This window comes from Clytia hemisphaerica, unplaced genomic scaffold (genome assembly GCF_902728285.1).
Source record: "Clytia hemisphaerica strain Z4C2 unplaced genomic scaffold, Clytia hemisphaerica genome assembly, whole genome shotgun sequence".
Taxonomy (NCBI): domain Eukaryota; kingdom Metazoa; phylum Cnidaria; class Hydrozoa; order Leptothecata; family Clytiidae; genus Clytia; species Clytia hemisphaerica.
Genome location: NW_027104562.1, coordinates 51,369 through 117,274, shown reverse-complemented (window position 1 = coordinate 117,274; position 65,906 = coordinate 51,369). Strand labels below are relative to the sequence as shown.

At 36.6% G+C, this 65,906-nt stretch overlaps 2 protein-coding genes across 2 annotated transcripts; one reads left to right on the top strand and one right to left on the bottom strand.

Moving 5' to 3' along the window:
- The first annotated feature begins 16,134 nt into the window (after positions 1 to 16,134).
- On the top strand, positions 16,135 to 19,729 carry LOC136823321 (uncharacterized). The gene is made up of 3 exons (XM_067079501.1): positions 16,135 to 16,416; positions 18,310 to 18,471; positions 19,148 to 19,729. Exons 1-3 carry the CDS (start codon positions 16,173 to 16,175, stop codon positions 19,540 to 19,542), a joined length of 801 nt encoding a protein of 266 aa, XP_066935602.1. The 5' UTR covers positions 16,135 to 16,172; the 3' UTR covers positions 19,543 to 19,729.
- Positions 19,730 to 21,632: 1,903 nt separating this feature from the next.
- On the bottom strand, positions 21,633 to 44,647 carry LOC136823318 (ubiquitin carboxyl-terminal hydrolase 5-like). Its single transcript, XM_067079499.1, has 11 exons — positions 44,570 to 44,647; positions 43,663 to 43,827; positions 38,314 to 38,419; positions 37,528 to 37,708; positions 27,251 to 27,339; positions 25,808 to 25,897; positions 25,031 to 25,147; positions 24,384 to 24,574; positions 23,916 to 24,045; positions 22,242 to 22,326; positions 21,633 to 21,815 (listed from the first exon to the last, which is right to left on the bottom strand). The coding sequence occupies exons 1-11, from the start codon at positions 44,645 to 44,647 to the stop codon at positions 21,728 to 21,730; spliced, it is 1,320 nt and encodes a 439-aa protein (XP_066935600.1). The 3' UTR covers positions 21,633 to 21,727.
- Between the last annotated feature and the right edge of the window lie 21,259 nt (positions 44,648 to 65,906).

Below are 65,906 nucleotides of genomic sequence, written 5' to 3'. Positions count from 1 at the left end.
GTGGTACATCACTGAACAAAGCACTTTCTCTACCGTCTACGTTGGTCAAATTTTCGCCGTCAACGGATTTTCAACCATACTAAAGTTACGGCAACCGATGGAACGTAAAGGATGGATACAAATCAAAGATTGGCTGAATATTGATGGTGGTTCGAAAGCCATGTTTTCTTCAGGACCTGGTTTCCATTATAAAGACGGAAAGTGAGTACAAATATATGCCGTTTTAAGTTCTTATTTACTCGAACATCTCTTGAAAGAGTTATTTTAGGGATCTCCGTTACTGTAGGGATCTCCGCGTATTATGTTTTTTTTTTCCTAAACTGAAATTGGACATCAATATTTTTGAGTAGTGGTGAACATTATAAAGCTGAAATCTGATTGGATGATATCAATATATACGATATAGATTAAAGACACCTTAAAAATGCGTGCTTGTCGTACTTAGCGTTCTCTATGGAGGAGGAGGTGGAGGAGGTGAACCTTCCCTTAGCACAGGGAATAGGCCCTAACTTAACTTAGGGTTCACAGCGCTATGACAAATAAAAAAGTATAGTAAAAACGAAAACATTAAGTGCAAAATAATATAGCCTATTTAAAATTATAAATAATTTTTCTCCATTCAACACGATCAAGAGCTTTCCCATACCATTCACATTTCAAAACATCGACTTTCTTTAAACTTTTGTAAATACCACGACCATAGGTAAAATCAGGCGCTCCGCGAGGGCGCTTTTCATTAACCCAACACGTTAACATTTTACGAGGAAGACGGTCAGAAGACATTCGAGCAACATGCCCTAGCCAACGAAGTTGCCGGCGTATGACATAAATGTCAATAGCGAGTAATCCAGTTCGATTTAAGAGATCTGTAGTGGATATCCTATGGATTCTCGTATGTTTCAAATTCAAACGACACATGGTACGAACACATCTCGCATGAAATCCACGTAACTTTCGAAAAGTAGCTTCGGTCAAACACCAATGCTCAGCTCCATACAATAAGATTGCCAGAATAAGAGATTCATAGACTGACTTTTTGACACCAAACGAAATACTTGTTGAGGTAAATATACAATTTTTCAATGCACCAAATGCACTACTAGCAACCTTGATTCTCGATTCAACATCTAACATATCTCTACAATCGGTAGTGAGCATGGAACCCAAATAACAAAAACTTTTAACAATTGGTATGAATGTTTCATCACTAATTCTAACATCGGTTAAGTCAGAATTATCGAACGATGCTGGGTCGGCGTAAACACGATTAGGAGCAGCGACAAATAAGATTTCTGATTTTGAACTCTTTTCCTGAGTACCAACGTGTACTTCAAGACCAAATTTCAAGAAGTGTCGAATCAATAACGGTAAATATATTTCGACAGATTCTCTGGAGGTGAATAGGACTCCAGTGTCATCGGCGTACTCTGAATCAGGTAAAGCAAACTGTTCACAATTTTTAGTTGGAGGGTTTCGACCAGTTAGAGTGTCATCCATTTTGGTACAAAAGATGGAAACTTCCCTCGGGTGAGTGGTTCGCCACGTTATCATAACAGCAGCGAGGTAGAAGATAAAAAGAAGTGGCCCCAATATGTCACCCTGCTTAACACCGATGATACTATCGATTATTTTGGTAATATCGTTAACGACAAACTTTACTTCAACATTGGCATGGAGAGCTTTCAAAAGCCGAATTAACTTTGCAGGTACACCAAAGATGTCCAAAACTTCCCAGAGTAGCTCGCGTGGCACTCGGTCGAAGGCCTTGACAAGATCGAGAAAGAGGATCCAGGTTTCCAAGCCGTGTTCCCTTCTTTTCTTCATGGCCATCTTAACTGTAAAGATGCCATCGACACACCCTCGGCCTGGTCGGAATCCACATTGGGGTTCATGATCGAGTGACTCGACAATCGGGCTGAGCCTGTTATGAAGTATGATCGCAATGATTTTATAGGCTGACTCAAGAAGCATGATGCCACGGTAATTGCCTGGTAGGCTGAGGTCTCCTTTTTTTGGAAGGATTTTCAGGAGACCAGTATCCCATTCAGATGGGGGCTTTTCAGAGTCCCAAAAGTCAATGACTATTGTTTGTAATATTTTAAAAGTAGATTCATTTTCGACCAGTGCTTTCCACACTTGAGGAGTAATACCAGAATCACCAGGAGCACGTTCCTTTAGGTTACGGACAGCTTTTCGTATCTCATCACCATCTGGGTGATAATCAAGATTTTCAACAGTTTTTTTAGAAACAAGTGAACTCAATACTGAGGCGTCAAAATCAGGTTGCCGCTCATAAAGTTGTTGAAAATGACTTTGGAAAACAGTGGCATTTTCTTCAGGCGTTGTACATAACTGTCCATTTGGTTTTTTCATAGCTCGTTCATTACTAGTTTTAACTTTAGTCAAACCAGATTTTAGTTTATTTACAGTGTCCCAAAAACGTTTCGTACCTCCTTTATTGACGTTATTCAATTCGTTGCAGTGAGATACGATCCATTCATTCTTTGCTTTTGAGACTGCGTTTTTGAGGCTTTTGCGTGCAGTGTGTAATCTTTGAGTAGTTGAACGAAGAGGTCGGTTGATTTTTCTCATCAAAGCCTTATTTCTTTGTTCGATAAGAGGTAAAAGTTTATTTTGTGCGGCTTGAAACCAGCCAGGGGAGGGTTTTTTGGCTCTGGGTAGCATTTCATGCGATACTTTCATGATCGCGTCAGCAGCCTTGCTGTAGGAATTATCAATAGAAGTGTTCTCATCATATAAGTTTTTAACCTTGGCACAAAAACGATTTCTTTCGGAGACGATTTTGAGTCTGGTATAATCGAGTTTAACTAAACGTTCTCTCGGTGAAGATTTCTTCTTTAGTCGAACAATGAAACGTAATATACACTTAATCGCAGTGTGGTCTGAATCGATAAGTGGTAAGGTAACACCTGCATCCATTACATGTTTGAAGTTCTCTTTCTTGGTAATAAAGTGGTCGATCTGATGCTTCATTTTCGAGCGGGGATGAATCCAGGTAGCATAGTTGTTTTTTTGAAAACAAGTTGTGGTGGCAAGAAAGTTATTTATCGCAAGGTAGGAAGAGAATCGACGACCAGACTCATTACAGTGTTTTAAACCAAACTTTCCAATGGAGTAACCATCATCTAGTTGCGTACTACATCCCAAACTAGAGTTAGTATCTGACCCAATTATAAGAATGTCATTGGGCTTCTTTTTGGATATACATAAATCAAGACAGTCAAGGAAATTTTCCCATTCAGTTTCGCTCACTACTCCAATAGGTGCGTAACTTGAAATGAGAAATACACCAACATCATTTGGACTCTTGTCCGTTAATAAAAGTCTCACGGCGATAACTCTAGCATTAATGTGATGGACTTCAGATCCTGCAGCTTTCCAACATTCGACAGCTGCCGAAGATAAGGCGACACAGACACCCTGCGAGCCTCTTTTGCTCAATTGTTGCTCCTTGCCTGATAAGATGAGTTTATAATTATTACAATCGAGGTCCTCTTTGCCTGTCCTCCAAGTTTCTTGCAGACATGCAGCAAAAATGTCTCTGTTTTTTAGTGCGAATGTTAACTCCTCAATACGAGAATTCGATTTCAATCCACGGACATTTTGCGATATTATTTGCACTAATTTAGTTTTCGCTTTCGGTATCCGATTGTTCAGCAAAGGCGTTCGCGACACGTCTGAGCTGGGAGCTGGTTGGTTGGCCATCAACATTGGGGAAGAACAGATGCTCAAGCAGTACAATGCTCTCTGACGACAAACCACTCCAACCAAGATACGTCTATGTCACTCACATCATCGTATTGATCTTGTAGGTGTGGTGGCTCACCCCCATTTAATCGAGGAGGATTTTCTTTCCACCACCACACCCTTTTTTAATTGTTTAGTGATCTATAAGAACAACTTATTCACTAATTCTTAATGGAGTGAATTTTTTTATCTGTTAACTTAGCGTTCTCTATACATCAAACCATTACTATCATACTCTCCTTGAAACAGACGTAGGAACGTGGTGATCTATAAGAACAACTTATTCACTAATTCTTAATGGAGTGAATTTTTTTATCTGTTAACTTAGCGTTCTCTATACATCAAACCATTACTATCATACTCTCCTTGAAACAGACGTAGGAACGTGGTTGTCTGACATGCCCACAAAACAATGTCAAATCATATACCCTCGCAGTCCGTGATTGCCGTGCTCAGCGTGTCCGACACAATATGTTTAGTCATATACCCTTGAAGTCCGTGCTTGCCGTGCTCAGCGTGTCTGAATTGTCAAAGAAAATTCTTACACCCTACCTTTACTTTACACCCTACTCATATACACCCTTCACACACACTTGGCACATATACACCCCCCACACACAGTGTCTTCATATCGCGTCCTTGCCGTGCTCAGCGTGTCTGAATTTTCAAAGAAAATTTTTACACCCTACCTTTACTTTACACCCTACTCATACACACCCTTTACACCCTACTCATATACACCCCCCACACACACTTGGCACATACACCCCCCCACACACACACACAGTGTCTTCATATCCCGTGTTTGCCGTGCTCAGCGTGCTCATCAAACGATGTTTAGTAATACACCCTCGCAATCCGTGCTTGCCGTGCTCAGCGTGTCCGACACAATATGTTTACTCATATACCCTTGAAGTCCGTGCTTGCCGTGCTCAGCGTGTCTGAATTGTCAAAGAAAATTCTTACACCATACCTTTACTTTACACCCTACTCATACACACCCTTTACACCCTACTCATATACACCCCCCACACACACACTTGGCACATACACCCCCCCCCCCACACACACACAGTGTCTTCATATCCCGTGTTTGCCGTGCTCAGCGTGCTCATCAAACGATGTTTAGTAATACACCCTCGCAGTCCGTGCTTGCCGTGCTCAGCGTGTCCGACACAATATGTTTAGTCATATACCCTTGAAGTCCGTGCTTGCCGTGCTCAGCGTGTCTGAATTGTCGAAGAAAATTCTTACACCCTACCTTTACTTTACACCCTACTCATATACACCCTTTATACCCTACTCATATACACCCTTCACACACACTTGGCACATACACCCCCCCCCCCACACACAGTGCCTTCATATCCCGTGTTTGCCGTGCTCAGCGTGCTCATCAAACGATGTTTAGTCATATACCCTCAAAGTCTGTGCTTGCCGTGCTCAGCGTGTCTGAATTGTCAAAGAAAATTCTTACACCCTACCTTTACTTTACACCCTACTCATACACACCCTTTACACCCTACTCATATACACCCCCCACACACACTTGGCACATACACCCCCCCCCCACACACACACAGTGTCTTCATATCCCGTGTTTGCCGTGCTCAGCGTGCTCATCAAACGATGTTTAGTAATACACCCTCGCAGTCCGTGCTTGCCGTGCTCAGCGTGTCCGACACAATATGTTTAGTCATATACCCTTGAAGTCCGTGCTTGCCGTGCTCAGCGTGTCTGAATTGTCAAAGAAAATTCTTACACCCTACCTTTACTTTACACCCTACTCATATACACCCTTCACACACACTTGGCACATATACACCCCCCACACACAGTGTCTTCATATCGCGTCCTTGCCGTGCTCAGCGTGTCTGAATTTTCAAAGAAAATTTTTTACACCCTACCTTTACTTTACACCCTACTCATACACACCCTTTACACCCTACTCATATACACACCCCCCCCCCCCCCACACACACACACTTGGCACATACACACCCCCCCCCCCCCACACACACACAGTGTCTTTATATCCCGTGTTTGCCGTGCTCAGCGTGCTCATCAAACGATGTTTAGTAATTCACCCTCGCAATCCGTGCTTGCCGTGCTCAGCGTGTCCGACACAATATGTTTACTCATATACCCTTGAAGTCCGTGCTTGCCGTGCTCAGCGTGTCTGAATTGTCAAAGAAAATTCTTACACCCTACCTTTACTTTACACCCTACTCATACACACCCTTTACACCCTACTCATATACACCCCCCACACACACTTGGCACATACACCCCCCCCACACACACACAGTGTCTTCATATCCCGTGTTTGCCGTGCTCAGCGTGCTCATCAAACGATGTTTAGTAATACACCCTCGCAGTCCGTGCTTGCCGTGTTCAGCGTGTCCGACACAATATGTTTAGTCATATACCCTTGAAGTCCGTGCTTGCCGTGCTCAGCGTGTCTGAATTGTCGAAGAAAATTCTTACACCCTACCTTTACTTTACACCCTACTCATATACACCCTTTATACCCTACTCATATACACCCTTCACACACACTTGGCACATACACCCCCCCCCACACACACAGTGCCTTCATATCCCGTGTTTGCCGTGCTCAGCGTGCTCATCAAACGATGTTTAGTCATATACCCTCAAAGTCTGTGCTTGCCGTGCTCAGCGTGTCCGTGAATTTCGAAACAAAAAAACGTGGGCCTTTTGTTTTCAATTTCCAAGACCAGATGAAGGAAACCCTTGGGCGGTCCGGCAACTGGTAAGGCAAATCAGTCAGAAAGGAAAACTTTCACAAATCCCAGACCGGGCAGGATTGGTTCTGGTCATTGAATTCTTGAAGTTGAAGTAACTTAGAAGTTGTAATTTTAACTAGAGGTCGCGTTGGGTAGTTTCAGCTGAACATGGCATCGAATTATATTCAAAAGACTGGTAGCAAGAGGGGCTATGGATCATGTCAGAGTTGTGGGCAGGAATACCACAATCGGAAAAAGCCGAAAGTTTGCGACTGCGGAAGAGAACTCGGTTGGTCTTTTGTTTGCGACAGTGACAATCGTAACAACCTGAAATTGGACGATAAAAAAGTTCTTCCAGTCTCCGTTGTTGTTTCCAACGATGACAAAGGATGTCTAAAATCTATTAAAATGAACAATAACGGAGACAGGAAGTTCTTGTTCGCAACAAATTCCGATTTAGTTTGCTACAACAATGACTGTCGCGATTTGAGGTCCGCTTCTGTAGCATCAAAAGTTAGCTTTGAATGCAAACATTCGAAGCACCCCAATGTGCAGCCAATGTATTCAGTGACGGAATTTCAGCTCTGTGATATCACAGAATTTACTCCAGACCTGAAAAAACAAAAGTGATATCGTTGAAATGCAGTCTCTACTAAACAAGCCTGACTTTAAATATCCTGCCGTTGCTAAAGTTTCCTGCAAGAGCTACGCAGTGAAAGCTTTCACCAGCACTACGGCAGAAATGAATTATGTTCACGTGAAGGTTGCTGCCATAAAAGGTACCGGAAAGAACCAAATTAGGTGCATGGCCAACGACTGCAGGAAAAAGAAAGGTCGCACAAAAACTGTAAGTAATTTTTCACTGTTTTTTATAGGAAATAGCATTCTTTTTCAATTTTCTCAAACTTCGCAGGTTTAAATTTGTGGGTAGGTACAGTATCGAACTTCTTGAACCTCACTGTAAGTCCCGATAATAGTTCTATAACTTTGGCGGGAATACAATGGGTTTTCCTCTGACAGACGCGCGTGCGCACTAGTATCACAACAAAATCATCCAAAACTTGCGAGAAAAAGAAACTAGCTACAAACAAACCTGAACAAACAGAGAAAAATGACTGTGATGTGTTTTAAACTTGTAGCTAGTTGAAGCTAGCTAGGCTATAGCCGGCTTATTATCTAAAGTCTGGAAAATTTGGTTGGTGTGTTTCCATAGAAAAAAGGTATCATATTTTGGTTTCAATTCTCGAAATCTGTGTCACTGTGATAACAGTACGTCCCAACCTCAACAAAGTTCATTCAATGTCAACTGTTAATTGGCAACCTTCTGACCTTACACCAATGTAGCAACTGCAAGATCATAAGTTATACCATGACTTTCGTTACAAATAGCAGATAACAGATTGTTGGTGGTCATAAAGTGTTGAAGTCAACCAAAAGAAAAAAATCACTAAAGAGAACATACACATAAATCACTAAATGTAAGGAATTATGACTGATTCACTGCCACTGTACAAAGATGAAAAATTTTGCCCAACCATTGTGAGTTATCAACTTAAAACTTAACCTGATCTGAACAAACCTACAACTGTCCGCAGCAGTCTGGCAGTGTATAAAGCATCCATATTGTCTTCACTTCCTTTCAAGCTGTGTTAATCAAGTCACTACAAAAGATTTTCAACCACACATGGTGGAGTGTATGCCCTGTTTAACCGTCTCTATGTCCAGACGGTGTCAATCGAACAACTTCGAACAAAAATCGCAATCGAACCAATCGAACGTAATCGAACGCGATCGAATAATTAATATCTATGTTCACATACTTTTAACCAAAGTTTCATACATAGGCGAGACCAATTTAATTTGTTGTGCTACGGGCGCGACGACCCAGCATTTNTTTCGCGGGATCTAATGACCTTAACTAGCATGGACTCAAATAGAACAAAAAAATAAGTGTTTTTTAATTTCGCTTAGCGAAAGTATTACGATAGCCTTCCGTGTATGTATGTGGCGAGACATTTTTTGGGGCGCAAATTATGGCGTGGGCGTTTGTTGCGGGCGTACTACGGCCAATATTCTAAAGGTGGACTCACTCACAAAGATAAAAAGTGATAAAAAACAGGGCTTTTCTTAATAAATAAAATACGCTAGTGCAAGAAGTGTAACCAAGCCTTTGTAAACATTCATTGTGAGAACCTTTTAAATGGCTGCTTGATTGCACATGCTTTTAAAACTTGCTGCTGCTGTATAAATCTTTATCATGTTTTCTTGTCTTTTGTAGAGTGTTTAAAGAGGTTTAATATTTGTTTACTACTAAGTATTTTATGTTTGTGTAGTTAGTGAATGCACCAACAAATTGATCATGCTCAGTAAGTAGTACAAAAAGAGTTAATTTTCCACCCGGGGGGGGGGGTACTAGGGTTGCGAGCTGACGGGGGGGGTGCCGCCCGACTTTCGAACTTTGACCCTTACCGGGACTAAAAAAGAGAAAACCAAGGAAAATTTTGTGAATTTTACGACCCTTAGCGGGACTAATTTGAACAATTTTGACCAAATTTCGATCTTTCAGGGGGTAAAAAGTTGGAACTTTCCTATTGTTCCGACCCTTAGTGGGACTGAAATTTAATTTTCTGATTTTTTCGACCCTTAGCGGGACTTTGGAAGTCCAAAAAAGGTACCCTTAAGGGCGGCACATACCGTACCCTCCATTTGCCTAAGTACCCCCCCCCCCCCGGGATTTTCCAGAACAACAACATTATTAACCCTCTCATCTCTTCTTCACCAAAACTACAAACAGCACAGGTATGATATTTTTTTCCTTTTTTCACCAGATAGTTATGTGTTAATAGTGAAACCAGTTGTGACAGTTTTAGCAAGTAACCGTAAACTGAAGTCGGGTAACTTGCATCAGTGGAGGGTAACTTGCATTTAGCATATAGCCATCAAATGACTGACCAATCAAAGCAGCAAGATTTCAAAACAAATGAACTACGCAGCTCCGCTTGCAGCTCTAACCTACTATTTTTGTTCTGATTTAACTTTGTATTCTAATGACCAAACGGGTCATTCATTTCAGGGCTATGCATGCCCTCAAATCTCCTGCATGGCCTCCACTGATGCAAGTTCCGCGCCCGCCCATCTGATGATATTTCTTAGAAATCATGTCAAATTGAAATTCAGACACTAGACACTGCCGTACATTGTCATTGTACGGTGATTTACGGTGGGTAAGGTGGGGTGTACAGTACAGCAGATTTCAAATTAACCTATTTTCACCGCCGTATAAAGGACATTTAGATCCAGCCCACCATACACCACCGCACAATGTACAGCAGTTCCTCGTTAATGATGACAGTTTTTTATCCGATGAAGTTTGTGTTAGATGAGTTTGGTTAGTAAAAGTTCCAGCTTTTCCTCCCCGATTGTAAGATAATTCGATATATTTTCTCAGAATTTTCTGAGAAATGATAGATATTGGCTCGCTCTTTAATAAGCCGTCGGAATGTAAAAAGAATAGGCATTCACCGATCTTGATACACCTTTTGTTAATTAGGATTTTCATTTTGAATCATGGCACCGTTGTTTGTAAAAGATTCCAATTTCCGCACTAAGATTCTTGTTACTTTTCTGGAAACTTTCCTCTATATATTTTTCATGGGATAAACGGCAAGATATTGGGAAGGGTTGGTTTAATGGGATGCAGTTTAAAGCAGTTATGAAGGAGTCAAAGTTTAAAATCTCAAGGAGTACCGTGAGATTGGGTAACTTGCATCAGTGGAGGCTAACATGCATAGCCCTCAAATGAAAGACCTGGCTGGTCATTAAAATACAAAGTTAAATCAAAACAAAAATGGTAGAGTAAAAATGCGCAAGCGGAGCTGCGTAGTTGTATTTTAATGACCAGCCAGGTCATTCATTTGAGGGCTATGCATGTTAGCCTCCACTGATGCAAGTTACCCAATCTCACGGTATTATTTCTTTAAAGCTTAAAGTTGGCTAGTTTTTACCCTCTCGATGGGATCAACTAATGCTTGTCCGGGGCGGGGTGGTTCGACCTGTTGTCCGGGGGATCAAAAGTCACAATGTCCAGAGGGGGGGGGGTTCCAAAAAATGTTATACCCTCGACCCCCCCCCTATTCAAATTTTTTTTGGAAAAGTGCAATGATTTTGATGGTGGTGGGCCATCATTCATATCAGAAAGCGAAGATAGTATACAACAGATTTTTCTGACTAGCCATTTTTTTCAATTTTAGATAAATTTTACTGTTTATGAAAGAAGTTGATATAAACTTTGTGCAAGTGAAAGAAGCCCGGGGGTACTAGGGCAAGATGGGTTGCGGGGATGCTCCGCTGGCCAGGGTACCCGGGGAAAGAAGTCTTCATCACAAGTTCCTTCAAAGCACAAAACGAGGTTTCTGGCATTAAAGAATGAAAAGTTCATTTTTTCTTCTTCATTTTCAAAAAAATTTGAAATTATTTGAATTATTCTGAATTGAAAGATTTTGTTTACGCCTTATAGAATGGAATTCTTTAGTCGTATTTTTGTTTTGAAGAAATCTTTTTTTTAATGGATTGAGATTTTTCATTAAAAAAACAGGGTATCTATGACCTGTGTGTACAATACATTGTGTATATTTTGTGTAGCGCTTCATTCAAAATGCATAATGCTGCAGGAGTCACGTATCACGCGTCTTCGTCGTTGATGTGCGAGTATTATGCGAAATTTTCGACTTTAAGTCGTCTTGTTAACTTTAGGCTTCCCGGATAAAATATGCTGAAAGTATATATTTATGAAAACAATATCTAATATAAATAATCAACATACCTAAATATTATTTCTGTTTACAAAGATATGCAGGCATAAAATAGCCCAATAGAGGCTCATAATTATAGAAGCATTTTGCTTCATCATATGCCTTCAAATTGTATACTTTGAGCGGATTAATTTTCGCGAGCCAAAATGAATTGATATAATTTTTCTGGATTTATTTTCACGAATTACATGTTTTTTCTTTTATAAGCATAACGTTTATAAGCATATGCAGGCTCAGTTTTTGGTACTTAAACAATGGTTCTATTGTTTGAGAACAATAGAATGCTAAGCATAATGCGAGCCTGATGTAGGGGCAGACACTTGCTTATAAAAAAAAAACATGTAGTGTTTCAAATATTTCGTGCGGATTTTATTTCACGTATCAGCCTAAAATCAATCACAGGGATCTTCACAATTTCGTGAGTCTGCAAACTCACACGATATCGCGTAAAAAGGGGAAAACTCGGGAAAACGCAAATGCAAATGAAAAGGTTTCAGTTGTTTAAGAGGTCCAACTATCAGCGGCGGGTTTGAGGGGGCTCAAAAGATAATATTAGTAAAGTACCTTGTTAAAAAGAGAAATTGGGAAATTGAAATATTTCCGCTTGGATTTTGTTGAGATTGGGGGGAACCTTTCCATTCAACATTTTGTTACCAAAGCCAATTTATGACCTTATGTACCATACATCTTCCTCTATGGATTTTACTTGCCAAATTAAGTTTTCTTTCTGCTGGGTTCGTGTCTTTTGGTTTGTTTACGTTTCATACAGTTAAATCTGGCTTCCTTTGAATCACTTATACGACCTTTAGTCTTTCGAGTACTTCATAAATCTAAATGACTTAAAAACGCTTGATTTTCACTCCCTTCATCATAGGTATGTCTGCTATACAGTATTGGAATTGTTTGTTAACTTGTCGACTAGTCTAAATGAAATAGAGAGAGAAAAAAATTAATTTTGTTATCAAGCATAAAACAAAATCCTCTAATAGATACTGCCCTGTAAAATAGAAGTAAATCAGGTGACTGGATCAAAACAAGATTATTTTCGCATAGCGAAAGTGTTACGATAGGCTTTCGTGGTGGCGGTGGCGGTGATGAACAAAAATTAGAAAACGAAAGTGCTTTGGAAACTTCTAGAACATTCTCGAATAGTCTAAAGATGGACTCACTCGCTAAGGTAAGATAAAATCTAACGTTTTGTCAGTCCGCAAGTCCAGGTAGACGTAACCAAGCATTTTTAAACATCGCTCGTTTTTAAAGAAATGGCAGTTTTCAGAATGCTGTCAGCTGGTTGTTTGTATTTCTGTCATGTTTTTTGTGTTTGTTAGAGTATTTATGAAGGTTTTTATTTCTTTTATGTGTAGTTAGTAAATGCACCAATAAAATGATAGGAATCTTACAATTAAAGAGACATGACATTAAGCCAGACCCGATCAATCGAACTTGTCGAACCAATCGAATAATCGAACTCCATCGTGCATTGAAAAAAAGCACCCCATGATATTGACTCAATGAAAAAGTGTGCCAAATTTCAGCCAAATCTGACAACTATTTTTTAAGTGTCCAGCCTGGAGTCTGCCCTAAAGTTTTCGGACAGAAAACATCGTCAGATTCTAGCTCAACTGAAATTGAAAATGTCTATATGGTCCGTAGAATCTTCTATACTAATTGAGTTTATGAAAAATTTCTATAACGCTAGCCCAGTAACATATTAAGGTTTCTAAAATTTGAACGCCGCGGCTGGAAAACCTATCCTCCTTCGATACAAAAAGTCTCGCGCTATTCGGTTTCAAGACTGTCACGACGGATTTGCATGATTTCGAACTATTTTATATCAACACACGCAACAAAATCCAACATTGTTGTTTGATGATTAAACTTCGTCTAACATTATTTAAAAAGGTTTCAATGTTGGTAGCATTGCATATGCGCCGGTCTTAATCTGTCCGCATGTGAAGCCAACAACGGGTTAAACCTTCATTGCTCAATCGCAAAGCGCGAGCCTCTCCTTCACAACTAAGGCTTTTTCTTTCCTAGAAGCAACCCTCTCACCACCTCAGACACCTTTGGACGTCTGCAAGGACGGGTACCCTCGATAATTTTGACAGGGTCACTATGGCATTTCATTGAACACAGACTTCCGTTATCTTAAAAAGACATATCATCGAGGCTTACGGAAACAAATTTTTGACTAATGTAGAAAGTTTAGAAGTATAATTTTTATTATTGTATTCGGTATTTTAAGCCGAAACAATGTCAGGAATTAACCCACATTATAGTATTTTAAAAGCTTTTGATGTGCAAGCAAAACCGTTAACCGGCGTTTGCGACGACGTCTAGTAATATATATTAAAATTAACTGGACCAAAACGATAAAACTCAAATTTAAATATCCATTATCTATCACTGGTAAAAACTTGATGCACGTAGCCCTTTACAATCATAAGATACATACAATCACGGACAAAATGTTGTAGATTTTTCAAAATCGAGCACGCTTAGTACGGCAAGCACGAGATCTGAACACACTGTGTGTGGGGGTGTCTGTGTATAGGGTGTCTGTGTATAGGGTATGTGGGTGTGTGTGTGTGGGCACTCGTAAAACTTAAAGGAAAGGGGTGTAAAATTTTAATTAATTCAACCAGCACGCTTAGCACGGCGAGCACGAGATCTGAACACACTGTGTGTGGGGGTGTGTCTGTGTGTATAGGGTGTCTATGTATAGGGTGTATATGGGTGTGTGTGTGGGGGCACTCGTAAAACTTAAAGGAAAGGGGTGTAAAATTTTAACTAATTCAACGAGCACGCTTAGCACGGCGAGCACGAGATCTGAACACACTGTGTGTGGGGGTGTCTGTGTATAGGGTGTCTGTGTATAGGGTATGTGGGTGTGTGTGGGGGGCACTCGTAAAACTGAAGGAAAGGGGGTGTAAATTTTAACTATTTCAACGAGCACGCTTAGCACGGCAGCACGAGATCTGAAACACACTGTGTGTGGGGGTGTCTGTGTATAGGGTGTCTGTGTATAGAGTATGTGGGTGTGTGTGTGGGGGCACTCGTAAAACAGAAAGGAAAGGGTTGTAAAATTTTAACTAATTTAACGAGCACGCTTAGCACGGCAAGCACGAGATCTGAACACACTGTGTATAGGGTGTCTGTGTATAGGGTATGTGGGTGTGTGTGTGGGGGCACTCGTAAAGCTTAAAGGAAAGGGGTGTAAAATTTTAACTATTTCAACGAGCACGCTTAGCACGGCGAGCACGAGATCTGAACACACTGTGTGTGGGGGTGTCTGTGTATAGGGTGTCTGTGTATAGGGTATGTGGGTGTGTGTGTGGGGGCACTCGTAAAACAGAAAGGAAAGGGGTGTAAAATTTTAACTAATTCAACGAGCACGCTTAGCACGGCGAGCACGAGATCTGAACACACTGTGTGTGGGGGTGTCTGTGTATAGGGTGTCTGTGTATAGGGTGTCTGTGTATAGGGTATGTGGGTGTGTGTGTGTAAAACTGAAAGGGAAGGGGTGTAAAGCCTTGAGAGCTATTACTCCTATCCTGAATTATTCCTAATTGGTATTTGGGTTAGAATTTTATTGGTTTTCTAACAGCCAATCAGATTGCAGCTTTGTAATGTTCACCGAAACTTTTTTGCTTATATCAGCATAATATAACAATAGGTAGACACTGTCCTGATATGGAATATGTGTCTGATATAAAACGGAAACACTTGTGTAAAAATAAACTTTTAAGTGGTCGCTTTCTTGCCCGTTCAAACCTAGTACCCCGGGACTAACTGCAATTTTCCGAAATTACACATTCACCTGTCTAAATTCCAACACGAGAGGTAAAAACAACAACAACAGATATATTGTAAAACAAACAACAACAATGCGGGGATGAAAAATTAGGGGAAAATGAATAATTTATGGTAGGCTTTTTTAGAAATCTCGGAGACGGAATTAAAGCTATACATCCTAATTTCTTTACATTCAATTATGAAAAAATTTTGCTTTTATTTCCCTTGTTATTGTTTTTATTAAATCTTTTTGTTAAAACCATTTAGGTCCCAGTACCATCAATTTTGACTGACGAGGACATTTAATCGGGGAATTGGGTTAAAGGCTTCTTTGAAAAGCTGTTCGTGAGAAAAGCAAATCAGAGTGATTTACATTTTTCTTGATCAATCAGAGAAAAGGTTTTGTTTGTTTTTTGCGTTTTGGCCCTAGCATGAACATGGCCCTAGAGAATTTTGACAAAAATAAGAGTGCTCGAAATAAACCCGTTTACGAAGCTCGTAAATTAGTGTTTGTTCAAAGTTTTTGAAGTTTAAAGAATCCAGAAATATGTGTATTTACAGATTGTCGGGTGAGAGCCAGATGTTATGAAAATTTGGCTAATTTTTTTTAATTGAAGTCTTTCAATTTAAGGTTTGAGTAGGCTGTTGGCATCCACTAACGGATTCATGCTCATTATACCTTGTTTTATACATTATATATGCTACTTTCAGTTTTGTAGAGGTCTGTGATTCAAACTTAAAGGCTTAAAGAGCTGAAAACTTAGAAAATTAGTAGTCATAGTCATTTTTGAAGTCTGTGACCAGATTGACTGTCGATGTCCACTAATTCTATGAGGGTCCGCTAATTGAGAGCCTCTTTTTGGAAACTTTTTTATGAGGAATTGACTAGGAGATGGCCGGGGAAAATAGAATTGTCCGCTAATCAGAGATGTCCGCCTTTTAGAGCGTCCGTTGATTCGAGATTTAACTGTACCATGTGCTACACAATGCCCCGCATGTTACATCTCGTTTCAGTAAAACGCAGAAACACTTCAGAAAAATAGAAGAGAAAATGGAATTAAAAATAAAGCAAATCTTACACATCACATCAGCTATCATTTTCTTCGTATGTTTATCATTGAACATTGTGGCTCTCTTTGGAGCTTCATGGATCACCTTTAACGAAAGTACAAAGCACTTCAAAGACCATCAAGCATATTTTGGAATCACGCGTACGTGTCGGAGTATGTCTGAAAAACGGTATTGTAAATACCGGAAGGATATCTTCACATTCAAGTATTTGACCTATAAAGAAGGTAAGAGTTCATCTCTGTAAAAATCCCTTGAATTACTGAAATGGATTTTTCTAGTGATTTTGGAGCACATTGTCAGGAGCAAACAATCCATTCGAGTTCAAACTCAAAATTATATTTTCAAGGTTTTTTTTGCCCTTCTTCAAAAAGATATAGGGAATTCCAAGGACTTAATACTCGAAAACCTGTAAAATAAAGTAAGGAATAACATAGGGGCGGCTAAGAACTCAATCAAAATAGACCTTATCGGAGTTTTTGATTGTTCTAAAAAAGTGATGCATTGTGGGATTGTTTCGAGTGTTTTACAATAGAACAGGGGGGGTCAAGGTCCAGGATACCAACCCAGGGCCCAAAAACCTGACTTTTCGAGATTTGAAAGTAGTAGACACCACCACCCCCTAAATTGGTATCAATACCAACTTGAAAACCCCAATTTTCTAAAAAAGGGGGGACCCACCCCCCTAAATTGGTATCGATACCAACTTGAAAATCCCGATTTTTCTGAAAAAGGGGTACCCACCCCCCCCCCCCCCTAAATTGGCAATCAGTAAAAATGCAAGAAGCATAGGATACTGCATACAAGGGACGCTAAACAAAATCTGTGGATGTTTTTATTCAAAGAACATTCCTCTTATTAATCACTTATATTATGTACTACACTTTAGACTCCTGAAAATGAAAACAAGTTTTTCTCATTCTAACACAACGTAAATTAAGTTTCTCGAACTAAATTGGCAAAATGTATCAAATTCATAAAACTAGTTGGTAAACTAGACTAGATAAAAAACTCATTGTATTAGGCACGCCTATAGTCAACATAGCCTTAATGATGAACGTTATGTACAGAAAAATTTTATCAAGACTAATAAAGTTATAAGATCTGCTAAGACTTGATTCAATTTGTTCAACTCTAGTTTTGAATGAATTTTGGTTGATTGAAAGGATTGAGAGCAGCAAAAGTTAAATAAAATAATTAATTTCAATTATAGAATGAAGAATGCTTTTATATGGAATCAGGGTATAGTGTAAACGATTCAAATAAGTTTTTATACTTACATTATACAACATTTTAAGTCAGATACCAATTTCAAATTCAGAAAAAATTAAAAAAAGGGGGACCCACCCCCTCATTTTGGTATATATACCAACTTAAAGATTCCCTAATTTTCAAAAAAAAGGGGGACCCACCCCCTCATTTTGGTATCAATACCAACTTGACTTTTTGAAATTTAAAAAAAAAAATTGACAGCACCCCCCCTGGCCCTGGGTTTGGTATCTGGATCCTGACCCCCTGAATAGAAATATCTTAGGAATTCCTCGAGGGAATTCTATTGTAATACACTCGAAACAATCCCACAATGCATCACTTTTTTAAAAAAATAAAAAACTCCGATAAGGTCTAGTAATGGCAGCGCGGCAGCGATACTGGAGGTGGTCATCTTCCAGCCTAATGTTAGCCAATATTTCATAGATCCCAGGGCTTTTGTGTATTTCTTAAGGGAACCTATCAGTTTTCCAGGTTATTCGAAGCCACCCCCTTTTTTTGATGTACGAGTGACTTCCCAAAATGACAAATAAGGATTTTCTGGGATATATCACGAGTTTTAAGGCCGGTCTCCACTTGCGCGCGCTTCGATCGCACTTTTTCGAGCAAAGCTTCCACGCTATTGGTCAAAAGAAAAATGAAGCAACTCCATTGGCGCGATCTGACGTAACGGTTGAAAAAAGTTGAAATGTGTTCAACTTTTTTTTCCAGCGCGCGCTACATTTTTATGAAGTAATCTTTTTTCCAAGCAAAAAGGATTGAAGTCAAAAAGTGCGATCACAGCGCGCGCAAGTGGAGACCGGCCTTTAGTCTCACTTACCAGTTGGCTGCGATTTTCCATTTCATTTCAGTGATCTTGTTGGATGTGATTTTCCTTCAATTTGTTTTATCGTCAATTTGCTTGCTAGTGGCGTTGAATTGCAATCTACTACTCTTCCATTGGACTTCGGACGAGCGAATATCACACAGAAAATGTTGTTCAGTTCTTTCCATTGTCTTCTCAGTTATTTCTGGTAAGCAAGGAAAACAGATGCTGAGAAAAGATCCTTAATTAAACTCGTAAATTGTCATTTTCTTGAAATGAGATCTACAAAAGTAGAGTCAATTCTGAAAAAGATATCCCTGTCTCAGTGGCCCAGTGAAAGCCTTTCACCACGTTGGGATGATAATTTTTATCGAAAATCAAATGATTGTTTACAAATTCTTTCGATTTACTTTAATAGGATTGATTAATTTTCGCGGGGATTAAATTTCACGGTTGAGCTTGTCCACGGATGCCACTATTGGGTGACAATATTTTCACGATTCCTTGCCTTTTACTGTCAAATCATGCATGGTGGCTATTGAAATACGCCTCTGTGAAGCCAGTAGACATTCAAAAAGTAGTAATTTGACAATTTTTGAGTTTTGTTCAGAAATATTTCGCAGATAAGGCCTTTCTGAATTTCCATTGAGATCATGACACCCAAATCCGCGGAATTTTATCCCTGCGAAAATCTATCGTTATAGTAAGCCTGATGGGGATTACATAGGTTTGCCGGATGACGGGTCGGTCCCGCCCGACATTAAAAAAATTGGCAATTTTTGGCCGGGGTTTAAGCTTAAAACTTCTGGAGGACAATTTTTCTAATTATTATTTCCCTATACGAGAAAATATGCAGAATCGAGAATGCGTTTCATTTTTCTTAGGTATCCTCGATCTATCAGCCATGATTTATTTCCAAGTTGAAATTTCAAACTTACCACCACGTATGATCGAAGGCTGGTCAAGCACTGTAGGATGGCTTTCCACAGGCATGATCGTCCTGTGTATCATCCTATCCGCTATCCTGCATATCCGGGATCCATTATTACGCAAGGAAGATCCGGTACGACCGGAAAGTCCTAGCTCGACATTGAATTATCCTTTAGAGAGGTATTTCTATGGGTCATCAAGACAAAACTCGATGAGTAATTTCAACCAGCGTTGGTTTGATGAACGGTATAGTACAACTGCATCGAATGGTTACCTAGCAACAGGTGTTACTGGATTGTCCGGAATGGTGAATGAAGGATATACAGTGGAAGTGAAAAACAGACCATGATTTGAACTGTGCACAAAGGGTTACTTTTTCACTTTTCACCTTATGTGTCGCAAAATAACACCAGACACAAAAAAACCTTTTTATCATAAACATCATCAAATTCGAAGGTGGATCTGGTGAGAAAGTTCGAAGCTAAAGAAGTATAAATTATACAAATTTATGTTCATAAATCATGTAAAAATCAAAATTTTTTTTAAATTATTGCACGTGTAAACTGTAAACTTTTAATAAGAACATTCAAAACTTTTGAAGCCTTCTTAATTTCCTGAGTAAAACTAAAAATGTTTTAAAAATGTTCTTATTTCAACCATGTTGTGAGTATTTTTGCCTAATTTCCCAAAAAGTTGGATGTTTAGCAGAGCCTTAAAATGCTCTTAACTTGTTCTAAACTTATTTCTTATATAGTTTGGTTCATATAAAAAAACAAAAAATTTATTTAAAATAAATTCCGCGAAAATTAGTTCCCTTAAGGTAGAAATTCGTCTCAAAATAGGGTAAAAACCAACAGGCAGAGAATATTAATCACGAAATGGTCACAAACGTAATAATTAAAGCATTTCTTCTCCTTTGTGGATAAATGAGGACATTTAGAGTTTCATAAGGAACAAGTGATACTTTTATGGACCTACCTGGTTATGCATTTAACATATATAGGTATAATTGATATCTACGTGAGCGTGACCATTAAACAATCATTCAGAACACAAATAGTGACGATTTATTAAAATTAGTCCTTTGTTTCTTATAAAAAACGTTTACAAACCAAAATTTCATGCTCTTTAAATCATAAAGAATGAAAGAGCCAATCTCGAGAAAAGCTAATACCTAAGTAATTGATAATGTGCTTATAAAAAAATATCAAATTAGGCCATTTTTTCTGTAAAAGCACGCCAAGTAACCAAAATTTCATGTCTAAACACACATATTCTTCAAATGTAAGCCCTCATGAGCAAAAAAACATCTATCTCATAAAAAAATTGAGTAATTTGACTAAGAACATTGATGTATGCTTATTAATAGTGATTCTTATAGATAAACATGCGTTTTTTGAGCCAACAAAATTTTTTTGCAAAAATCTACTTGAGCCATCTTTTGCCTATAATGGTACCCTACTTTCATGCAAAGAATTAGAAAAAATTAATGATCCAATTTTTCAAAAGTCCAAAAAACCCGTTTTTTAGCCGTTTTTTGGCCCAAATTTGCCCAAAAACATTTTTTTCTCGAAAATCGGGCTCCGTCACATTCGAGAGTTTATAGTTATGCATCTTTGTGCAAAAAAATCATAAAGAATGAAAGAGCCAATCTCGAGAAAAGCTAATATCTAAGAAATTGATAATGTGCTTATAAAAAAATATCGAATTTGGCCAGCTGTTCTATAACAACACGCCAAGCAACCAAAATTTCATGTCTAAACACACATATTCTTCAAAAGTAAGCCCTCTAAGAAAAACATCTATCTCATAAAAAAATTGAGTAATTTGACTAAGAACATTGATGTATGCTTATTAATAGTGATTCTTATAGATAAACATGCGTTTTTTGAGCCAAAAATTTTTTTTCTCCCAAAATCTGCTTGAGCCATCTTTTACCTATGATGGTACCCTACTTTCATTCAAAAAATCAGAAAAAATTAATGATCCAATTTTTCAAAAGTCCAAAAAACCCTATTTATCAGCCATTTTTTGGCTGAAATTTAGCCAAAATTTTTTTTTTCCGAAAATCGGGCTCCGTCACATTTTGGCCATTACCATTTTGCACCTTTGTACCAAAAATAAAAAGATTCCTATGATTCAATCCTGAGAAAAGTTGGTAACAGATGAACGAACGGACGGACGGACGAACAAACACAGGTTAATTTATAGGACCTCCACCGGGGTAGGTCCAAAAATAAAAGAAATAAGTCTCTCATCAGAATGTCAGAATACATAATATGCACCATTGCATTGTCTTGCACGGACCCAACAGCTGATTAGTTGAAAGTAACGTATTGATTGATTTTACGTCACTTAATCAGCTGTTGGGTCCTCGGAAGAAATTGCAATGGTGCATGTCATGAATACAGGCACTTGAATGTTGAAAACGAAAAAAAGTCAATGTCTTAAGATTCGTTCTATTTCACGTTGTCCTAAACAACTTAAACAACAGTATTTACAAAATATGTATACTTACTTTATACCAATCTTCTTCAGATTCGTTTATAAAAATAAATATAACCTAAATCTCGAGGAGGAGTTTCTGATTCGGCAACTTTTCGATCGTTGTATATCACCCATCTAAATAAAAGGGAAACATTTTTAAATAGTAGGGAAGTTTTATACCTGTGACTTCCCAAGCGATTTAAAGTACCTGAAAATCGGACCGCTCTCTAAGCGGTCTTTTAAAGGACTGGTAAATGACCGGTAAAACTTTACCAAAAGACCGCTAAGAGTCCAGTTAATTTAGCAGCCATTTAAATGCGTCCATTTCCAGACCGGCCTCGATCAACCAGTCATCGTTACTAAAAAACACTAACAAATGGCCAGTACCGGTTTAACTAACGACCCGGACCGTCTAACGAGTGGCTAGGACCGGTCAAACGAGTGGCTAGGACCGGTCAACCGAGCGGCCATGAGCGTTTACGAGCGACTAGAACCTACCCTAGGCGCAACTTGTCCGGAAGGTAGTAAATGATGATTGGGTTGATAATAGACTTCACTCACCTTCCCTCTTTATAAATGTGACAAACGTAATGACCGCATGACGTTGAAGTTCCCATGTGACTTGCAAATCCCATCAATTTATATTCTAAATACACGAAACAAAAATGATTGACACCCTTAAGGCTTGGGGACACGAGAAGTTTTTTTCGCGTTGGTGCAATGCAACATGCTCCATCCCACCAACCTGAAACGCTTTCTCGTGTCTCCATACCATTATTTCTTTCTACCAATAAAAGTGAAATCTCAAATGAATCTGAATCAATTTTGCTCCATTGTTCCAGGGACAAAATCAGCGTGTCTTTTGGGTATTTCCCTCACTTTTTGTCCCATTAAACAAAAAAAAACCATGGGACACGCACTGTTTTTCTTGTGTTGGTTGGATAGAGCATGTTGCATTGCACCAACGAAAAAAAACTTCTCGTGTCCCCAAGCCTTAAAAAGCTACTATCACAGTCATTCAAATAAACGCTACAGTCTTCAGATATTCAGGGTAAAGGGCTAAAGTTTTCAAAGAAGCTAAAGTGCAGAATACAATATAAGTAATAGCGGGAAATTCCAAAGTTACCAAAGCTTGTGTCACAGAAATGAATATTCTAGAAAGCATCCAGATCAGCAAAAAAAGGATGTTCTATATTGGACAAATCACATGTGTTGGTGTTGGGATTGAACGGTGATAAAGAAATGCGGCTGTTATAATTTTATTCTAAATTGACTTACGACGCTAAGCTATCCCTGGACTATCCCTTACAATATCTCTGCTATATCCTTGAAATATCCCTGGAATATCCTTGGAATATCCCTGAAACATCCCTGAAAGATCGTTAGAATATCCTTAAAATATCCTCGGAATATTTTTGAAATATCCTTGGAATATCCTTGGAATATCCCTGAAATATCCTTGGAATATCCTTGAAATATCCCTGAAATATCCTTGGAATATCTTTGGAATATCCCTGAAATATCCTTGGAATATCCTTGAAATATCCCTGAAATATCCTTGGAATATCCTTGGAATATCTCTAAATATCCCCGGAATATCCTTGGAATATCCTTGGAATATCCTTGGAATATCCCTGAAATATCTTTGGAATATCCTTGAAATATCCCTGAAATATCCCTGAAATATCCCTGGAATATCCCTGAAATATCCTTGGAATTTCCTTGGAATATCTCCAAATATCCCCGAAATATCCTTGGAATATCCTTGGAATATCCCTGAAATATCCTTGGAATATCCTTGAAATATCCCTGAAATATCCCTGAAATATCCCTGGAATATCCCTGAAATATCCTTGGAATATCCTTGGAATATCCCTGAATTATCCTTGGAATATCTCTGAATATCCCCGAAATATCCTTGAAATATCTCTGAATGTCCTTTAAATATCCTTGAAATATCCCTGAAATATCCTTGAAATATCTCCGAATATCCTTGAAATATCCCTGAAGTATCCTTGGAATGTCCCTGGAATATCCCTAAAATATCTATTGAATAACCTTTAAATAACCCTGAAATATCCCTGGATATCCCCGAAACATCCCTGGAATATTCCTGAAACATCCTTAGAATATCTCTACTATATCTTCGAAATAATCCTGAAATATTCTTTGATATCCCTGAAATATCCCAGAAGTATCCGTGATATATCTCCCATATTGGATAAAGAAACATACTTCCGTTCCCGTCATGCATAGTATTTTCTGTTAGTGAGCTTTCGGCTGCCGGTTCATCCACCTCCATGGATGTGTTTAACTCATCAGGGTTGGAGAACATCCATTCGGCCGCTGCTTCCAAATTGTTATTCTGTTGTGACCGAAGAGGAGAAAAGGAAACAAGTTACAAGACTTTATAAGACATCACCCCGTTGTTCAATTGTGAGTTTACTTCAGTCCAAACTCTGAATTTATGTAATTATTATATTGAGAATTTTCAATAAGAACAGTTTTATAAAACGGTGGGTCCCAAAATCTCCGAAAGATAAGAACAATTTAAGAACATTGCTGAGCCTAGAATTACTCAATTTCAGGCAATTTAGAGTTCAAAGCTCAATTTCACCCATTACAGGATAAAAACGATTTAAGGTTAAAAGTACCAAAAAATAAGAACTTGTATAATGACATGTCAAAAATCTTTACCCTTACAGTTTTCTTAAGAGCTTTATGCGCTTGTTGATCCGTAAAACCCATCGCCATTAGCATCGAAACACTTTCAATGTTGGGCGTAAAAGTTTCTGTCTTTTTCTTCTCCTTCCCACCACCGCCCAGTTGTAAAGGACTGGCAAAATCTACATCTTGTGAGTGCTCGAACACCCAATTCATGGCTGCTTCAACACCTTGATGATTAATGAAAATGAATAATAAGCCCTATTACATTTATTTTTCAAGAGCTAACAAATTTTAGTTCAGCCGTATACGCTTTTTTATAAGAATACACTTTATAAGAATATTAAGAATATCACCATGGTGGAATTGAAGTGACTGACGGACAAGAATACCATTTTTAGTGCATTTTCAATTATAAATTGCATTATTGTCAATTACCCCCAAGTAAAGCATAAAATAGCCTTTTTGTGAAAGTAGTGATAATTTCACAAAAATGCCATTCTATGCTTTGGACGTATCAAATCTTAAATCTAGTTTGAATTAATTTGAATTACGCTAGAAAGTAGTAATTGGAATCTTATTCGAAAGAAATCATTAGTCCAATGAAAATCGAGTTAGAGAGAGTCAACTGTATACTAATTGCATCAAGAATCTTTCCCTAGAAGGGTTTGTCCTTGACATTCTACCTTGATTATTAGTGTAATGGACAGCTTTTTTGCACGCTTCCAAGGGGAAACCCATATCCATGAGTTGAGCGACAAATCCTTCGTTGATTTCAACAGTCGTTTCCTCCTCACCGCCATCTACAATAAAAAAGAATGGGTCGAGTAGTTGAAAAGAAAATAATTAATTTTCTTCAAATTAAAAAAGCTACTAAAAGTGAATGAAGAGTTGGGTGTTATGGTTTGGAAAAAGTTCAACTTTTTTCAAAGTTCATTATGCTCTTTGCAGGCCTCCATAAAAGAAAACATCATTTTGATTTGCTTAACTTGAGGCTCTACCAATATCACATTTAGCCTAGTTAGAAAGGGACCACTATTTTACATCATGTTTTTTTTTGTTCGTAGAGTAGTATACCTTCAAATTATGAAAAAAAAAACTTTAAAGGTTTTATTTTAAATAAGAGTGATATTGTTTGCTGACTCATCAATTTTAATTCACAAGCTTTTTCACATTGGATTGACACGAATGTGGAGCAAGATTGGCCAGAAACAGGAAAAGAAAAGCATTTTTTGCTTATATCAGCATAATGAAGCAATAGGCAGACACTGTCCTGATATGAAATATTTGTCTGGTATGAAACGGGTACACTTATGGAAAAATAAAACCTTTAAAGAAGTTTGTGTTTACCGACCCAATGATATTCATATTGGAAGTTTATCATGACTTGAATCACGAGAGTTACGTTTGACTACGTTTCGAGAAAACTTTGCTGAACTCAAAACTGTTTGAGAAATATTTACCGTCATCAGGCAGTTGAGTTTCGTTAGATTGAAGACCGTTACCACGCAACGAGTTCAGATCGATCATCTCTTCCATCTCAACTGAAACGTCTATAACAAAGAAGTGTTTGAAAATTACAGTTGGCACTCTCTTCATTTAATTTTCATCGAATAAGGGTAGAAAGTAGTTTATGAGAGTTTCTTGTTGACGGCGACTTTCAATATTATCGAATAATATAACAGCACATCGAATTGGAGAATACCAACTGAAACATAGTTCTCAGGTAAGACGCGGGTCACGTAATCTCATATTAGATCATTCATCCAAGGGGTGTGGTGAAACTAACGATCTGACAACCTGTGTTCAGCCAAAACAATCAAATTCACGTAGCTTATTGCTTTAAAACAAAAGCGAAAGTGACTGGCATCTAAAGTTTATGTTTATGATTGGCTTTTAATTTTGATGCGATTGTTTTGCTTTAACCAACCACCGCGCTCAAATACTCATTTATATTCATCCCAAATCGGGATCAAAAAGATCAAAGCGGTGCGCTAACCCGGGCAGATTCTCTTACGAAGCTATGGCCTTTAGAGTGAATACGCGTCATGGAAAGAGAGTACTATATCCATTGAGCTTCAAGCCCGAAGGGCTAGAGGCGAAACTTTAACCCTTATCAGGCAGGAGAAATTAAAGCTACTTATTTCTCATCCAAAACGCGCATAGAACGTGCCATAATCATGACGACGGATTGTATCTAGCGGTTTCTTTATTTTGGAGGACTACATTTTTTGAAATCTAGCGATAGATTTTAGTTTCAATCCAGCGTCTGTGTAAAAACTATGCGCGGGCGTTCTGGATAGGAAATAAGTGGTTTCGTTTCCATCCAGGAGTCCTACGGGCTTGAAACTCAATGACTGTATCAGCACTATACGAAGTATATCTATAGAGGCCTGCGATTCAGACTAACTCGTTTCAAAATCATTACTAGGGTGGCAATATTAAGGACGAAATGTATATGCTGCTCTGCCACCCAAATCTCCTGAAAGAAGATAGTTGGACAGAAATTCTATGAATTTCTTCACATATATATGGTGAAGATCGGAGATCTGACCTCAAGGAAAGGAAGTAAATAAAAACGAAACACAAAAAGAGAGTCTAACATTTTTACAATTATACAGTTATTTTCTATTTTTTTAAATTCTTCAAAATATAGAGTTAACTTCTTAACTTTGCCGGGATGTTATGAAAGATACAATTCATGATATTAACGACGTAGTGTTTTCTACGGAAATACCCCGGTTTTAGCCAGTAGTAGCAAATTTAAACTAGACAAAAGTTGTATGAGATTTGGCAAAAACCGGGGTCTTTCCGTAGAAAACATTACGTCATGAATATCTTAAATAGCTGGGATTTATTGTCCTTAATTTGCCAGGACAAAACAAACGTTATGAAAGAAACAATACCTAATTTTTTGGGCACCCAATCATCTCCAACTGTGAATCTTCGTAATTGGATAACCAAGTAATCGGGGAAGGTTGCGAACCGCGTCCGTCTAAAGAGTAAAAGAAGAGGAAATATGTTCTCAGGTTTTCCGTAAATCGGTAAAAATAATTTCCCAGCTGGCACACACAACGTTGTTTCAACGTTCATTATATGGACGTTGTGAACGTTAGATAAACGTTGAAACAACGTTATGCGTCTGTTGGGTTGGGATTTCCGAGCCTCCTGTTTACTTGTGTAAAAAAGAAAGAATGATAAAGTAGATTACCTCTTTTTTATCTCAAAACAACACATTTTCGAAACAGTTTTTAAGTTTTTTTTTTCATAACTTTTGAGCGGAAAGACCAAGTGGACAAAATCAGTTTACGTTTCTATTGCAAGGAAAAAGCATAATGAAGCCTAGGAAATTGCATAACTGTAAAACACAGTTTTACAATAATCTATACGAAAAAAATTTTGTCAAACCATATTTCATACCGTGTTCAGTCACGAAGCTAAAAGTCGTTCTATTGGTAGTCTGTAGCCCGGGGGGGGGGGATACTTAGGCAAATGGAGGGTACGGGTATGTGTCGCCCTTAAGGGTGTATTTTTTGGACCATCAAGGTCCCTCTATGGTTCGTAAAAGTCACAATATTTCAGTCCCCCTAAGGGCTACAAAAAACACTATTTATCTCATTATTTAACTTATAAAAATCACTTATTTTTCTTGCTTTTGTCCGCTCACATCATATTTCTTATCAAAACTCACATTATACCTCACCTCAAATCATTTATTTTAACTTATATTAAGTTTGTCCTTTTTAATAAAACTGATTCTCTTTATTTTAACCTATAATTTTCTTTCTTATAATAAATAATCATCTTTTGTTTTATAACCTTTATAAATCCAGGTTAAATGACTGACACCACTCTCTTCTACACGTTCTAGTGTTATACCTTGTTCTTCTAAATAAACATTATGTAACCTCTTCCCATCTTTGTCATTAAAAAGCAATCAGCTCTCTTTTCTGCTCAGTAAGCTGGATACAGAACTGAACTATACTCCAAACTTTATCTAAATCCCCAATGGGCAAAGACTCTCACAATGAGAGTGACGCCCCTCAAACAACCTCAACAACGAAAAACACTATTTATCCATTTAAAACTATTTATCCCTAAAAAAGCTAAATCTTTGGAAAAAAGTTCCGGTAAGGGTCCCTAAATTCACAAATTTCAGGTTTTTTTGCTAAATACTTTTTGACTCTGATTAGCATATCTTAAAAGAAAGCTTAATTCGGGGATGTGTGCAGCCTATTCTATTGGTCAATAGCAGAACTTCACTTAATGGCTTAAGCATCAAGCACCATTTTAAAGTATGACGCACCCGGGGTTTGAACCACAGATTTATAAAGCCCAAAGGGTTAGATGTCGTACTTTTGCTGAAAAATGTGCCTTGGTTAGGTAGGAAATCCTACCTAGGTCACTTGACATTACATTAGAACTTCGGCGCTTAGCCAATCAGAAGCTTCACGGAAAACAATAGTAGCAATATTTCTTGCGATATTCACTTCTTTCTTAAGGGCTACATACACTACACAATATATTGTCAGGCAATATATTGATGATATATTGCTGAATGTCGACAATATATTGAAAAGGTGTCCGCAATATATTGTCAGCTCGATTTGCAATATTCCAACAATAAAGGGGGATTGTTTACAGAAAGAAAATTCCTTTTTATAATAGAGTACCAGTTGTTTACTTCGTACATTACGGTCCGCAAACCATATTGTCGAATATTGTTCGTCAATATATTGTGTAGTCTAAGTAGCCCTTTAGGCTGCTGGCATCCACTAACTGATTCGTGCTCCTTATAGAGAATGCTTAATAAGCTATATTTCCTTTGTCCAGAGATTTGCCGCCTTTAGCCGATATACGGCTAAAGACATTTTTAGCTAGCGAGTGTCTACAAATATAACATTACGTAATGTTTAAATTTTCTGTTGGGCACCAAATCATAGATTGGAAAATATATTTGGATTTCGAAAAAAAAAAGTATAGGCGGAAGGAAGTTTGCTTGTTTTTCTTCCTCCTTTCTTGTTTAATGTGGAGATTTTGTAAAAGATGAGAAATTAGATTTATTGAATTTAAGTGCCCTGATGTATCTTCTGTGTGCACCAACAAAATTTTGCTTCATAAAACTACATTTCGATGCTTGAATTTGGACTTGTATGAGTGTATAATTTTTTACCACACTGGATTCGTTGATCACTTTGGCTCCAGATAATTGTTTTGTCAGTTCTACAGATATGTTGCAGATTATTTCAAGGTATTCTAGTTAAGTATATACAGTACATTTTGGGGGTCATATTGAATATTTCTGACATTACTTCTTTATGATTCTACAAAAGGGAGTGTTAGTAAAACAAACAAAGAACTTTTCTTCAGCATTTCACCTTTTAATACTGTGTGGCCTTTGTATCTTTTCAGGTACTTAGCTTCAATTCTTTGAAGAGATTGGAGTGTTTCTGGTCGTTTTCTTTCACTTTTGTGTTCATAATTGTATTTTTTGAGCTTCGACCGAAGAGCTGCTGATGGAAAAGTTTTGATAAATTTACAAACCAGATATCTTATAAAAGCAAAAGTCAAAAATAAATCTACAGACTCTACATAATGCGCGCATCAGATTGTTTTTTATCTTTTTTCTGTTTTGTTTTTTTTCTGGTCTGGGATTCGAATTTCGAATGTAAACATTCGAGTGTGATTTTTTTCGTGCCTTGCGTGCCTTCGTGCCCTTCGTGCCTTTCGAAAAAAAAGTTCGTGCCTTTGAAAAAAAAGTTCGTGCCTTTTGAAAAAGAGTTCGTGCCTTTCGAAAAAAAGTTCGTGCCTTTGAAAAAAAAGTTCGTGCCTTTTGAAAAAAAGTTCGTGCCTTTCGAAAAAAAGTTCGTGCCTTTCGGAAAAAAGTTCGTGCCTTTTGAAAAAGAGTTCGTGCCTTTCAAAAAAAATTTCGTGCCTTTTGAAAAAAAGTTCGTGCCTTTCGGAAAAAAGTTCGTGCCTTTCGAAAAAAAGTTCGTGCCTTTTGAAAAAAAGTTCGTGCCTTTTGAAAAAAAGTTCGTGCCTTTCGGAAAAAAGTTCGTGCCTTTCGAAAAAAAGTTCGTGCCTTTTGAAAATACTCTTTTGCGTACATTAATAAATTTAATAACTTGGATAGTCTAGCAAGCTAGACGATAGACAGGAACCCGTCTGCGTATTTTCTTTAAATCTGATGAATACTTGACGGGTCAGAGCTGTGAGTCCGATTTTGGCCTCAAGAAAATTACAGTGGGAAATTCGAATTTAGCGCTGTCCTCACTTACTAAAATAAAAACCAAATTTCGGAACTTGCGCTTTCTTTAAGAAAGTGTGACCAGTAAAAGAATAATAAAATTTGATTGGCTATGTTTTCAACCGTTATTAGGATCTGGGAAATTCAAACTCTCAGCCCATACCATGCTATATATTTCGTCATCAGTATATAGAATAAGAAATCATAGCATGGACCTCCAGGCTAGCTAGACGACTAATTGCTCCCGAAGGGAGCCTATGTTGCTTCACGAGGCTGGGGATCGAGCTGGCGAAAAATTGTTCAAGAAAACGGGACGATGTAACCTAGTGACCGCATCTAAAAGATTGCCGTGTGGTGAGCTTTTAAGCTAGCTCGACCGCACGAACAGATATTTTGCGTTTTTGGCGCTCCAAAGTCATAGCTTGGAATACAACAACACCGCGTGAACAGAAATTTAGCGTCTTTAGCGCTCCAAAGTCATAGCTTGGAATACAACAAAAAGCAACGAAGCAAATTGGGACCAGTTGGTTTCAGAAAGTAGAAGGTATAATCCCATAGACTGGTCTGCAACTTTGATAGTAAGTATAATACTATTTTATCAAAAGTAATGTTTCAGATAGGAAAAGTAATGTTTCAGATAGGATGTATGATTGAAAATTATTTTAAAGAATTTCTTTTTGCTTTGATGCTTTTGGCATCATCAGTTACTTTACTGTTACTTTTGGGTAATTATTATCAGAAATTGGAAAAAACTTTGCATACCACCATTAACGAACCTTCTGTTTATCTCCAGGCGATGTCAATTGAATTCAATTGATCCAAATTTTCGTAATTGAACTATCAAATTTTATCAAACAGAATCAAACTTTATAGGTGTTTGGTTACTGAACCTGATCGAAGACGACCCTATTTCTATCCCCAGACAAACAAATTGCGCTGCCAGATAAGTGAACCACGCGGCTGGATAAGTGAACGTGTTGTCACGAGTTAACGCACGGTCGACTAAGTTCGTATCTTGAAAGCGGGCAGAATAGGGATGGTGAAATTAACGCCCATGTGTGATCGCCTAATTGTTTAAGTACGTCTCGCAGACCACTCGTTCAGTCCGGGGTAAGTTTCAAAAAGTAATGTTAAAATCCTCGGACACGCAACAAGAAAATCCCTGGAGTCCAGGGAATCGGCAGGGTCGTTCTAACATAATTCAACTTTACCAGAATCTTTTAGTTTCGTGACTGTTCGATTTGGTTGCGGTAATCTAACACCTATCGTTTGATAATGTTAGATTAGATTGGTACCCGTGAAAAAGGGTAATTTGCATCATTTGAGGGAAACTTTACATTGCCTCCAAACTGCAGACCTTTCTTGGTCTGCACTTTGTCTAAGCTAAAATGTAAATTAAATGTTTTTGACTTTTGAATTTTTACAATTTTATTACCAGAAAGCTCTACTATTTGGAGGCGATACCAGTTTCCCTCCAGTGATTACCCTTTTTCACGGTAATCAAACAGTCTGATTGACATCACCTGGATATTTATTACAAATTATCTATTGACAGTTTCTTCTTCTCTATTCCTATTTCAGCTTTATGGTTTTGCCTTCCGGCCTTCGTTCATTCACCATGACAAATACCATATTAACCATTAAAGTAGTTTTACACGTTGGATGTACCGTCAACTGCTTTAAAGCCAGATTGACATTATATGTTTTTACGAGGTCTGAATCGCTGCTTCAAATACGCTGAGTTTGCACAAAGATAGCAGTTGTTCAACCAATCATCAAACTTCATTTTAACATAACATTTTAATGACAAGAGAGTTTTGACTTCAAAATGTTGAACAAGAATTGGAATGAATTGTCTGCGTTTTTAATGGAGCTGTGCAATGTTTGTGCAATGGGACACCAAAACAGCAATCATTTTAACCGAACCTCCACAGAATCATCTTTTTTGTACTGTCCAAGAAACATGGATCTGTTTGTTGTTGAAGAGGATGTGACGATAGAGAGAAAAAGCTGACCAGAAAGCAGTATGTCCCATGTTATCTCAAGTAATCCCATTTTAGAGCAGTTGACGGTACACAAACTTGAAATTAACAGGGTTTGAACAAAACCTGGCCCACCTCTCTGGCCCGGGCCATATGGCCTACTCTTTGGCCCACCTTCAAAGATTTTTTCCCCCGATTTTATTCTCGGACAACCAGGTTATAATGATATGTGTGTGTCGGGATGCGTTATAATTGATGATTTCATCATAAAGCATGATGATATTGGCATGATTGCATCAACCGTTTTACGACAAAAAATTGGTCAAATCTTCTAAATGCTCTAATAATTAAACGCTTTTTTTATAAGAATAGTGTACTTTGGATTAGGGTCAAGTATTCTTAAGAAAGTGCCAAAATTGAGGGTGAAATATTCTCAACGTAGGTCTTGTCTGACGACCAAGCTATAAAGCCATAAAATCCTTAAGATTTTAAATTATATCACCAGAAGTCGGCCTAATGGTAGCGCATTGTGCTCTTGCACTAAGGATCCCGAGTTCGAGTTGGGTTCGGGTCAATTTCAAAGTTTTTCGCCAGGTTTTAATATTTTATGTTTTTTTCGGTAATGATTCCGATAAAAAGGGTCCGAAGTCCTGAACAGTTGGAGAAGCGGCGCTACGGGGGGTTGTCGGCACCGGAACTCTCCCCTTTATCTATGTCAGGTGTATAAAATGCAGACTCAACTCAAAACTTTTTTATGTTTTTTGTTTATAACAGTCTCGTTGTTTTTCTAAATGCCAGAGAAACCAAAGTCCAACATCAGAATTGGTTTGCAGATTTTCAGAATGATAAGAATCAAATCTTTTTTAGAATTGTAAGGTGGGCCATAAGGTAGGCCAAGGGTAGGCCATATGGCCCGGGCCAGAGAGGTGGGCCAGGTTTTGTTCAAACCCAAATTAACACTCCTTTTGTTGGAGAAATTCCTGAAGGATATTTCATGTTATGTTCCTGTTGTTTGGTTGTATTTTGAATCATTTTGGTTTTGGAATGCTTCTGTATCCACTGTATTCTTTACAAAACAATATTACATTACGATATAGACAACAACTTAGCTGAAAATTATATCATTGTCAAAATATAGTCTTGGAAATTATAAATTCATGTTTTGATATGTTTGTTATTTTTATTTTTGTTATTGTTGTTTCAAAGAAAATGCTTTTGAGAAGAAAGTCATTCTAAATATTTCCTGAAGATTATTCCAAGACCCTGCCTATAAAACATGAACAGCTTTGTAATTGAAGCTTTATAAGGTATCTATTAAAGGGGGCATGTTTAGTGCAAGCTATGGCTGAGAAAAATTGAATACTTTGCAATATCACTGTATTTCTGACAAAAATAAACACGGCATTTCGCCTTTTCTGAATTTCAATCAATCACTGTCAAATGCCTGTCATCGGGAGCATCATAGCGAAAGCTACTTGCTAGTTTATACATAGTAGAAATAAAGCAAAAAGTAATGAAGGGAACAATTTTAGTCGTCTAGAAACCTTTGTGCACTAACTCCAAACAAAAGAAAAGTGTCAATATTGCAATTATAATTTTTTCCCGCTCAAAAAAAATCTTGAAAAAAAAAATTTGTGTGGATTTGTGTATTGAAAGTTTTTCATTTGAGTTGATTTTGTTTTGAGAGTTTGTTATTGCTTGATAAATTGATTTCTCGCTACGCAAGTTTCTGCGTAGCTAGCCGGGTATCTATAAGGCTGGAACACCGGATTCTTCCAGTCGTTTATACAAACTAAATCCCGTATTATTATTATTACTTTAAGGGCAGACAGTTTCGCGAGACCGAAAAGTCGCGAAATTTCGCGGATTTAAGTTTCGCGGTTTTTAGTAGCGATAATGTTTAATTTCTTACCTGGCATAAACTTTCGCGAAAAAATGCCAAAAACGCGAAAAACGCGAAAGTTTCTGCCCGCGAAAGTTTCTGCCCTTAAAGTAGTATTGGTATTATTAGTATTACACGTATTATAAACGACTCCAGTCTATAACTTGGATGATCGTATACGTAATCTTCCATCTATTTCATCCTTCAAACAAGCGATTCTTAAATTTTCTAAACCCTCTCCTTTCCTAGGATGGGCTGGGATGGGTGTTGTTTATTTGAAATACATGGCTGTAAGGAAGGAAGTCGAGTATGATGAAGAAAACCTTCAACTATTTCAGTTTCACTGTTGCGCAAACCAAATCTGATTCCTCAAATATCAAGAAAACTAACATTCTCTGACACCATCTGCAGGGATACCGGGCTCAAATTCAGTGATCTTGAGACTGCCATGAAAGCTGGCGAGCTAGAGTCGAATCCATTGTCTTGACCGCGGTCGAGCAATGATGATGATGATGTTTTGAATTTTAAAAATTGGGTTCGGTAAAAATTTATTTCGTTCAGAGACACCCCGGTGGATTTTTAAACTCCACCAGGTCACTGAAACAGGGGTGTTGTTACAAGGAAGAAAGTAACTCAATATGAGTCAAGATGGAATGGAATAACTAAAAATGAACAGTTTTGAAGATTTCTTTGCTGTCAGTGAAGGCAACATCATGAAAAATTTTTTAGCTCTTCTTTCACTGATTTCGCTAATTTACGCGTGTTTGTTCTCATGTTTCTATCCTATTTTGTCTTTCTTGTCTTTTCAAAACAAAACATTCGAATCTTGAACTAAACATTCGAAAGCGCATTCGTAAATATGCAATTTCTTCTTTTTTTTTCGTGGCTGCTCTCCTCTCCCAGCCGGGGGAGGCCCGAACTTTTTTTCAAAAGGCACAAACTTTTTTCCGAAAGGCACGAACTTTTTTTGGAAAGGCACGAACTTTTTTTGGAAAGGCACGAACTTTTTTTGGAAAGGCACGAACTTTTTTTGGAAAGGCACGAACTTGTTTTGGAAAGGCACGAACTTTTTTTGGAAAGGTACGAACTTTTTTTCGAAAGGCACGAACTTTTTTTTCAAAGGCACGAACTTTTTTTGGAAAGGCACGAACTTTTTTTGGAAAGGCACAAACTTTTTTTCAAAAGGCACGAACTTTTTTTTAAAGGCACGAACTTTTTTTCGAAAGAAACGAAGGGCACGAAGGCACGCAGGGCACGAAAAAAATCACACTCTAAACATTCTATTGAAAACGTTCGAAACGATCGTTTTTGCGCGCACATCAATGTCAATCAAATTACTAACTCGCCAAGATTTCCTTTGCGAACCGGAAAGCGGTTGGTAGATCATTAAGCAGACCTATACTACCTGGGGTTTTGTAGAGGTCTGCGATTCAGACTACTTCTTTCTTTGCATGCAATGGTTTAACCCTATTAGCCCCAGGGGGGGGTAGAATCTACCACGCTGGAGTTCTTTTGTTTATATCTCGGAGAAAACTTTCTGACTTTTAATAAAATCTTATTAAGAGTACTTGTACAAAATTTTAGGGTCATAGGTTGTCCAGATCAGGTTTTATGACTTTATTGTGAAACATGACATAAAACCCAGCTAAAATCCTTAAAACTCAAAATTTTAAAGTGCTGATAACTTCTAAAATATTTATTCAATCATTTTCAAATTTTGACACGTGATAGGCATTGATAATACAAATTTAAAAAATCTAAAGAAAATTTTTGAAAATGATGACGTCATCATTTAAATTTTACTCATCTTCAGCATAGATTTTAAGAAAAAATCTTCATGGAAATTGCAAAACCGGCAATTATGTTAAAGAACAGTCTTTTACCTTTCAGAATCTCCAAACAGAATCGAAATATCTTTATTGGTTCGACTGTAAGAGACATTTTTGTAAACCATATATTTGGGCTTTTTTCCGACAGGTGGAAATTTTGTGATGACGTCATCAGTTTTTGAATGACGTCATCAATTTTTTTTTTCTTCCTGGAAAATTGTATCATGATGGAGAACATCTGTACCAAATTTCATGGCCATAGCTCTTCTAGTTCGAAAATAATCGAGGGTGGTAGATTCTACCCCCCCCCCCCCCTGGGGATACAAAAGTCAAAAAAGGGTGGGGCTAATAGGGTTAAGGCACGAAATCTAGCCCTAAGGGCTTTATGAATCTGTAGTTTGAGCCCTTGACCCTTGTTGTGCATGTCAAACCATGCGATTTTAATTTATGTAAAAAAATGGACAAAAATTTAATTTCACTCAGTGTCTTGTGCGTCCCTCTATGTCAGTGTCTTTTGTGTCTTTCATTTCAGTCTTTTGTTTTGGTCTCACGTCATTTCTTTATTCAATGTCTCTTGACAATTAATTTTACGCAGTCAATTTAAGTTCTTTTGTATCATTTTTGTCATATAATTAGTTTATTCACACTTAGGCAATTATCTAGTATTTTCAATTTTTGTTCTAGTACGCTTATTTTTCTCTCGATTTTCATGAATCATTAATCAAGCTATGAGAAGCTTTGTGTGTGGTTGCATCAATATGGAGGTTAATACTTAGTCAGTTTTTGGTCTAAACTTTTATCAAATTCTATCAACCTCTCAACTTTTGTGCACAGACTTTCACATTCTTACACATACTGGCTACCTGGTATGTTGTTTTCTGCCGTTTTCTGCCTTTTTCTGTTCTTTCCTTTCATTAGCCCATTTGGCTCAGGCGCCTGGTCTTAGATTAATTTTTGATAAACTTCAGTTAGATTTCATTTTGCTATATTTTCATGATATTTCTTGTGCGATTTTCACGATACTTTTAAGGTCGTTTTCTATCAAATTTCTCGTATATTTTTCGTTTAGTATTTCGTCACTTAGTTTTGTCATTACTTTTAATTTTCAGTTTGAACAATCGTATTCACTTCAATCGAAGTTCCAAACTGTGTCAGTTTATTTCTGTTCAACCCTGCACACCGTATCCGAATACTCTACCTGTACACTACGGTTTACTTTAAAATCATTGGAAACAAAACTTACTTCAGAGCAGTGATTTTCCTTTTAATGGCTGTCGAATAGAACTGTTCAACGCTTTCATCAGCAGTGAATTCATTTAGACATTCCGACATGGGGATTTTTAATCGAACAATCTCCTCCGTTGGTATTCTCTCTTTGTTCGTTTCTGCTTGTTTCTTGCGCTCTTCGAAAGCCTTGAATTCACCTAAAAGATATCAATAAGAAAGATTCTCCAACATGCTAGCATTTATAATGTAAAATAAGCTAAAATTTCGGACTTTTTAGGTGTTTCCGATAGGAAGAAAATCTGTTGGTGAACGTTATTTCCAATCAGGCATTTGTGTGGAACTATACAAGCGAAACTTAGGTACAAAAAAGTGCCATAAACTCCTACGTCGTAGGAGATTCCTATCTAGCCTTTGTATCTGTGATTTTCTGCGATGGAGACGGTTGACTATTGATTTGTTTAGATCCTGATTAACTGAGGACGACACTAAACAAGCTTTTTTACCGTCTTCCATTTTGCAGGTCAACACTGCAGTTTGTCCCAAATTACTTCACCAATGTCCTCAAAAATACAAATACATAAACTCTATACCTTATTAGACAAATATTACAAGGCAAGTATTTAACGGCTTTCAAATTTTCACGATCTGAAATTAACACGAATTTTTCTGCTTTTTCAAGAAAACAGCGGCTGGTTTTAATTAAGGGGGTTTTTATTAACACGAAATTTCTCAATTCGTGTTAATAAAATGACTAGTAATATTCGTGTAATAAAGGTAAATCTCATTGGATCAAGGGACTGACCTATATTTGTGGCTTTATCTAAGGGAATTGGTAACGAAATCATCATTTCTTCTCTTTTCTTGTACGCCACCTGTTGACTACTCGTACATTGCACACGATCTTCAAGCTAGGAGAAATAGAGAAAATACCATTATAGGTTAATTTACTGTAACAGTGTAATAAAAGTCTTACCAAACATTTATTATACACTGGATAAACTACTCATAAAACGATGGAGAGCGACCATTCTATTTTCTTTGTTTCAGAAAACAATGGATGTTCAAGCTTTGTCCGCAAAGAACAACTGTCATGGTGGCTCGAAGATGTCTGATTTTTGAAAATGTTTATCAGTCTTATTTTTTTAAAGTTCTCTAGCTCTTTCCTTTTGTACATTTACAGAAAAAAAAGTTTGAAAGTAAGGCTAGCATTTCGAGCTGGATACATTTGTGAAATCTAATGTGAGAAAAACATCAATAGACAAGACATTCAGACTAAATGCTTATAATAATGACACAAAATTTTCAATTGGAAATATCTTTCCAAGACTGTCCCCAGAACAGCTGAAATTATGAAAATCCTTTGGAGGCACGTGGTAACAAGGTGGTTTTTTCGAGGTTAAAGTTTGAAAATTTCCGGTGTCAACATTCAATTTCTTATACACAACACGTCTTTTGCATCTTTCTCACAGCTTGAAACGTCATTACGACTTATGATTAGCAATTAAGTGGAAGAATCTGACTCTCACAGGAAAGTTTTAAGTCTCTTTTGTGAATTGGATGAGTGATTTTTGATAAGAAATGCAATAAAAATGCTTCGAAAAATCATTTAATGAGGGAAGGAGAGTGAACAATAATATCATTACTGCGGACATAGCTAGTACACGAGAAATTGGCAAAAATCTGTTACTTGTATATCCAGTGTATAATAAATCCTTGGTCTTACTCAGTCAGTGTATTGAGGTCGATTTTTGCGAGCCATGAAATGTCATAGGACTCGAAAAGAATCACTCGCCGGACGATGAAACTCGTTTAATTTTCCATATAATAATTTTATGTGAATAATGATTGTATCTCTGGCAAATCAAGAGGCTTTAAAGTAATTCTTTACCACAAATGTTTTGTGCATCAAAAGATAAAAAGTTTTCATTTTTTTCTTCAATTTTTAAAATTTTTTCAATCATTTTTTTTGAGAAATTATAATGCCCTGAATTATCTTTTAAACTGTATATAATATGCTAGAATTAGAGTATTAGACTAGTGCACACTTAAAGCCATTGACTTTTTACATAGTTATAATATATGTTGATTCAGCAGATTGAAATAAATAGAATAGTTTTCTAAATAAAGAATTCCAAAAGACCGCTTGCAGCGCTACTACTAATCTAACGTTTCGAGTACGTAACATATTTCTGTTTCACTGTTGTAGAAAAAGTATACCATAGTTTGTTAGACAACAATTTTCGGTTTGTGTCGAATTAAAGAGTCTAAAATTTCTTCCATCGCACCAAACATTTACGATATATATGTTCCATTTTTTCAATTATTTTACAAACAACAACTCGAGAGCCCTACTATATTTTTATTTTGATATTACATGACGGGGTTCGAGCTGCGAGTCGAACTTTTCAGCCTTCAACTGAACGAATGTGGGTGTGATGGACACAATTTAATTTTTAGAAAGACTCTTGAAAGGGCGGGGTGTATGAACCGTAATACACGTCAATAGCTAAAAATATATTAATATTTGACATTCTTCTTGCACATACTACAGTCCGAAACAATAGCTATGTAGGAACAAGAAATCTGTTTTTTCAGAAGCAGGTTGTTCTGACTTGTTGACAAAATCTCGTCTCGTGTTAAAACAAGGGGGAAAATGAAGGGATAATAGGGCGTTTTTTTTGTAGTCAATATCCACCGATTTCAATTTCGCAGTTAAGGGATATAAGACTCCCACAATAGTAGTGGGTTGCCATCTACAATAGTCTTAAAATCAACGTTTAAAATGAAAATTTTTGATTGCCCAATTTCTAATTTCCAATTAAATAATTCTATTTCAAACGTTAACTTGAAGGTCATTGTAGATATTAACCCACTAATATTGTTGGAGCCTTTTATCTTTTAACTGCGAAATTGAAATTGGTGGATATTGACTACAAAAAAATCGCCCTATTATTCCCTTCCTTTTCCAAATGTACAAAAAGAGAGAATAGATCAATCAATAACTCCTTGGAAAAAGATTAAGATCGACCACCCAGCGACCATGACAGTAACATTTAAATATCAGCTCAAACGAAAAGTAAAAGACTTCAATCGTAAAATTTGGGATGTTGGTTGTTGGATGTTTACTCTTAATCGAGTAAAGAGCAGTTTAATCAAATACATAATATTTTAGTCTTTTAGGATGATGCATGGAGAATCAAGTTATCAAATAACTACAAATCGAATAAATCCCAGGAAAATAACATGTTTAAAGCCCCGAGGGGGGGGGTACTAGGGCAAGATGGGTTACGGGGATGCTCCGCTGGTCAGGGTACCTTTTTTAACCTCCATGAGTCCCAGGTAGGGTTGCAAAAACACCAAAATAGAAAAATCAGTCCCTCGTAGGGTGCCTATTTTTGGAAAATTTTGGGAAAAAGTAGAAAATTTGAGAAAATTTTGGAATTTTAGTCCCATTCAGGGTCACTTTTTTCGCAAATTTCGAGTCCCACGTAGGGTCCATTTTTCGAACCTCAGCGGAGCACCCCCGTCCGTCGACAAGGGTATCACCCCCCGGGGTTTAAAGATGATTTTTCACACTCTTTTTAGCACGTAGAAAATTGATCACAGGCAAAAAGGGATTTTCTTTCTTTAGAAAAACTTATTCAGGGAAAACCGGAGCTCTATGGCATCCAGCTGGTCTTGAAGTGTCCGAAAAAAAATAGTCCTATTCATTCTCAACTATTATATACCTTAGGCAAACCCAATGATTAACATAATAAACTTTAATTTTTCTTGGAGTTGCCTTAAGCGGTGCTCCCTAGCTCCCATTTCGATTTGTTGTCTGGTACATTGAGTTTAAAGCCCAATACTAGAGACGAATTTTAAACCTTTCTCAAATCAGAGCTCTAAGATTTGCGCCAGAAGTAAGTAGCTTGATTTTCTATCCTTGATTTTCTATCCAAGAGATTCCTCTCTAGCCCCCCTTTCGTGCTTTAAACTCCAATGACCTGGTTTCGAAACGTGAACATATTGCACACGTTACCACAGAAATATTACATAATATATACGAACGACTGCAGGAGGGTCCTGTCATTTTCCTTTTCTTTGTCCAAAAAACGGTATGATTAACTTTGCAGGATTAATTTCCCGTTTCAATGTATTATAACCTCTATCTCATTTGAAAGTGTTCTATTAATAAAATAACTTTTTAACTCATTATAAGAACCAGTTTCAGTATAGCCATGAAGGTATAGCTATACCAAAAGCTATTTCAAAATTGGAAAGATGTTTCCAAATACCTTAAAAAAGCTCTTGGGTAGACAGACACCTCTGTTAAAACTGAAAGTGAAAAAGCCATCAGCTTAATCTGAGATAAATTCATGGAAAAGATACGAATTGGTTATAGTTTGAGAGATGTTGGTCAATAACAAAGAACAAGTGTTCTTAGTGACAACTTTGTGATACAGTCTGATCAATTAATTTTATTATACATAGTGATATTACTTATATGTAGTCTTGAAGAGTGATAACGTTTGCTTACTCATCAGTTTAAAATCACAAGATTTTTAACATTAGATCGATACGGATGTGGAGCAAGATTGGGTCAGAAAGAGGATAAGAAAAACATTTTTTGTTTATATAAGCATAATATAACAATAGGTAGACACTGTCCTAATATGGAATATGTGTCTGATATGAAACGGGAACACTTATGTAAAAATAAAACCTTTAAAGTTAGCAAAATGTGTAGAACGATAGGGACGGGATTTCCAGAGAATATTTCCATTATTGTTGGTAGCATTTTAGTTTACGCTCTAAATAGTGATTAGATTGTCGAATCAACGACGTTATCTCGAACTTTCGATGTTATCTCGAACTTTCGATGTTATCTCGAACTTTCGATGTTATCTCGAACTTTCGATGTTATCTCGAACTTTCAACGTTATCTCAAACTTTCGATGTTATCTCGAACTTTGATGTTATCTCGAACTTTGATGTTATCTCGAACTTTGATGTTATCTCGAACTTTCGATGTTATCTCGAACTTTCGACGTTATCTCGAACTTTCGACGTTATCTCAAACTTTCGATGTTATCTCGAACTTTGATTTTATTTTGAACTTTCGATGTTATCTCGAACTTTTGATGATATTTCGAACTTTGATGTTATCTCTAATTTTTGTAGTCTACACAATAGACAGCTCTAGGCTTTTAGGCCTTACTCTTGGTCTTTAGGCACTGCTATAAGCGGCACTAGTAACCCCCACCGGGAATTGCTTATTAATAGGTTTAAACATAATAGACAACTTTCATAAAAGATGTTTTTCAAATAAAAGAATGTTTAAAACAAAGCTGATTGGTTTAGATTTCGAAACTGTCTATTGTTTCATTAAAACCTCAGTGCGCATGTGATTTATCCGGAAAATTCCAATATTCAAAAAAAGAGCAGTGCTTATATCCCGGAGAGTAGGAGTTTTACGCTCGAAACGAAGGAAGGTATGACGTAGCCTAGAACTTCTGATGTTACCCTCGAAGCAGGAGGGTAAATTTCAAAACTGAACCATAAATCATTCCTTTTTCTTTGGAAACTTAATTAAATCTATTTCTTAGTATGTCGTTAATATTTAATACTTTCGAGAAGTATGAAAGGGAAATATATTAGCTGGGAGACCCATCTACTCTGTTCGTGTGGTTTTGAAGTATAGCATTTAGTTAAAACGAATGACAATATGGTCGCAGAATTCTATTGGCTGTTAAACAATTTTTGAAATTACGTGATATTATTGTTTCGATCGGAAGGGCGCGAATCTGATTGGCTAACCTCATCAACGGCTTTTTTGGCACGAAATTCAAACCAAATGTAAACAAATTCAAACTGTGGTAAAAACTTGTGGTATATTTGAATAGAGAGTATGGATCTCCAGACTAGGGAAATACAATAATAATTATTTTTTTGCAAGCATGGTAAATTCTCATTTTTTATAACACTGACTATTCCAGCTTAGATATAGCCATTGAGATGCACATTAATTTAAGTGCTATTGTTGGTAGGTCCGGAACTTACATTTCAGTACGATTACGCCATTATAGGAATTATGGTTTGATTGAATATTTGACAGTCCTCAACTTTAAATTGTCGGAAAAAAAATCAAAAATAAAAGTTTTTAACCTACCTGAAACATAAAGAGTTTCTTCAACTTCACATCCTCGTTTCGTTCTTCTTTTTCCATCTTATCCATGAAATGGAGAAAGAATTCTTGAGCATCTTGTTGATGATTGGTTGAAAATTCCGCGTGACCACGCCCTATCAACGACTTGAACATCTGTGGCCGGACACCCTGAGACAAAAACAAAAAAAGTTTTACTGATCGATCAAATGACACAAAACGGAAACTTGCGTTTAAAAAAAAAAGGATATTTCCTTAGATAAATTTCCACTATAAAACTTAACGCTTAGATAGATTGCTCCATAGTTTGCTTACGGCCGCTATACTCGATATTTTGAAAAATTTCCTAGAATGGTAGAATCAAAACGGCGTCACTTTAATACACATTATATAAAAAATATTTCCTAAAAAGACAGAAATATAAAGGTGACATTTTAGTATATGCATCTTCCAATACAAAATTCTCTAGAACGGCGACACTTTAGTACGCATTTGGCAAAAAATATTTCTTAAAGGGAAGAAATAGAACGGTGACACTTTAGTACGCATTTGACAAGTAAAATAGAATTCTCTACAAAAGTTCTCGCAGTTTTATTGATGTGTTAGCTGCGAAAACCTTTGTACGCATTTGAGAGTAAAAATTTAATTCTTTTATTTTTCTATTTTCAGGTACTCTTAATATAGAAAAAGGAGAAAAAACAATGCTGTTTTGAAAGGATGTAAAACTGTAAAAAACAACAAAAAAACAGATATAAAGAAGTATTCGAAACTTGAGACTTGATCAGAATCTTTGGAACCGTGGAAGGGATTGGACAAAAATACATATGACCGATGAAGAAAAAAATTGAGTGAAGAACTGATAACACTTGAAGATATCTGGATAAAGATTTGTCGATAACTCTCTTTACATTACAGCAACACGAAAGTCACTTTTTTGATCACTTAAACTGATAACAAGTTCCAAACAACTTCTTTGCTCAGAATGATCCATTAAAGTAAGTAGTGGTATTCAAGAGCAGATATCATGACTGGTAGTGTACAAGATATTTACGAATGGTCCACTCTGGACACTGTTGTGGTCGTGTTATGCATTTTAGTAATCATCTTACACACATTCGGTATATTTGTCATCAATAAAACATTGACACGTGAACAACTAAAGGAGAATAGCGAGCTCATTAGCGTGTCTTTATCGACCAACATGATAGCCATTGCGTATCTCCTCTACGTAACAATTCATTCCGTAAAACAGGGGATACGTCAGTTTCTTGCTGCTCCCGTTTACGCTATATTCGTCCCGTTTTACGGCTCCTTGATTATACTAACATTACAACGCTTCACCGCCGTATACTATCATTTGCGATACAAATCTTGCTTCATTTATCGACGGAGATTTCAGCTGCTCGTCTCGATCTACATCTTTAGTGGCGTCTTTCTCTGCATGACCATGATTCTCCATATCTTCGTGACCAAAATCGCCTTCTACATCGAAAAAACGGTGACGACAATCGGTATCCTAGCAACGAATCTCATCTCGATGTTTGTTTACACTTATATTTTTATTAAGTACAAGAAAGCGACACAAGAAGAGAAAAAGAACTTCTACCGCAAACGAAAAGCTGCTTTCTTTCTTCCCTTCACGATTTACATCACATTACTTCTGTTTGGTACCTTACCTTACATGTTTCACAGCTATCTAAAACAATTCCAATGGGTGGCTGTTTTCTTTGGAATGGATGGCTTCAGTAATTCAATTATCTATCTATTCCTACATCCAATTCTTTTCCAGAAGTTCAAAGCATGTTGGAGGGAGCGATTCCCTTCGCATCATAATGAAAGCAATAGCTCAGAACAGAACACACATTCGACAGGTGCTCAGAAAGCACTTAAAACACCTGATAACAACGATGTATCCATCCTTCAAGGAACAAGCCGTGACTTGCAAATAAACGATCAATCTCCAGATGACACTATTACAGACTTGAATCATAAAGATGATTTAGTAATTTCAAATGTTTACAGCATTTATAAAGAGATAGGCCCAGAACGTATAAACTCCACATCACCGCCTTTACCAGACGAGACAATTTTCTATGAGACGGCGAGCAGCCCTTTAAGCTTAAACCAGCCGACTGGTGAGCTCGTGATGAAAAACTGTAAAATACAACTTAACATTTAATACCTATACCGTGATAATTGAGGAGTTTGTACTGAAAAGTGTGGATACGTAAACTCACAGCTCACAGACAGCTCAGATTAAACTTTGGAGAAATTATCCCCGAGAAATTTCCCTTTCGTAAATAAGTGCCCTTAGAAGCTTACAGAAATTTTCAAACGAAGGACAGGAATTTTTAAAAGGAGCTATGACCAATAGCCAAATGTTATGGTAGAAAGTCCCAACGAAATCTATTCGAAAGCTTGGCGGTTAAGTGGATAAATTTTTGCGTGGATTAATTTTCGCGGTTTTCGCGAATTTTGGTCATTTTCGCGAAATTTAGTCCACGCGAAAATTTTCAAGGCCTTTGATTCGCGAAAATTAGTCCACGCGAAATTATTTGGAATTTTAAAATCGCGAAAAGAAAAGTTCAGATAACATGTTACAATCAAAACATATTACGAGTTCAACTCTTCATTTCAATTATAAACTCTAGTAACCTCCTAAAAGTACTTTCTTTGAAGTTTTTTGAAAGCTTTTGAGTGACTTGGTCTGCCTTTGTTCGATTAAAAACACACTTCTCTTTTCTAGTTACAATTCATTTAGTCGCGAAATGAAATAAAGAAGGCCATTTTCGCGAAATTTAATCCACGCAAAATCTCTAAATTCTCTTCTCGCGAAAATTAGTACACGCGAAAATTTATCCACTTAAGGTACTGTATATGGTTTCATACAGTAATGTACAGAATGAAAATTGTAAAGTTGTGTAATTATAGAATAGAGAAAAAACTTAATGATAAAAGATTGACGCTGTGTCAACATTTAATACCCGATCATCATGAGTGGATTATATCAAGGAAAAGTTTTAATGAATTTGAAAACATATTAGTGAGAGGCAAGTCCAGTGACATTCTCTTAGACCATGTTCAGACGCTACGGTTTCATTCCGTTCCGAAACGAAACGGTTCCGAAACAAGTGTGATCGTCAAAATTCGAAACGTCAAAAAAAAGAAAACGCAAAACAGATCGAAACGGTTCCGCTCCATTTTTTTCACCGGAACGGAACTGCTCCGTTTTCTTGCTCCGAAACCAATACGAACACACTCGATTCGTAACGTGTGAACATGGTCTAAAAAGACTAAAACAACCCGCTCTCATTGAAAATTAAAATGTACACGTTTTTTTATAATGACACCCAAAAGTTTTTAAACATTTGGGTGTTCTCAACATATTCTTATTTTCAGCATTTTGAGAGTATTCTTGTCCATTTTCCTAAGAAATCGGGTGTTTTAGTGTCCGCAAAGGCTTAAGCTCTTACATAGCTTGTTCTTATAAAAAACGTATATTTCATTCGAATTGCATAGGTTCAACCACTGTAATAGTCTGTTTAGTGGAGCGAGTACCCATCGTACTTGAATCGATATCTACGCCATTATTTTTCCATTTTCGAATGCGTCTCAAAACTTTGCCGTTCATGAAAATATAAACAACAGAATTACTTATCCCGTCTAAGTAGAACCAAAGATAGGTGTACCGGACATCTTCCGGAACAAGCGGTCGTAAAAAATGTGGAAGAGTCCCGAAAATGAAGAATGATAAACAAATGATGAAAGGTGTGAACAGTTTGTTCTTACGATTCTTGTATAACGCATTTCGCGTATTTCGAGTCGCTTTACGATATTTGACGTAAATGTACGTGTAAACGATGAAAAAAGATACGTTCGTAATAAGTAGTCCAAAAATACTTTGAAAAAGTAATACAAGTTTCAACTTAATCATGAAGTTCTGATTCTTCAAACTTTCCGCTATTATAGTTGTTATAACTCCAGCAAAAGCCACAACCCAAGACCAAAACACAAAATGTCCTCTTTTGTTATATACCCATGATGATTCATAGCGCAAGTGTAGCCTGATCGCAAAAAATCTTTGGAGTGTTAACAACACCATTCCCACGTAAAAAGGCAACACAAGAGCCATTGATATCCCATACAAGACATCCTCATAAATGTCAGGGTACTCAATATCAGAAATAATGTGTGGTACGGATAATAAACTAAAGATAATGAAAGATGAAGAGATACTAATCACTTCATAATTGTCACGCAGTGTGTTCGCCTTCAAGAGGAACCAACCACCGGTGCAATGTAAGATTGTTGTCAACACAACCAAACAAATACATACAAAGGAAAAACCGTCCCAAGTGTATACCATAGTGTCTCTGGTGGTTTTCTAAAATCACTTCAATCTTTTAACCACTCGGGTTACGCTGGACCAATTCTTTGGATGTTCCAAAATTCAATTCAAATTAATTTGATTTCAACTGATTCTACAAGAATATAAAAAATTCGTGCTGTTGGCGATTGAATGAAAGTTTTCGATACTGGATATAGATTACGATATAGTATATCCGCGATTTTTTCTATATTATTCTTTGTGTCCAATAATGAATTTCATTATTCAAGTACCGTTTTATTTTCACTTCAACGATATAGTTTCTTCAATTTTAGTTAGAAATGCATAGAATCGTCTAATAATAATTAAAAATTTCATTTTTTTTATTTGTGAGTAATTAAATTAGTTTCACACCCAAATATTATATTATTAAGGGGAAATTTGAGTTCTGGATAGAGAGCCTCATCACTTTCCCTTTACTTGAAATATATTGAAAAGAAGATCTTTCAGATTCGATATATTTTCCCAGCATTATTTTAATTGGAACTTAAGTTATGTAATAAACTCTTAGCTTAGTTTTAGTTTCTAGTTCGATTCTTAGTTTTCTCCTTTTTATCAAGATTTAGATAAGCTAAGGTAAAACCTATTTTTCTGTTTCTTCTGAAAGACAATTCTAAACTGAAAAAAGATAACGAGCCCTTCTAAACCAAAGTTTAAAACCGTAAAGAACACTACTAGTATTTCACTGTCGCTTACAATTCCCATTTGGGCCTGGCTAATTATGTTTTCATTTTCTCCTGCATTTCAGCTGTTTGGTCTATTGAATTCCACAGCTTTAGTAGTGTGGTCGTGTTACAAAAATACAGGCTGTTTGTAGGAAAAGAATAAGATCCAGTTGAAACTTTCTCCAGACCTTCTCTATAGGATGGTTATGCCTCAGGAAAAATTCCCCTAAAATCCCACTGGTGGAACATCCTTTTTTTGGGACATTTCTTTTTTCCCCAGGCAAAACCCAAAGGGCAAAATTTTTTGAAAATTTCAAAGTCATTTTCAGACATTATCAAGTATACCATTCGAAAGCTCTCGAAAAACTATATAGAAGACTTTCAAACGGGTATAGCCGATTTCATTACCTAAGTCAAGATAATTCACGCAGAAGATGCTATATATGGTCAATTTTAGACCAAAATAACCAAAATGTGGCGAAAAGTGGAACTTGCGCATGAAATATCTCGAGTTAGGTAAGGAAATCGGCTATACCCGTTTGAAAGTCTTCTATATAGTTTTTCGAGAGCTTTCGAATGGTATACTTGATAATGTCTGAAAATGAGTTTGAAATTTTCAAAAAATTTCGCCCTTAGGGTTTTGCCTGGGGAAAAAAGAAATGTCCCAAAAAAAGGATGTTCCACTAGTGGGATTTTAGGGGAATTTTTCCTGAGGCATAACCATCCTATAGAGAAGGTCTGGAGAAAGTTTCAGCTGGATCTTATTTTTTTCCCTTAAATTATGCTAGACAACCCCACTATAGCTGTACCAGTTTTATCATTAAATTTTCTAAGAAAAACATTTGAGGTGAAGATTTAACAGCTTTGTTTTACCACCAGAAAGTCCCTTTAGCTTCCAACAAAATTTTTACAAATGGAGGAGAAGAGATATTTTTCAAATGTCACACCATTTTCTTTGGAAAATTACCCAAAAATCATAATTTTTATTTCATTTCCTTATCTTATTAACTTTTGAAATATCATTATCACAATTCAAAAATACTGATTTTTCCAAAGATTTTCAAAATAAAGCTTGTCGTCTCCTGATATATAACACCCTTTTTTGACCAAAACTTTGAGAGTATTGAAATTAAAATTTACTCTGACGTCAGCAAAACAACTTTGTTGGCACAAAAAATTACGAGTGAATCATATTTTGAAAAATAAAATTAAAACTGAAACTTTGATTGAGTGTAGCCTAGAAATCTAAGCTAGTTTGATTCAGTCAATTGTATAAATCTGATGGTTAAGTTGTGACTGAATAACTAGCTTAGGGACAGTAAACTCGGTAGCTTATCAACTGACAACAACGACAACTCAAATTTCGCGGCGAGGGATAACGTAAACTCACATAATTTGCATAATTATTCGTCGTTGACTTAATTCGTTTCATATCAAAAATATGAAATCACGCCACACACAGAACACAATATCAAAACATTATTTAGAATTTTTTTATTTTGTCTTTTCTTCTATCTTCTGATTGGCTCTTATTGTAAGATTATATAAACAAACTCTCCGTCTTACAGTTTATGCGCTCCTTTTGTAAAATATAAAATGAAATTCTATCGTAAAGTGTGCCGATGGAGAGTGAAGGAAAAATTTGTTCATTTTTTTCAAAAAGTTATGTTTGTGTTTTATGGAAAAGTCAACAAGAGACAAATTCGTTTCTTGAGTGATAATTTTGTGGTTTGACATAAAAGTAATTTGTATGATTTTTACAAAGCTCATCATAAAAATAACCTTCAACAAAATAAATAAAAATTACTTTAGACTAGCAGGCTAAAATACCGTATACAAAACAATGTACAACCCCCCCCAAAAAAAACAGTTTCTTGAGTCTTGAATTCGTATAGCTGTCACTGAAAATAAGCACCGAAAATTTTATGTTCTTCGAAAATGAAAGATGTCATTGTCTGTAAAATCGAGCATAAAGTCTCAAATTCATAAAACAACAAGAAACCACAACCAGTCAAAAACCAAGAACTGTCTATCATCTATCCATTACAATATAATAAAATATCATGTCATGCAATCCAATCAGAATACAGAACTACAACATAGGATCTGTACAAGTACTCTCTCTTATATATTGCCACATACGATAGTCAATGTTCAATCACAAATCTTTACTTTATTATTTGCCATTCTGGAAACAAGCAACTTTTGCTGTCTTTACGACGAATAAAGAAAAAAACTTTTTTCTTCATCAGTTCAATTCTTCCCAAAAACAAGAGAAGCACTATCAGGTCGGGATCAGGTCTTGAAAACTTTTTCTGATACAGTATTCCAAATATATCTCTCGGCTCTCTCTTGGTAATAGTCTCACATCATAATATATCGAAGAAAGATCTTGCATTCAATGAGTCCCATCCTCTTCTACTCGTTTTCTGATAAAATAATTATAAACTTCTATCGCTCACGAAAACTCCCGACTTTTTACCACGTGACCCACTCTGACCAATCAGAAGCTCACCGAATCCTGCGTTCATATTATGAACGCACCCTTTCCCTAAGCCAGTATTCCAAGGCAAACTTAAAATCCGTAAATATAAAAAATCTTTAAAGCGCCGAAAAACGCTATATTGCCATAAGCCGTGTGTCCTAGCCTTGTGAATACGGGCTTAGTTAACTAGGCTAGATTGAGTGATAATAACAAATAATTAAAAATAAAGAAAACTGGGACTGAATTATTGATTTTAAAGGGGAGTTGAAACAGGTTTAAATGTAGACGATACTATCTGTCGTCCAGACTTTAATAACCCTACACGCTTTTTTTTATAAGAATACACTTTATAAGAATGTCCATGATGAAAATGGCCAAATAATTAAGAATAAGGTAAGAATATCACCATCGTGGAATTTAGCAACTGAGCCTAAGAGTGTCATTTTAATACATTTTAACCTGTATATTGCCAATTTAGATCTTAACCTAAGGATACCGTAAGAATATTTTTGGATGATTTTTACCAAAAAGATAAGAATATCCAGGATGAAATGAAAAAACACCATTCTTATAAAAAAAACGTGTATTTGCAATGCACACTTTTTTTTTAGGAATATACTTTATAAGAATATTCATGATGAAATTGGCCAAAAAATTAAGAGTATGATAAGAATCATCATCATGGAATTTGGCAACTGAATCTAAGAATACCGATTTTTAAAGAATATTACACTGTAAATTGCGAATTGTCCCCTAGCAATGCTATAAGCTTTCACAAAACTGCCAAACCTTTGCTTGACGTATGTATTACATGCTAGAATTAGGCTAGATCGGATCCTAACCTAAGAATACTTTAAGAATATTTCAGGAAAAAAAAGCGTGTGCACGGAAAAAGTAGCAGCTTAATGACTTTAAAAGGGAATTGGACAGGCTACAATATCATACGTAACTTTAATATTGACCTACTCTTTGTCATTAATGAGACCCACCCGAAATTCTGTTTAAGAGATGCAGGTAAAAAACAAGGGTCTAAATATACATATACGAGTTTGAATGGTGTTACTATGTTTAGAAAAAGTCATGTCGAGTAAACATTTTTAATCAAAAAGTTTCCTGAATCCGAAAATAGTTTTTCGTGATGAGTGTGGAATATATATTTTATTTAATTATTTTCTCCCCTGAATAAAGACTGTTGGCTAACAATAAAAATAATTGGAAACGAATAAGTGAGGAAAATTTGTGAGAAAAAAATACGTAATATGGGAAAATAATCAAATATTATCATTATATCCGACTTGGGTAATTTTAGGCTGGCTATTGCAGCCTCGGGTGTTTGACAAAGCAAGTGAGAGAATGTCTTTTTGGAGCTACATAGCCATAGCTTGTATAGTCCTGGCAAGTGTGACAATCATCCTGCATTGTGTTGGAATATGGTTGCTCTTCAAATCTCAATGCAAAATCAAAGAACATATTGAAATCTTAAGTTTGTCAGCCAGTCTGATTTGTTTTGGTGTCATGTCAATTGTACATCTTATATTTTATGATCAGAAAACAAACTTCAAACGTTATGTTGTTGCAATTATGAACGGATTTCTCATTCCCTTTTATGCTGGAATGATTTTATTGACATTACAAAGATTCTTTGCTATTTGGTTGCATTTACGTTATGAATCATCTTGGGTTTTCCTCAAACGAGCTCATATGGTTGTTGGGTCATGGCTGATTGGAACTATATTTCTCGGCTTCACTTTACTAATTAAAATATTGGATTTATTGTCTGAAGACGAGTGGAGACGCTTGATGACCATTGTACCTACTACAGGGATATTTGCAACGAACCTTGCCTTCGTAGGAGTATACACATATATTTACATTAAATATCGTAAATCAACTGAAGCTACACGAAGTTCACTATACCAAAAGCGTAAAGCAAAAATCTTTGCTCCATTTTTGATATGTTTATCATTCTTCGTCTTTGGGACAGTTCCTCATTTTTTTGAAGGTTTGATAATGAATTTTCGTTATGCTTATTTGTGGTTTTGCATGGATGGGATCAGTAATTTCTTTGTCTTTGTTTTGATGAATGAGAAAATTCGAAGACTTTGGAAGAAATGGAGGAACAAAAATCACGTCGAACACGTTTAAAGGGACACCAGCAACAGTTTTACACTAAAACTTTAATAAATACATAAATACAGTTGACAAATTAAGGTATGTCTCAAAATAATTTGCAGCTGAGACAAAATAACTGTAACTTTTGATAGAATTTGAATCGAGTTGCTATTGTGTGCTCGTTAAAAAGATATTTATGAGTGGAATATTATCAAGAAAAAAATTTAAAAAAAGATAAGCAAATGAAAACGAATCACAGGAGTGATTCTTCAATCATCAGCACTGTGAAAAAAAAATTCAAAAATATTCATTCAATCAAAAGAAATCAAACAAAGTTTGTTATTGGTTGATCGATGCTGTTTTTTTGTCGTTTTTTACTACTTTTTATAGAGTCAACCAGTAATAAACTTTGTTTGATATTTTTGATAGATTTAATCAAAACTGAAGATTTAGAATAATGTTTGAATGTCAGATTTTAAAAAAGTACAGATAATAATTAATAAGCCCTTTCGTCCGATGAAATCAAGCGTTTGAGAAACTTATAAAGTATTTTTGAAGAAAACTTAGGCAGAAATAATATATTTAAATAATGTGAAATCTGACAATCTAGACAAAATCTAGAAATCTAGACAAAAAATTCATTTCTTTTATTCAAAAAGGTATTATTTTTTCCGTCGCAATCGTTTTTTTTTTTATTGAAGTTGTTCACCGATAAATCGAACAAAAAACACCCCCCACCCGACTTATAGCCCAACTGGTGTCGTTAAACCCAGCTGAAAGCTTAATGCTAGTTGACACACGATTCTTTTTAGTAAGAATAATTAATATTTTCATTGTATCTTTCATTTTAAATAAAATTACAAACTGTAAACCTTTTTTATAGCAAACTCACTATCACTTCTCTTCGTTTGGGTGATAACCTAGATCAAATTGTCGGTGTTAAAAAAGCCAATACAGTGCACATTAAAACTTTTAAGCAAGCATCAAATGATCAGGGCTTCATTTGATCGGTTGAATAAACTGGAGTCGTTTACAATACATGTAATACAGTAATACAGGTGTTATTATGATAATACGATAATTGTTACGATAAAGTATTGGGCTTTTCCAGAGAAAAACCGTGCGCCCCCTGTTGAGGAGTCCATCTCCATTCAAAGGGAGTATGGTTTGAAATCCAGTGGAATTCCATAGCAGTAGACAAAAATCCGTCAAAAATAAGTGGATTTCCATGGGGGTAATGATTGAAAATCTGTAAAAATTCGGAATTCCAGAGGGGTATGATCCTAAAATTGCCTGGAATTCCAAGGGGGTATTTTACAAAAGGTTGGAGCTCCTCAACAGGGGGTGTACGGTTTTTTTCTGGAATAGCCCATTAGTTAGTATAAACTACGTAGGTATTTATACGTACGTATAAAAAGGCGTAGTGGTATAGTGGTTATGATCCTTTACTCCCACCTGGGAAGCCCGAGTTCGATACTCACCGTGTCTCTACGATTCGTTTGGCAAGTGAATATACCTTCGCCCGGGTCAACCCATGTCATGTGAGGGAAATTGGGTACCATTACTCTGAAACAAGAGTGTGGGTAGATTAGACAGACATTGTGACGTGCCGTGGCACTCATAAGGTTCGGCCTCGCGTGAGCATCGCTCTCCCAGTGTCGTTCGAGTGTCATGGTATACACCATGGCTTGGCAGGTCGTGTCTGTCAAGTCGCAGTGTCTGCCAGCGCCGTGATTTCTACTCCTTTGTGGGTAGGACCCATCTCGAATGCATTCGGAGGGCTCATATCATATCTATCTAGTATGAACTACAATTTGTCTCTTCCATCATCTTTTTTCTTTTTTTCTACTATGCCTGAATTAGTCGTCTAGCATGCTAGATTATCGGTGGTTAGGTGGGAAATATCCTCGTGACAATTAATTTCATTAATGTATTCTAGACGAAACAAGACTGCCGAGTCTTGAATCAAAAGAAGTTGTTTGTTGTTGTGTTGTTAGAAGTAATTCGATTTTTCGAACGTTTTCGAATTCGTTGTTTAAAGATCCTAATAACATTTTCATTCATGAAGATGTATACAAAGAAATTGCTGATACCATCAAGCAAAAACCAGATATATGTTAAACGCATTTCGTCGTGCAAGGGATACAGAAAATGCAGGATGATTCCAAAAACGAAAAACGAGGCGCATATTATAATGGGTGTGAAAAATTTCGCTTTTCGATTCCTGTATAGAGAGTTTCTTGTAATTTGATTTGCTCGCCGATATTTGACATAAATGTACGTGTAGGTGAAGACAAACACAACATCGGTTAGAACAAGCCCAAATATCGGTCGGTGTTGAAGAGATTAGATAAGACACCCAAACAGTGAAAGATGAGGATTCGGTTAATAACAAAATTGTTTCCATGATGAGAAAAAGTCCAGTCAACCAAGACGCGACAATCATGTGAGTTCTTTTGAGGAAAACCCAAAATGATTCATAGCGTAAATGCAACCAAATGGCAAAGAATCTTTGCAATGTCAACAAAATCATTCCAGCATAAAAGGGAATAAGATTGGCGTGCACGAAAATCGCGGCTACACTTTCGTAGTTGGGTAATTCGATGAGTAAGGTCACGTGCATAATTGCGGAAAAACCAAAACAAATCAAATTGAAGGATAAACTTATGATTTCAATAATGTTCTTTGATTTGCGCGTTGTTTTAAACAATAACCATATTCCAAAACAGTGCAGAAGGATGGTTAATATTGGTAAAGTAATGCAAACGATGGACACATAATCCCACGAAATAGAGTAGAATTGTAAATGAGTCTGATTGTGTGTCTTATTAAGATGCATTTTCTCGAGTAAAATTGATTACCAAATAATGAAAATCACAAAATTGCTTCTTTACAATATTCGTAACTAGAGAGTCTGCTTTTTTCTCAGTCCTGAGAAATTTAATTAATTCTATCCAAAAATTTTGGATAGAATTAATTAAATTTAAAATTGGCAAAATAAAATCAATTTCTTATAAAGAGAAGATCTTCCAAAAGAAAGCCTACCCTAATTGAAAGATATATTCAAAAACATGAATGATCACGATTCAAATTATAATCTAATTCCTAGATTTTGCCCAGGTCACAAACCATCTTTTTGAGAAAGTGATAGACGAAAGCAATCTAAAGAAACAAAAAGGCCTTAATGGGTTAGAGTAATCCATAAGTTTCCGTATTTGAGCTCAATAGGAACATTTTTCGGTAATAGTCGGTACTGTTACTTTATTCGTGCCAATGGAATGGCAATGTTTCAATGCAATGCAATAACAATGAATCATTATGCCTACATTCAAACCAATCTCATCACAACGCTAGGGTTGCTTGTCAAGCTTGTTTAAAAAACCGACTTCATTGAAATTATAAGCATGATGTCCTTCAAAAACACTAAAATCCTGAATCCTAAAACAGAATTCGAACATTTGGAGAAAAGGTTACATTGCCTTCAACTTTTTAACATGAACCCGTTTGAGGAGGTCAGCAGCCTAACCAAATTAGGGAAGTTTTAAAAGAATGCCTTTTTGTTGCAGCTTATCGTTCAACGTCTGCCCATGCACAGTAACAGTCTTGATTGCCCGCATTGTTCAAAACCTTTACTGTCCAATAAGATTCAGGCCTAACAGGGCTATTATATCCGGAGAATGTTCTTTCTCTGTGTTATACAGACTCAAGTTAATTTCAGGCTCAAAATTTAAAATCTGGTTAGACGTTCTCCAATAATGGCCAAATAAACATTTACTGTAGAATGTATGACATTGATTGTGTCTACACAATTGCAACACCATTTCTGTTCTTCCATCGTCGAAACCATCTCATAAAATTTGCATTCATAAAAATGTAAACAATAGAGTCACTTATGCCATCTAAACAAAGCCAAAAGAAGTGGTACCGATATTTTGAAGTTTTCACGACAGTTCGAAACATGTATGGCATTGTTCCAAAGATGAAAAATGAAGCGCATATGATGAAAGGTGTGAAAATTTTAGCTTTCCGATTTCTATACAATGAGTCCCTCGTAGTTTGTGTTGAGTGGCGATATTTGATATAAATGTATATGTATACAGATATAAAGACGACATTTGTTGATAAAAGACCTACGATAGCGTTCCACTGGGACACGATCTTCGCCGTTAAGGTTTCAGTTTGATTAAGAGCTAAAGAAACGATGAAAAATAAAACAAAAGCAATCCAAGATGCGACAACCATGTGAGTTCGTTTGAGGAAAACCCAGGATGATTCATAGCGTAAATGCAACCAAATGGCAAAGAATCTTTGTAATGTCAATAATATCATTGAACTGTACATTGGGATGAAGAATGCAGCTGTCATTCCGTAAAAGTATTTTTCATAATTAGGATACTCGATTTCGATTACAATGCGAATTGTTTGATACACACTCAATAATATTAAAGAAATCGACAAGCTGATAAGTTCAATGTTTTCTGTGAGGTTGAGATTTGTTTTGATCAAAACACATATTCCAAAAGAATGCAGAGAGATGACAAGAAATACTAAACAAATGCACGTTATATCAATCCAGTCCCAGTGAGCCATTGATTGAGTATTCTTTGCTAGCAATATTAGACTTGAACGTTATTTGCCGAAACCCTGCGTCAACTGAATCTAATTTTAAAGATAAATTATTGCAGAGACTCTCCAAATCGGAAGTTTCATCTCATTTTATGATATGCGTAACTTGGAAAAAGAAGTTAAAAAAAAAATTGGTCAAAAATTAGCCTCAAATTAAGTAGAACTTCATTCTATTGGAGAGAACTCAAGAAAGCTATTAAATACTCTATGAAAAAAAATAATGAATAAAACTATTATAAATCAAACCTGTCCTTTTGGTCAAAATTTCCCATAAAAAGTACAGCGTTTGAACCGGTAATTAACTTGGGTCTGTATATAATAGAAGAATCTCTATTGGAGAGAACTCAAGAAAGCTATTAAATACTCTATGAAAAAAATAATGAATAAAACTATGTATTATAAATCAAACCAGTCCTTTTGGTCAAAATTTCCCATATAAAGTACAATTTTTCAACCGGCAATTAACTTGGGTCATCCGGATATAATAGCCCTCTTACGCCTGAATCTTATTGAAACAGTAAAGTTTTTGAAAAATGCAGACAATCAAGACACTGCTACTGTGCACGCGCAGACGTTGAACGATAAGCAGTAACAAAAAGACATTGTTTTAAAACTTGCAATTTTAATAAAAAAAATCTTGAATATTTCTGTATCTGTATCTGTACCATTTTCAATGGTCAAAGGGACAAGAAATTTGAAGAACCTTCGTTCCGCTGGAAACGTAAGAACATGTGTGTATAAGTACATAAGGCTTTTCTTTCGTTGGTTCAAATTTAAAACCATTATTCTTAAACGGGTAGAGATTTTTCGTACTAATCCCGATGACGTTAATCTCCCGTTATTAATATTTATTTCAACGTTAAAAAAACTTATTTTTAGCAATGTTGACAAAGAGATGCTGAGGTTAGACTCTCAAAAGTATAGCCGAAAAAGGGTTAAGACTCCCCGTCTTTAACTTTTCTCAGGCAAGAAAAGTGAAACCGTAAGATATGCGCCACATTTAGAATGACAGAAGAATCTTGCTCTTCCACTATTTTCAGTCGGCATTTTTTTCAAAATCTGCCAATTTGGCGTTTGTTTGAAAACAAAGCGTTTTGGATCTAGGAATTTTAGATCTAGCTACTTCGGGGATTTGAAATCAATGAGATCAACCTAAATCTTCCAGAAAAGATAAAGCGTGACTTCTTTCATCCTGGGTGCAAGAAAACACGCATTTACTAAAAGACTTCTTCAGAGCCTTGATAGTACACACACAAGTACACTCCAAGTAATGCTTAACGTCTCCTGGAATAAACAACCGTCGAAAGTGAGGTTATGGTAAATTAGACTACGAGCCTTTTCAAGCACCATCATAAAGTATCGTACGAAATACGATGCGATTCGTCAAGGAACAAGTGATACTTTTATGGACCTACCTGGTTACGCATTTAACACATATATAATTGATATCTACTTGAGCGTGACTGTTTAAGCAATCATTCGGAACACAAATAGTGACGATCTATTAAAATTAGTCGTTTGTTTCTTATAAAAAAAACCTTTAGAAACCAAAATTTCATGCTCTTGAAATATTCTTTCATATTCAAGACTTCGTGAGCAAAAAAACATCTATCTCATTAAAAAATTGAGTAATTTGGCTGAGAACATTGATGTATGCTTATTAATAGTGATTCTTATAGATAAAGATGCGTTTTTTACAAAAATCTGCTGAGCCATCTTTTACCTACTTTCATGCAAAATAATCAGAAAAAAAACAATGATCCAATATTTCACAAAGTCCAAAAAACCCTTTTTGAGCCGTTTTTTGGCCCAAATTGGCCCAAAAATATTTTTTCGAAAATCGGGCTCCCTCACATTCGAGGGTTTATAGTTATGTATCTTTGTGCAAAAAATCATAAAGAATGAAAGAGTCAAACTCGAGAAAAGCTAATACCTAAAAAAATATCGAAGTTGGCCAGTTTTTCTATAAAAACACGCCAAGCAACCAAAATTTCATGTCTAAACACACATATTCTTCAAAAGCAAGCCCTCATGAGCAAAGAAAACATTTATCTCATAAAAAAATTGAGTAATTTCACTAAGAACATCGATGACATCAATGTATGCTTATTAATAGTGATTCTTATAGATAAACATGCGTTTTTTGAGCCAACAAAAGTTTTTTGCAAAAATCTTCTTGAGCCATCTTTTTCCTACGATGGTACCCTACTTTCATGCGAAAAATCAGAAAAATTTAATGATCAAAACTCGTTTTTTAGTCGTTTTTTGGTCAAATTTGCCCGTCACATTCAAGGGTTTATAGTTACACATCTTTGTGCAAAAAATCAGAAAAAAATAAGGAGCCAATCTCGAGAAAAGTTAGTAACGAAAGGATGGACGAACAGAGGTTAATTTATAGGACCTCCACCGGGGTTGGTCCAATAAAGAAATTTTTTTCTATAAAGGTCATCAATCACCTTGCAACCTGGACATTTTGAATACTTGTGCCAAAAATCGGAAAAAAGCTGGTAACAGAACGAACGGAGATGGGTTAATTTAAAGGACCTCCGTGGTAGGTCCAAAAATGTATTAAAGAAAAACAAGTTGAATAATGATTTTTGAGATAAAAATCTTCAGCTCGTTAAAAAACCCAAAAATTTACTTCAATTGGCCATTGCATCTTATATCCAAACAGGGGTGGGGGTGGACAAACATTCACGGGAAAAAACCAAGAAGAATTTCCAGAGGGTTCAAAGAAGTGTTTTTCATTTTTCCAGGGGGTAAAAACTTATTCTAAAATTTCCAGGGGGGTAAAAGACTGATTGTAATTCGCCCACCGCCACGTTTAAGGTATAAAAAGAACTTTTCCAAGGCTTTCTTTTCAAATTTTCCAGGAGGTATCCACACATTACTAAAAAGTTTTATTGAATTGAAAAAGGGGGACGAAGCTTGTATAGATTTTCCAACAGAAAAGCCCATTCTAAAACCAGACAATGTGACTTTAATACTTTTGAAAATCTTGTCGTATGTCGTATCTCGCGTTATCTTTTCAGCAAAAGTGACCTTGTCACAGACTGAAGCCTCGCAACGGCTTCCTTTGGAGCATATAAATATCAGTGAGATGTTTCATGCACAGTTTGCCCAGTTTGTTCCCTATGTCAATCTGGGATATGAGTAATATCTCTTGAAGCGTGAAGGGTGTTTCTCTTTCGTCGTCCAAACAATTTCTTACAAAATTTCATGATTTTCTATTCATGAAAATATAGACGAAGAAGTTACTAATACCGTCCAGTAGGAACCAAACATAGAATAAATACTTTTCTCTATAGAATGGATCCACAAAATGAGGGACCGTTCCAAAGAAGAAAAATGAGCCACATATGAAAACAGGTGTTAACCTTTTTGATTTTCTGTTTTTGTACATTGGGTTTCTTGTTGTTTGTGTCGATTGACGGTATTTGGTGTATATGTACGCGTAGGTGAACACAAATGTAATGATAGTCGAGAAAAATCCCATTTGAGGTAACACAGAGACCAAATAGAATAACCAAGCAACAGACTTGATTACTCCATTCGCAAATAACATATGTAGGACTAGAATCATACCACAGACTAGCCAAGACACGACAACCATGTGAGTTCTTCTGAGGAAAGCCCAAGATGATTCATAGCGTAAATGCAACCAAATAGCAAATAATCTTTGTAATGTTAACAAAATCATTCCAGAATAAAAGGGAATAAGATTGGCGTGCGCACAAATCGCGGCTAAACTTTCGTAGCTGGTTAATTCGATGAGTAAGGTCACGTGTACAATTGCGGAAACACCAAAATAAATCAGAGTGAGCGATAAACTTATGATTTCAATATGTTCTTTGATTTTATGTTTCGTTTTCACTAATAACCATATTCCAAAACATTGCAGAAGGATGGTTAATATTGCTAAAGTAATGCAAACGATGGACACATAATCCCACGAAAAGGAGTAGAATTGTAAATGAGTCTGATTGTGTGTCCTATTAAGATGCATTTTCTCGAGTAAAATTGATTACCAAATATGAAAATAACAAAATTGCTGGCCTTCTTTGCTACATTCGTAACTAAAGAGTCTGCTTTTTCTCGGTCCTGAGAAATTTAATTAATTCCATCCAAAATAAAATTAATTTGTTATAAAGAGAAGATCTTCCGAAAGAAAGCCTACCCTTATTGAAAGATATATTCAAAAACATGAACGATCACGATTCAAATTATAATCTAATTCCTAGATTTTGCCCAGGTCACAAACCATCTTTTTGAGAAAGTGATAGACGAAAGCAATCAATTTAAAGAAACAAAAAGGCCTCAATGGGTTAGAGAAATCCATAAGTTTCCGTATTTGAGCTCAATAGGGACATTTTTCGGTAATAGTCGGTACTGTTACTTTATTCGTGCCAATGGAATGGCAATGTTTCAATGCATTGCAATAAAAATGAATCATTATGCCTACATTCAAACCAATCTCATCATAACGCTAGGGTTGCTTGGCAAGCTTGTTTAAAAAACCGACTTCATTGAAATTATAAGCATGATGTCCTTCAAAAAGACTAAAGCAATTGAGACTGGAATCCCATCCAAAACTCAAAAGCCTGAATCCTAAAACACATGTAACTGCCGAGGCACGGCAGCGAAACCTGGCTGCTCTCGTGCTTGGTTTACGTCATCTTTTGGTCTTTTTGTTTCGTGTCTCGTTAACCCCTTGTTTTGCGCCCGGCGTGACCGCAAGGTTATGCCACTATCCTTATGATGTGGATTTGTGATATTTGATTTGTTTGCCTCTTATTATTCGTTTTTAACTAATTTAGTCTTATAATATTTATATTTATTCTAATGTATATCTCTTTACAAATAGCAGTGTAGAGTCTTCTCTAATCCTTTAAAAAAACTTCAAAAAAGAAGAATCTTTTGTCTCGTTTTTCTGTTGCTCTTGGTTTCCTTTGTTTTTGTGTCATTCATTTTGTCTAGAGAATTACGTTCCGTTTATTTTACGCATTTTCTTTTATTAAAGTAATTAATTTGTACATACGGTAATTATCTAGTAATTAATATAAAAACTAGAAGTTGTCAGTAGAAATCATTCATTCACGTCTGAATACTGTAAGAGAGATGTTGAATGATGAAGTGATATAGTTCACAAACGTTTTGATATTTTTGACACTTGATTGAATGTGACTGCTGACGGCTTCTAGCCCCAAAACATTGTTAATTTAGTAAGTATATTTTATTTCAGTTTAGTTCATTTGTTTCTTTGAGTGTCTTTTTCTGTTCTACAGTACCTGGGATTAGAGATTTTCTATAGTTTTGTACATTTTTCTGAAGTAGTTTTGTATTTTTTGTTCTAGCCTATCGTTTCAATATACCATTTATCGGAGCGATTGAGTATCAATTTCCTGTCCTGAGATAAGTTTATTTGGCACCAACAGTAAATTAACAATAACGGGGAAGGCCAGTACAATGTCAGAAAGTCGTGTCCGAAAATATACCACAAGAATGAAGGAGTTTAAAGAGAATGAACTCAAGAGCAACGAGCTCAAATCAAGGCGAGATAATACCATCAGGAAAATGCATAAAGTTATGCACAGTATCGATGAGTTAATATCTCAAGGTGGAAATGTGTCTGAGGGATTGGACCAAGGTCGTGAACTCGACAAAGTATACAGTGAACTCCTCAGTATCCATGAAGAAAGTGAAAATCTTCTCGAATTCGATGATTCCAAAGTAAGCGAAAGCAAGTTGGAAAGAGTCGAAAAGGATCTTGGCAAGCATAAGGCCAAATTCGAACATTGGGTAAAAGGAGTTGATACGCATCACAAAGTCATCCAATCCACTGAAGGCGAGAAATCCACAAACAAATTACCATCTACAAATGAAAGCAAGCCTGCGAATCCAACACCATCTATATGTAATTCAGCAGGCAGAAAATCAACCAAATCATCAAGATCCAGCAAGTCATCAAAAACCAAGTCATCTGAGAGTTCCCATTCGAGCAAAGCTTCTAGTCTAATGTTGAAAGAAATGGCTAGAATTGCTGAACTTAAAGTTGAAGAAGAATTTTTATTACAAAGGCAAGAAAAAGATCGTGAACTTAGAGAAATTGAAGAAGCTCACGACAAAATGAAACTTCAATTGGAAATTAAGAAATCTGAGGCAAGAATGTCAGTTTACCATCAAAACCAAGATGAAGAAGGCAACTTAGCGAGTTCGACGAAATACCAATAAGCTGCCAGTCGACGAATCGTACACTATGAACTACATAGAAAGGTTGCAATCATCCATACAACCAGACGAAAAGTGTAGCGTCAACAAGAAAACTAAAAACATTAGTGATAATGATCAAGTTAATTTACAATCCAGCGATCAAAGCAAAAGTCATCGTCACATATTCAAATCAGTTGACGAGCCTTTCAAAGACAAAGTCAAAGAAGCGGGACCATCAGTCAAGTTCCAAGTTGTAGAGGCAAGTCATACAGAGGAAATGACAAAGTTGGTAAAACTAGCCAGAGCACCGGCGGTTAAAATTGACTCTTTTAATGGAAATCCAGTCGATTTTCCATACTTCATAGCGAATTTTACTCAAGCAGTTGACGAAAACGTTCCAGACGAACGAGGCAAGTTAACCAGGCTGATTGATTGTACCACAGGGGAACCTCATGAGTTGGTCAAGTCGTGTGTTTACCTAGACGACAAAGATTGTTATCAACAAGCAAAGGAGTATTGAAGAAGAAGTATGGCAGTCCACATACGATAGCAAGTGAATACAGAAAACAGTTAGTGTTATGGCCAAAGCTAAAGGCTAATGACACACAAGCATTCGACAGATTCGAAAACTATTTGATCAAGTATCAAGCTTCGATGCGAGCAATTGGCAAGAAGAGTCAGTGCAACTTAGAACTGATTCAACTACTTCAAAGCAAGATGCCACCATTCTTACAAGAGAGATGGAACAGAAAAGTCTATCATCGAGAAGGCAAGATAAAGAGGCAGAGCTTGAAGATTTTATCAGCTTTGTATCAGAAGAAACGGTAGTAATGAGTGATCCTTTCTTCTCGAGAGGAGCAATCAATGAGATGTTGAACAGAGCACCGTCAGATTCGAACAAACCGAGACCTCCAAAGTCATTTCGAACCGGTGTTGACGAGAAATTGTGCTTATGCTGCAAGAAGTCATCACACGATCTTGAGAAGTGTCAACAGTACCTTGCACTAGACCTGCCGTCTAGAAGAAAGTTCATCTACAAGTGGAGATTGTGCTTCTGCTGTCTTAATCGAACATCAGATTCTCATCGAGCCAAGACCTGCCCAAAGAAACGCAAATGTCAGGTCTGCAAACGAAACCATCAAACCACTCTTCATGATCCAAGCTACCAACCAAGGACAACAACTCCTCCACCAGCAACTCATCCACCAGCAACTACTCCACCAGCAACTACGAATCCATCACCAACTTCAGAAACTACGACCACGACACTGACCACTTGTTCGACAGGTGTCAACGAATTAGCTACCCTTTGCATCGTTGCAGTGAAGGTCCATCATACCAGCAATCCAAACATCTACGTCGAAACACTTGCTTTACTTGACGACGGCTCACAAGCTACCTTCGTAACCGACGACGTCCTTTCCAACCTAGATGCGCCATCCACCGATACTAACCTTGAAATCAACACTGTATCTGGAACCACAACAGAGAGAAGCTCTATAATCAATGGTCTCTGCGTTTGTGCCATTGATCAACCTATACCCTTATCAATCAAGCTTCCGAAACTGTACAGCCGATCAACACTACCTTCAGACGAGGCTGATATCCTACAACCCGCTCAGCTACAACCATGGCCTTACCTCAACCAAATCGCCAGTCACTTACCTAAAATCAGAGGAAAAGTTGGATTACTCATTGGGTCAAAATGGTCCCAAAGCTCTTGAACCAATGGAATCGTTCATAGTCGAGACAATGGTCCATTTGC

Bases quoted from the DNA above. Each gene is read 5' to 3' on its own strand.
- LOC136823318 (XM_067079499.1), bottom strand. From the start codon at position 44,647: ATGGATCATTCTGAGCAAAGAAGTTGTTTGGAACTTGTTATCAGTTTA. The intron at 25,148-25,807 runs GTAAATATTTCT...TTTTTATTGTAG, and splicing joins AACTCAACTGCCTGATGACG to ATGGCGGTGAGGAGGAAACG. The intron at 22,327-23,915 runs GTATGTTTCTTT...TCGTGTATTTAG, and splicing joins TATGCATGACGGGAACGGAA to AATATAAATTGATGGGATTT.
- LOC136823321 (XM_067079501.1), top strand. From the start codon at position 16,173: ATGGAATTAAAAATAAAGCAAATCTTACACATCACATCAGCTATCATT. The intron at 16,417-18,309 runs GTAAGAGTTCAT...ATTTCATTTCAG, and splicing joins GTATTTGACCTATAAAGAAG to TGATCTTGTTGGATGTGATT. The intron at 18,472-19,147 runs GTAAGCAAGGAA...CATTTTTCTTAG, and splicing joins TGTCTTCTCAGTTATTTCTG to GTATCCTCGATCTATCAGCC.